Source organism: Lygodium microphyllum, chromosome 28, assembly GCF_053477565.2.
Source record: "Lygodium microphyllum isolate KBCC chromosome 28, Lygodium_microphyllum_v1.1.10, whole genome shotgun sequence".
NCBI classification, from domain to species: domain Eukaryota; kingdom Viridiplantae; phylum Streptophyta; class Polypodiopsida; order Schizaeales; family Lygodiaceae; genus Lygodium; species Lygodium microphyllum.
In genome coordinates, this window is record NC_141162.1 from 95,171,839 (window position 1) to 95,243,927 (window position 72,089).

Here is a 72,089-nt window from a genome sequence, read left to right on the forward strand (position 1 = left end):
TAGGCATATCTTCATGTTCGTCTTCGTCCATTGCTCCAAGGTAGTTGATATGAGCTGGTGGCTTCTTTGAATGACAATTTGCTGCTAGATGTCTAGGCTGGTGGCATTTATAGCATACTATTGGCTTGGCTTTGGTTACATTATTTGCAATGGCGGGAAGTCTAGGTACATTAGAATTTGGCTGTGGAATAGGCTTAGGGTTTTGATTGAGATTGGATGGTAATGCAGGTGGTTTTGCCCAATTTTTGCGGAAAGATGATGAAGAGAAACGACCTGGATTAAATCTTCTAAAATTGGAATTGAATTGCTTAGATCCATAATTACCATTGGCTTGGAATTGTTGTGGTCGTCTGTCTCTACCTCGTAGCTTATCTTCAATGTCGTGAGCTAGTGAAATAGCGTCTTCAAGAGTAGCAGGCTTGAACATGTTAACTTCAGCGTACTAATGCCCAAGGAGTCCAGACATATACTTACGCTTATGTGTCGCCTCTGGTACATCTTTAAGCATACGTAGCTGGAGTAGTGCATTCCAAAAACGCTATGTATACTGAGGTATAGGCTCACGATCCCGTTGCTGGAGAAGATCCCATTGTTTAATAGCTTTCTCACGAAATTGTGGTGGAAGGAAATTCTGCATGAACTTCTTGAAATCTTCCCAAGTAGCAGGACATTCTATGCTCTTGCGTACTACAGTCCACCAAAGAGATGCTCTGTCTACTAGATGATTAGTAACACACTTGATTTTATCTTTTTCTGCATAGGTTTCCTCATGGAAATAGTCATCAAACTGACTAATGAATGTTAGAACAGTTTTTCCTTCTCGTATGCCATTGAAAGTACGGAATTTGAAACTTCTTTTACTTATCTTTGATTCCTTGCGAATGGTTTGAGCTTCGAGAGTTGCGTCGATGGTACGTCGAATCAGATCTTTAGCTTGAGGTTCTTCTTTGTCGGTAGACGCTCTTTGTAAATTTGCCAGTTGCGCTTGCAATGCTTGCCTAGCCCTTCGTTCTTCTTCCAATTGCATCATGATTAAGTCCAGCTTTTGCTCCATTGTAGGCTCAGGTAGATCACCTTCAGCCCCATAAGATCATCCATATGTGGTTCCGTCATCCTGCAAAACTCAAAAGACCTTTCTCACTCAAAATCAGGTTAGCGGGATAAGCGTAGCTCAAGTTCGGGGTTACAAGGCTTATGTGTTTTTGGATATAGCTTTCTCAATCTTCAAAAAATCTGCAATTTATTCTTCTTCGTATGCTGAAAGTACTTCAGCAAACCTGCGTATGGGTAGAGTACCTTCCAACGAACAACTTTGCAGTTCGGAGTTTCTGCGCAGGAACAATCCTTCTAGGAGTTTTGAGCACAAGTCAGTTCTGACTCCAGTTGACTAGTCTGACTTGTAGAGTTGCAGACTTATGTGACTTGCAGAGTTGCAGACTTGCAGAACTTATTCGACTTAAGGAACTTGCAGAACTTGACCAGAAATTACTTGCAGAACTTAACTTTGTTGGGTGTGGCCTGAAGTTAGTTGTAACTTGATTGATTGGGAAGCTTTAGGTGACTTAGCTTAATTGTTTAAGCTTAAGCTTTAGGAAAACAAAACGGCATAGATCGTGGGGGGGAGGGGGGGGGGGGGCGTTTTTGATGGCGTCGCGAGATTTGTGGAGGTCTTTCGATACCTCGTGATGACGTTTGGAAGCTTAAAGCTTCTCTTAAGCTTCCCAAGCTTTAAAGCTTTAAGCTTGAAGAATGGAAAATTAATGACTTATCTCTCTGGTTGTCCACAACTTGATGAAGGAGATGAAGGACTGGTCCTCCACCTGTATAGCTTGGTCCTTTGCAATCTAATGACAAAAACAGGGGTTCTTGATCGCCAGAAGTCTGCTTGTATTGACGGTTCGCGACGAGATTGACCGTAGAGCCCGATCGTTCTAGGAGCTCCGCCTTCGCACGAGATGGGTAGCGATTGGAAGCTCTTGATCTCAGCTCCGCTCTGATACCACTAGTGCGTAGATCGGACGCTGTATGCTCGCGTAGTGAATGCCGGAAGGTCCCCAAGAACAATGAACTCTACTTTTTGCACAAGTTACAAGGTAAAAAGCATGAACGACAAGAGCAAGAGACCAATTGGGTGCAATCTCCCCCCATGCCTTGTGTGAGCGCTTCACAAAGCATGTATTTTATGTATATTTCCTCTTCATGCTCAATAATAGCCCAATTTACAAAAATATATCAAGCTTTTAGCTTTTGAGTTTGCTTTTACACAAAAATAGGAATAAAGCTAATGGACGGTGCCCATAGAGTCTGGCACGCCCAATACAATGTCCAAATAGAAATAACATAACCGTGCGCATGGGCGCATACAAAATAATAATAAATAATCAATGCCTCAATAGACATGACAAAATATATGTGTGGCGCCTATCAAAATATTATCCATAGATCGAATACTCGCTATCCACCAATGCTTTCCTCCGCCACTGCTGCTATCTCTACACATCAACTGAAGCATTCACAATCGTTAGTAAAATAATACAATTAAACCGACAAAAGTGAATACCTGGCAGTTTTCAGCTACATAAATAAATCAACTGGTTAGAAATAAATCCTAACCTTAATTTATTACGAGTGCGCACTCTAAACTCATAAATCTTTATTAATTTAATATGCATTTTGCGGAATCACCCACTATGGAATCACCCATGTACACACAAAATTAATAAAACGCCCGAAAAGGATAGGCGTCCCTGTCAACTTCTCGCACAAAGAATCCACTTTGTGTATGAGCCCCTGTCATCAAAGTTTACGGAATCCACCGTAAAACCTCACGGAATCCACCATGGCATATGCCTCCTGGCATCAGTTGGGGATGGAGATTGTTGTCTATAAAGAGCATCTTCTCCATATTAAAAATGATGGATTTATTGTCTACCCTAGATGCATGGACATCCACCTTATAGGGATTAGATGTGTTATTGGTCAGTTATGTACCTCCTCACATCATTTGGAGATTGAGATAGGGAGATATAGATCCATACCACCAAAGGAGTACATATATCCAATGTTTTAACTAGAGCTAGATACATACAAGCACTACATTTGCTATTGCCCATCATACAATGAGATTTGAGGTTGCTTTCATTATCTAATCAAAGATAGGTTAGGGTCACTATCAAGAGCCATGGATTACATTGATTAGGAATATGCATTGGCCTCTTCATCCTTGAGATATGATGGCTTAGAGAGATGCTCCTTAGGAGTATAGCCCTAGGACATGAAGGATCTACCTTGGGGTAGCTTATATATTTCTTCACAAGGGAGATCCAAGGGACCTCATTCTAGTCTCAGTCCACATATGTGTGGATCATTGAGGGGACCCCAACATTTCCATATTCTGCATCCACATGAGGGACATTAATTAGTCAATCTGTCTAGCTTGGCCGATTCAAATGTCCTAAATTCCAACATAGATATTGGTAGCACATGCATATGCTTATATGGGAGATCATTACTAAATCCTATGTAGCTCCATGTTACTCCTGGTCTTGGCTTTTGTACATTAGGTTTTCTCATTTTGGATTGTATTAGATTGAGTTTCTCATTATATCTTTAACTTATAGCTTTTAGTTTTCTTTTACTATTTATTTATATTTTCTATTCATTCTCATACAATTGTACCATCACACAAATGGTTTTACCTCATGATCTCAGGGTTATTTTGGCCTTTTGCAAACATTACTATACCATCTCATGTCATATATATATATATATACATATACATCTCTCTTTCTCTCTCTCTCCAATGCTTTTTTACATGGACGTAAGAGACATGGGGCAGGAGGGCTAGGTGGGAGGCAAGAAGAGGGTCCATGATTTTTTAATCACTACATAATATTGACTTGTTGCACATGTATTTGGGTAGCACTTGTCACATGGTGCCAAGCATATAGAAAACAATAATGCAAATCCATGAAATAAATAAAGAATATCATTTTTTCATCGTACTAATTTACATAGTACAACATCCTTTGTGTGCATTCATAAGTTTCTTGGGGATGACGACAATGTAATGTCCTAGTTAGGGCACCTCATTGGATAAGACAATGATAAAAGAATGGATGCATGGATACATTTTGAGCCAAATCTCTTTAGTATGTTGCATAATTTTGTGATGGAGGAGTTGCATCATTCATATTAGTGGTGACTAGGACATATGAGTTTGCTAGCAAATAGATGACTACTGAGTAGCCTGCATTTTCATGTTAGCTAGCATTAATATTATTAATTCTCACATGGATAAAACATACATAAATAAGTTTGATTGGTGTAGAAGCACTCCTTATCATAGAAGCATTGAATATCATATTACTTATAATCACAAAGTTCCAAGACATATACTCATTGAATATACTCGTGTGCTAAATCATCTATGATCACTATTGTTAACCCTCAAACGAACAAGGCAAAAAATCTAGAAAATCTAAAGCAAAAGAGAGGGCCAAGGCAAAAGTGGAATGAATAACGAAGGCATGCCAAGAAAAATCTGGAAACACAAGAAGTGTGAAAAAGTCATAAATCAAGGAGAGGCGCTCAAGAAAAAGCGTAAGTCAATACTTTTGTGAAAGAGCGCAAGGCAAACCATGGTTTATTTTAAGAACATTGAGCTCTGACTTGTGCAAATTGTAAATGTAGAGGGGCGATAGGAAGGAAGCTAGGAAGATAGGAGAACAATGGAAAAAAAGAGCCATGTAAAAAGGGAATGACCGCCCAAATGGGAATTAGGGCTTTGTAGTTCAAAAGACGAATAAGAGATTATTCTTTGGTGTGTGGCAAAGTGGACTCTTCTTCTTCTCTTCTTCTCTTCTCCTCTCTTGCTTGCTTGTGAGTGCTTGAGGGAGGGAGTGCGAGGGAGTGAGCTTGTGAGAGTGAGGGACCTTGGAGGTGAAGCTCTCCACCATCTTCTCTCTTCTTCTCCCCTTCTCTTCTCTTCTCTTGTCTCACACGTGGCTATGGAGGATGGAGCTTGGAGGAGGAGGCTTGAGCTTGCATCACAAATTGTGGAGCTATCGGAGTGCTTGAGCGAGGAAGCAACTCAATCGGGCATCAAGGTAAGCTTACTACACTCGTAGAGAGGGATAGTGCGTCAGTTATGTGAGAGGTAGCCATTAGTACTCGCTTGAAATGCTTGAACAATAAGTGGTCCGTGGGTCTTGGCGTTGAGATTGTGCTCGCCTCTACATTTTGGTTCCATTGCCAAGACCTACGGATTCAAGCTTGAGCACTTGCGCGCTCCAAATCGAGCATCGAAGTAAGGGTTTTATCCCTGAACCAGAGCTTGAGATAGATAGATGGTTTTGGGTTTTAATCTGTGCTACAAGCAAGTATTTTTGGTTTTTGGATGATTGGTTGAGTACGAGAAATGGAGGTTGAGTACGAGAAATCCATTCAGTATCCTACTTTTGATTTTTTTCGCATTTAGAGTAGGATAGGTAGGAGAAATCAGAGAGGGAAGCTTGAAGTTCATTGATGTGAAATAGTTCTGAACAGGGAAATAATAGGGGAAAATGAAAACAAAGGAGTGCTTAGATGTCTCAAAGTTGAAGGTCGAGTGATTGGGAAGGCTAAGGTGCAAGTCAGTGAGGGCTTGAGGTCCTAGGTGACTAGGGAAAACCTCATTTACAGTTTTGGCTTTGAGAGAGAGAGAGAGAGAGAGAGAGAGAGAGAGAGAGAGAGAGAGAGAGAGAGCTTGCTGGTCCAGGACTACATCAGATCGATCGGAGCATATCGGGATTTCCAGTGAGATTCAGGTATGGAATGCCATTGGCCTACACTCCTCCTTAATTCCTGGAAGTTCTAGTAGCTACTAGCAACATCTATCTTTCAATTTTTGGGCAAATAAGTGATCGACACGTGTTTTGGCCGACGGAATCGGACACCTCCCACACTGTTTGATTCCCAAAATTAGATTGAGTGAACTATCCGATTCCCAGAATTGGACACTCGAACAAGCCCACCTTGTTTGATTTTGAAAATCGGACAACCCAAGACCACTCGGACTCGGACCGTTTGATCGGTTGATCAGGGACCAACTCCAATCGGACACATTACCCGTCTGATTGGACGCTAGACTCGTCCGATCGCGATGATTAGACCATAGAATCGGACCAAGAGCCTTGTCTGATCGGACATACCAACACAATATTAGCGAGTTTGGGAATCTCCTAATTCCCATTTTTTGAATACTAAAAAGGTGGCACCTGGAGAACATGCCCATAAGTTTCTCAAAACCATATGATATGACCTATCATTGGAAAGTGCTTGAAAAATGGAATCTATTGAGCTATAGAGCGCTTGATTTGGAGTTGTAGTGTTCAAGTTATGACAAATCCAAAGATTTGACCATGTGTCCCAAACTTATTGGAAATTCCTATATTCCCCAATATGGTGTTTACCGCAATCGGACCATTCAAAATTGGACGCTCTAAATCGGACTTTGTCGGATCAGACGTCTGATTCCTAGGATTAGACTCTCAGAATTGGATGCACAATCTGACCACCAAAATCGGCGGACCAACTCCAGCTGTCCGATCGGATACACACCTGTCCGATTGTGACAATTAGACCCGAACCTGTCCGATCCCCAGAATAGAAAATTGGTAAATAGGACACAGCTTGGGAAGGAAAGCTTGGGAATTTGATGAACCCTACCTAACAAGAAGTGTGACCCATGTTGGAAGAACCCGTCAACCGCCTCACACACAATTACAAACCTAGGGATCACGGTCAAACGGTCTAAAAGGATGTTCAATGTTGTGGGCTAATCGCAAGACCCCAACTCGACCCTGATTGAGCTAAACAAGATAGCGCATCAAAAAAACCTAGAAGCTGGTGGGAATAGTTAGGAACCAGGTGCATGACCTTGTCAAGCCAACCCGTAGACAAGAGCACCGGAGCTACATGCACTTTGTTTTTTTAGCCACTCTGATTTCTACAACTCGAAACTCAACTAAGAAAAGATAAAAGCCTGATTTTGCAAATGCACAGAAAGGGGCACACATGCGCACCCATGGGCAGAGTGAGGGTAAGTTGAGGACTGATTGCTGTTGAGAATCAGCAATCACACTCACTAAACAGCCTCTTTGTATGGAGTCTCAGGGTCCTGGATTGATGTGATACAGGGAAGCTTTGTGAGTTGGGGAATACTTTTCTAGAAGGAAGCTCAGCATTGTGAAAATCCCCAATCTCTGCTCTGTGTCTGCCATAGCCAGACAGGACCTACCTTACTTGGAGCTTCCATAACTCTTCAACCAGGCCATTTCAGCCCACGATTTCTTCTAGGGAGTTGTTCCTCTGCTCAAGGCGCTTCATCCTGGCACGAGAATTGATGACATTACTGCGCCCTGGCTTCAGCATTGCGAAAATCGCGGAATCCTGTTAGAAATGCGCCTGCTGCTGTTTGACGTGCCTGCGTGCTGCATACTGTCCATGATTTTGATGATTATGATAGGGTTTTGGTAGCCCATGAAATCAGCTTCCTAGGCATATAAAAATTTTTGAAAATGATCCACTGTAGCTCCTGCAATCTGAGAAAAACCAGGCCCTTGTCTCAAAAACCCTAATTCCACCATAGCCAAAGCTTCAAAATCTTGACATTTTTCACTATTTCTCTCACTGAAGTTATCAACAGTGATTTTAATCACTGAGCAATACTCTCTGAAGTTCATTAAAGTACTGTCACTCAGATCTTAAGGCATCAGCATCAAATCAAGAAGGGGAAGATCACTTGGATTTTAAAAGAGTAAAAGACTTTTGCAGATTTGGTATTCATTGACACTCAGTTAGTGTTTTTTAGCACTTGTGTCTCTCAATCAATTCTTCTGTTGCTCAAATCTAATAAGTCTGAAGTTGATTTGCTACTGTTCCTATAAATCTAACATGGGAAAAGACTCTCCAAATGCTCGATTCAAAGGAGTCGGGTTCCACACTTGGCAAACCCGCATCAAGCTCATCCTGATGAAGAAGGGTCTCTGGGCCATCACAAATGGCAAAGAGAAGAAACCTCGAGATGCGGACCTTGCAACTACTTGGCAAAAGAATGATGACAGAGCTCAGGCCATTATCAAACTGGAGCTAGATGACAGTTATATCCATCATGTGGATAACTGTGAGACCTCACAGGATACATGGAAAAGACTTGACACCCTGTTCGGTGCACAATCTAAATCATCAAAGTATGGTCTCTTGATTGAGTTCTTCAGGCTTGAAATGAAGTCCAACACATCACTTGCCACACATCTTAATTACATGGAAGGACTCCTAACCCAACTTGCAGGAATCAACATCAAAATGGATGAAGATGTTTGCATCGGTGTTCTACTTAAGAGCTTGCCTCCTGAATATAATAATGTATCAACAACTTTAATCAACATGCCAAATCCTGAACTTGTTGATATCCAGGCATCACTATTAGAAGAAGAAAAGAAGCTAAAAACTAAAGAAGAACCAAGTACCTCTAGAGATGAGCATGCATTATATGTTGGCAACAGGTACAAAGGCAAGAAGGATCAGTTGTTTTGTGACTTCTGCAAAAGGACCGGACACACCGAGAAGTTCTGCCACGCAAGAAAGAGATCCCAAAAGGCCTATCTAATCGCAGTCAAAGAAGAGGAAGAAAATGGAGCAAAGGAAGAAGAAGATGAAGATGAAGACCACCAGGATCGGAAGGACAAGACTCATCAGTCCTTGTACTCTCATAATTCTGATAGACTGTTTTAAAAGCCTTGTACTTCCTTGCCCTAATGCTTCCTACCATAAGCTTTGTAAACTCTTTATGTAACTTGGCATTACAGTCCCTGTACACTTTGTGAGGCCCCTATTACAGCCTCTGGATGTCCACCATGTTTATGGTACCCACACTTAGCTTTTTCTGCGACAGCCTCTGGTGTTTTGCCATGTCTGTGGTATGCCCACACTTTGCAGGTGGTTCTCATTACAGCCTCTACACACTTTGTGCCTTTCTAGTTGTGATTGAGGAGGAGTGTTGAGAATCAGCAATCACACTCACTAAACAGCCTCTTTGTATGGAGCTTCAGGGCCGAGGACATGCAGGCTAACCTATCCCATATGCACAGTGGTGCCTACTACAGTTTCCTACTTTCCTATAAAGCATTGTACTTGCTTCCTTTCTTAATGCAATGATAATACTCTTTTCATTTCAGTAAAGTGTCAATGTCATTGTCCACATACACAAGATTGTGTTTATGAGTCCAAGTCTCAATCTTGGAACCTAATTCACTTGTGTAACAAACAGTGTCCTTTCCATCATGAGTCTACACTTCTTTTTCCATCCTCCATAGCTTCCGGTTTTGCCATGCTCTAGATCCCGCATTTCTCACAATTGCAAGTTATAAGGAACATTCCTAGACTTAAGAACTGGAAGGAGCCCACCAATAAGAGAAGACCCAAAGACATAGAAGGGATATCAAATCCCCAAAGGTAGGACCAAGCGGAGAACATAGCCAAAAATCTGAATGCAACAAGGACAGACAATAATGCAGAAGTGGATTTGCCCTACGGCTTGATCAACTTGTTCAAAACTTGGCACAACAGGAGATCCTAGGCATCAAAGAAGGTAGCTCAGTCTGTAGAAGCGATGAGGAGCTGAACCTAGGAGACTTTCTTGAGATTATGCAACATTTAGTGTACAAATACGACACTCAAACCTAGCTAGAACACTGTAGCAGACTAGTCCAAGACATCATGGCAGACCTAAGAGGAGGAAAGAAAACTAGCCCGCAGAGCTCTGCAAGGCCTAGCGCTGTACAACTAGAATCAACAAACTAGGAACTTACGCCAGAGCTTAGAAATGCGAAGGATCCAAAGAGTGCTAGCCTTAGTAGGTAGGAATTGGTTGGAGAGCGAGAGAGCGCTAGAAGGAGATCTCACGTTGAGAGAGCTCCTGACAAAGCGACTGCTAGATACCACAATCGTAGAATAAAGTGCTGCAGCACTGGTAACATCACTATTGACAGGGTTGGGAGTCAACCAAGGCTCTAGGAGCCAATCAAAAATTGCTGTGGTAGCAACGCAGTTGGATAAATACCAAGCAATTGACAATCCATACAGCTTTGTGGAGTAGTTTGAGCAGGTCAGCAAGGCCAACGACCTCATTCATCCTACTCAACACTCCCAAGCCCAAGTGCAAACCATCAACCAAACTCGCAATGTCAAACTAGAAACCCTAGAGGGCGAGGGCATAGGCTTCTTTAATGGCAATTGTATAAAGAAGTATTTCCCTCCCATGCACCCATTTCATGAGCCCCCAATGCTAGCACCCCCTATCCACATGAGAGTAGCTACTATCACTGAGGTGAACGGTGGGGATGAGGAAGAAGTACCACTAGCTTACCTACACATGACAATCACTACTAAACACACATGCACCATCAACGCATTGATCGATGAGGGAGTTGATTTCAATATCTTGACTCATGACCATTGGACCCAAATTGGCAAACCGCAATTGCAACCCACTAATGCTAGTCTCACCCATTATGAAGGCCAACCCTACAAACTTGTGGGAAAGTGCAAGGTTGTAGTTTCTATCAAGTCTGAGAGCATGCTGATAATGTTGCTAGGACGAACTTTTAAGAAGCAAGCTCGTTGCAATGTCGACTACGAGTCTCAATGCATCCACCTAGTTGTGGGTGACATCTGCATTGTTACAGCTTTCAACAAGGGCGGTGTGACTTCTTCCACATCCACAAAGCCACCAGTAGAGAAACCCACCACCAAGTCTTAGGAGGGGGATTGTGACTTGTCACAGCCTACCCATCCTCGAGGAGGCCAGCAAACCACTAGACCCAACACTGAAGCCCATGAACCCCAGTTCAAATGGGCACCTAAACAAGGAGCCCCACCTAGGAATAGAAACCCACGGCCTCACAAGGCTAACCATCTGCACTCAAAATCTACGAAGCCAAGGCCAAACCATAAACATTGATGCATGGTCAAGCCACAATGGGTCCCCAAGGCCTTATTGCTTGCACAAGGCTACTATGTGGGTAACACCTGGATTTGGCTACCTAAAGCCCAAACATCCAAAGGCATTACTCAAAAGCCATCTTTGAGCTTGACCACACGAAACGTCTGGTCAGAACCACTCAGAACACAAGTGATTCAAGCCACTAAATCCATGGAACCTCCAAAGCCTAGCTCAGTAGGGCATAAGCTAATGCCAATATATTAGCTAAACCCGCAATCTGTTACTAACAAACCGACCACATCTAGTCCCAGTGATGCCCCCCCTCAACTCTCGAACTCACCAAGTAGTGCATCAATCATAGCCACAACCACACCCATTGAGCGTAAGGTCAAGCTACAAACTCATGAGCAAACCAAGCGACAACCATTAGCTACTGACCTCTCTAGCACTATCAAAGCTCAACCACCTGCTGTGCTTAGACCCTCTTATGAGCGATGCTCAATTCTAAACTTGGCTGTGGATTTAGTTGAAAATACTGGGGATGACTTGGTTGCTTTCCTTCATTGCTTGGATGCTACTTTCATGACATTGGTTAAAAGCTACGATCGACTAGATCTAGGACTCTTGGAAGAACCTATAGCAATGGAAGTATGAACACTCCCTTGCTCTTTGGAGGAGTCAAAATTCATATTCGTTAAAGTATCTGAAGCAGCTGAGGAGTTGATTGCAACTGAGTTATCCAAGGAACAAGCAATCAAAAAGCGTCTCATCATGTCGTATAGCAGGAGTACAATCAGGGACACAAACCAGGAGATTGAGAACTTACAACAGCTTATGACAACAACTCCTCCTTCTTGCAGAAATGGTACGCTCTACAATTGCAATGGGAGCTAGAGGCATGCCAAATAATGACCAACGCTGAGCAATGACGCACGATCAAGGCATCGGAGTACAAACCTACGTATGTAGCCCCAACTTCCTATAGGGTATTGACTACCCTCCGCAATCGACCCCTTGAGGAACACATTGTAGGACATCCTCATTTAGATCGCATCCTCACTGAGAAGGAGTTGCATGTTGCTAGCCGACTGGACTCCGGTGACTCTTACTTGATGTCCTCACTTAATTACACATGTAGGCATCCGCTCTTTCGATATAGATGGCTATGATAATTTATAATTTGAAATTCTATGATTGGCTCATGTAGAAGTAAAACACTGTGACTATGTACTAAATGCCCTTCATACCTCTAACCCTTTACTCCTAGAAAGGATGCTTCTCATTTCAAAGGGAGAAAGAGCATGATGAAACAACTTGAGGTTGAAGGAATTGTCAATAAAATTTGAAAACAATAGACCACGGGGAGGAAGAAGCCTACTTCTGCACTCAAGCATTTCAATTCAGCAAATATGTAGTTGTTTCTCATTGCTTGTAATTGTTCTGAGAAATACTAAGGGTGAATATGACTTCATGACAGGCACCCATCATGGCAGGCCAAGAAAAGGCCAACAAGCTACCTTTTTCATAGGAAGAACAAGCAAAATACAGGCTTTCAGTGGGAAACACGAGCCTTCAACTGGTTCAGGTTCCGCATATCTTCAACCTAGAAGATGCGGCCATTAAAGAACAGGCGGTAAGGCAAATCATTGAGCAATGCAATCTGCTGAAATATGTGGAAGTAGTGGGCCGGGGGGTGGACTACTTCCATTGTGTAGAGTTCCTAAGGACTTTCCATAGAAACTACGGTACCATCACTATGCATGGGGGGGAGGAAACTCGCCAAGTGCAAATCGAATTGACCCTAGAGCTGGTGGAAAAGGCATTGGCCATGGCAAACAAAGTAGAAAGGAAGCCGAAAAGAGACGTATATGCCTTACTAGGGATGGACAAGGTAAATGTCCACACCAATGACGGCATCAGCTTGGCGGACATTCCTGATCCAGAAATCCAAGTCCAAGCCAAGATGGTGCACACGCTATTTTCTAGCCAAAGATACAACTCCATAATGAGCCACATCAACGTTCCCTTGCTAGAGAGTGTCACAGCAAGATCGCTGGATGAGGTCAACCTCAATGGGTTTGTGAGGAAGACCATTGAGACCTCAACAAAAGCCTTGGCAATGAGAGGGTAGCCTACTGGAGGAGAATCTCCTACCACCAAGGCTAAAAGGAAACAAAGGCTACAACCATCGGATTCAGTGGGGTCCTCACTGCGATCATCTGGGAAGCCCTAAGATAGGAGAGTAGGAAGAAGGAGAAGAAGGGGCGGACAAAACACCAAGCAAGTCGCTGCCCCACCAGGAACAGGAGGCATAGTCCAGTGAAAGGATGTTGAGTGAAGAAGAAGAGGGCAAGGAACAAGAAGAGCAAACTAGCCGGGGAGAGGCTAGGAAGACAAAGAAGCAAATTGCACAATAATAGCTAGAGGAGGAGAGGAGGAAACAAGGAAGGGAGAACTTGCAAAGGGCCTGCAGGGAGTCCAAACAAGCCAAGGAGGAGAGAGAGGAAAAGCAGGAGGAGGAGCTGAGGAAAAAAGAGGAGGAAGACATGGCCCTTGCCATGCTCGGGTCCATTGAGCGGTAGTCCAGGTATGATGAGCCAAAATCTACAAACCTAATAAAAAACGAAGGGCCAAGCTCAAGTGCCTATGTGCTTGAGTTCGTGCCACCTATAGTGCAAGAAGGCAAGGGCAAGGCTCCGATCACCCCCATACCTACCCTCCCGACGCCCACCACCACCATCGCCATCTCCACTCCCAGTCTTACAACCTAGGTAGACACCAACAACCTAATGGATTGTGTCCAATACTTTGTAAATAAAGAAATGGGCCAAGGAGGAGGAAAAGGAACCCCTCTGATAAGAACCAAAAGGCCGGCTGCGGTAGACGTCGAGTCAAGGCGACACCCTAAGAGGCAAAAGGTGGCAGGCTCTACAACCTCCGTTCCTACAATAGAGAGGCCGCTTGAAGAATACGATGAGTATGTCAAAGAGCTCCTCTCTCAACTAGAGAGAGCAAAGGAGGAGAAGAGAACTGCAGTAACAGAGTTTGAAGTTGAAAAGGAGGCCATGGCGGCATTTCAAGTAGAGAGAACACGCCAAATGGCCATGGCCCAAAGGGAAGTCAATGAGCTGAAAGAGCAGCTACAAGCTAAGGAAAAGACAGAAGCTGAATGGAAGGTGCGCTTGAATGGAGAAACCAAGGCTACATGATGCCTATGGTAGCACAATGAAGAGATTGTGGCACTTTGCGAAGGTTTGCAAGCTCAAATGGAGAAACTCACTAAAGCCACATAAGAGCTGGAGGAGTTGAGGGCGGAAAGAGCTCACATGTATGAAACAGAGGCGGAGAGACTAACCCAAGAGGCTACCTTGGCACATGAAGAGTAGCAAAAGCTAAGGGCAGAAATGGAAGACCGAGAACGAAGGTTGACAGTGCTAGCCTAGAGGTAGGGGGAAAGCCTCGAAGACATGAACAAAAGGGCAAAAGAATGGGCCAATCAGAACAAAAAAGGGTCAAAGCCTTGGCAGTCGCCTCGCTCAAAAGTCAAAAAAGAAAAGATACTTGCCGAAAGCAGAGCGGAGGCCACCCAAGTGAGCTTCCACACCCAAGAACACGCCTTCCTAGAAACCCTATTGGACGTCACCCAGACAGAGGAGGGAGAGTCCATGGAGGCAATGACAAAGAAACTGGAATGGCTCGTAGGGCACTGAAGGGTGGATTACAGATGCCACCACAACCTAGTGGAGTTGGCCCAAGCTTGGAAGAACAATGCCATTATCTCCTATTGGCAAGCCTAACCTCATAGGAACTGGATGCACTCAGGTTCCTCGAGAGGAGTAGCAAGAGCCAAGCCAGGAAAGGGAGGTGGACGTGAACTTTGAAACGGGATCACATGAAGAGGAGCTTGTCCCACCGCCTCCTTCCTCGAGGCCTGAAGAGCAACAACACGCAGACACCTCTGTAGAAAGAAAGGCGACACTAAGAGAAAGAAGGAAGCAAATGGTGGAGGAGACAAGGAGAAAATGGAATGCTAGGGGAGTGAGGGCACCCTAGGCACCCATCCCACCATGTGCAGATGACACCCTAGCAAGCTTCCACGCCAACCTCATAATCTAGGAGTGGCAAGAAATGGCCAGGAGCCCCTTTGACCTCAACTTCCAATTCCCCACCACCCTACGTAGAGTGTTACCTATCAAGGTGCTAGAGAAAGTGATTAACATCGGAAGCATGCTCAGACAAAGATGGCTGGAGTAGAGAGACCAGAACCCCACATTATGGGCCACAGAAGATGCCAAATTTTGCCAAAATAAAGTTTTTAAAGTACCACGGTCTATGCCTGGCTATGAATGCCAACCTACATGGAGAAGAAGGGTTTGGGACACCAACCTGGATACTTGGATGGCCTTTTGCAACACTCAACCCTTGGAGTGAAACGACCCAACCTTTATGCCCTACCCTTGAAGGGTGGGAGTGGATTTTGACTCTAGTGTCCACAGCCATTATGACTTCCCTGTAATCTATAATTCTCATTGTACTACATATGAAGCTGCCCTCGTCTTCACGTCAGAAAACTTGTATGATACTCTAATCCAATTCACTAACCAATTCTCTTCATGCCATGACCCCACCTTTATTACCACTTGTAATTACCTTAGATTTCTTAGGATACTCCTTAGGCAATATGCCACCCCGTAGAAGCACGCCTCCCAGTGCTCCATTTTGATCCTAACACTATAGATAGTTGCGCGATGGCTCCACCCCATAGAAGCACAACCTCCCAGTGCTCCATTTTGATCCTAACGCTATAGATAGTTGCGCGATGGCTCGCTAATGATGCAAGCAACTCTATTGCCTTCATTTTTCTTAGCTCTACTAGAGGACATGAATGATAGCTACTTCACCTGCTGCAATCATCAGTTCCTCTCCACCACCACCCTTCAAGCCCCCGCCTAAACCTCAAGGAGTATCTCCAAAGCTACCGATTCCTTAATAAACCTATTAAGCCCCCTTCTCCACCTCACTCCAATGACGAAGATTAAACTTTTTTCACGACTATGGTGCTCAAGAAAAAGTGCAAGTCAATACTTTTGTAAAAGAGCGCAAGGCGAACCATGATTTATTTTAAGAATGTCAGACCTGTGAAAATTGTAAATGTAGAGGGGCGGTAGGAAGGAAGCTAGAAAGATAGGAGAACAATGGACTTGTGTAAATTGTAAATGTAGAGGGTCAGAGTCCTTTTGCACACTCGTAGAGAGGGATAGTGTGTCAGCTATGTGAGAGGTAGCCATTAGTGCTCGCTTGAAACGCTTGAACAATAAGCGGTCCGTGGGTTTGGCGGTTGAGCTTGTGCTTGCCTCTACAACTATGTTCATGTCATTGAACATAGGAAACTTTGTCCATAAATTTATCAGACATTTGAAGAAGATAGGTTGGTCTATACCAATAATTCTCAATATTTTTGGATATGTTTGACAATGACTTTGATCAAGCAAGGTGGTACTAAACCTTGGAGCCAGATCTAGGAATGCTGAAATTTATCTTGACAAGTGCAATTGAATATGAAGACTATGAAATTATCCAAATATCGTAGCAATAATGTAGCTTCTCTTGGAATTATGTATATGCGCTCCCCACTTGTTGGTTTGACCTTCTATAGGTGTCTTACATGCTTTGGAATGCTATCTATTTGTTGTAATGGTTGACCAATATCCCATTCAGATCTAGGATGAGCACCCTATGATCCTGATATTCTAGGGGTATTGTTCCATGAAGGTCTCTACATGCCACTGTGCGACACCTAGTTGCCTCTCTATTTCTATCTCCTTAATTGGAAGGACTTCCTTTCTTTTCTTCACTTTAAAAAAAACATTTAACCTCAGGAAACAATATTTTCTTCAAAGGTATATCTTTTATGATTGGTGTAGATAAAATTCCAAAGATAGTATGGAACAAACTATTGTTACTAGGACAGGAGCCCAAAGAAAGGATTGGGGGCATCCACACAACCTATAGGGGACTGCTACAATTAGACTCCATTGCAATACAAAGACATGGAGGCAACTACATCATTGGGGTAGTGCCAATATCAAGGAAAGGCTTTCTTATGAATAGAGTTGCAAGACTTAAACATTATTATCAACTTACAAACAATGCTTACAAATAGTGAGAGAACATTTTTAAGAACAATTTAACAATTTGTGTTAACCTCTTAAGCATGCAATTTAAGCTAATTTTTTTTTGGATTATATGATATGGAAACTCTTTTTATAAGATGTTAAACTTGGAAAATGAGAGCTAGGCTTGCTCTTTTGCAAATTATATGAAGTATTTTTTGCAAAAAAATGTCGAGTGAGTCTATAAGAACACCTAATTGCATGCAAAGTGGGGTGGACATGGAACCATTAGAGTGGGTTGGCTACATGAAAAAGGATGAAACCCTAACCAAATCTATATAAAAAGGATGATAACTAATGTGAAAGCTATTCATGTGTGTGGCACTTTGTTCTTCTATTCTCTTTATGGTTCTTGTGAGAAGGTGGAGGAGAGGAAGAGAGTGAGGAAGTTTAAGAAAGTGAGGGACAAGGAAAGAAGCTTTGTGGGTGCAAGAGAGCATGAGGGAGCGACAAATGTGTGTGAAGCTTCTCTCTCCCTCCCTCCCTCCCTCCCTCCCTCCCTCTCTCTCATTGTCTCTCTCCACCTACAACCTTTTATCACATCAAGCAACCATGGACATGAGGCAGTGAGTGATGTGCAATGCATATGGATCGTGGAGTGATGCATGCCAACTATTTGTGACTACCCCCTTCATCTCTTCATAGCAAACCATTGTTTCATTGAAGAAGGTGGTCAAATATCCATCTTGGCATTAGCCTAAGTATCAAGTACATAACCTTTCACCCTTTGGAATCAAAGACCTAGTTGACTGCCATCCTTATTACTTCATAGATATTGTCAAACACTTTCCAACCTTTCACAAAAGTAAGTCACACTTCCCATACATGTCTGTCAATGTGTTACTCATAAAAAGATCACTTTCTACAGCCAACTTTTCTACCCGAGCATGTCTTTTAAGGCTAGTTTCTATGGCTCCTAAAGTTCCTAAGAGCCAAAACATGTGATGCAACCATTGAGTCACACTTACCACATGTCTATTAATTCATTAGCCCCACAAAAGGATCTCTTGCAAGCCTCTTTTTAGTAGTTCTACATGTATTTGTAGGCCTATCACTAAAGTTCTCATCCTCTCATGCACTTTCAAGCTACTAGAGAACATACCACCATGAGAAGAGAGAGCCTTTAGAGGCATATGTTCGAGAATTTTCAGTACCTCCTCACTAGATCCATTCTATGCATATCTTGCAATTAATGTGTTCCACAAGGTTGAATTTCAGATGTGGAGTCCATCATAAATTTGAAGACCTTCTGAGAGAGAACTATAATTGACATACCAACCTCAAGAGCAAACCAAGCTGTGACCATTAGATGTTGCTGAACTCTCTAGTCCTGTCAAGCCTCAACCACCCACCAAGATTAGACCCTCTTATGAGCGACGATCAATTCTAACCTTGGCCACGGACTTAGTTGAAAATACTGGGGATGACTTGGTTGCTTGCCTCTCCAACACTTGGATGCTACTTTTATGACAATGGCTAAAAGCTATGATTGACTAGACTGAGGTCTCTTAGAAGGACCTATAGCAACGAAAGTACAAACACTCCCTTGCTCTTGGGAGGAGTCAGAATTTGTATTTGTTAAGGATTCTGAACTAGCTAAGGAGTTAATTGCAACTGAGATATCCAAGGAATAAGCAATCAAACAGCATCTTACCTCACCGAGGAAGAGCTGCACATCGCTGGCCAAGTGGACTCCAGTGACGTCTTGCTCGATGTCCTCACTTATATTACGCATGTGGATATGTGCCATTTGGACATGGATACCTATGCTACCTTAGAATATAGCCCCAATTTCTATGCTTGGCTTATGCGCCAGTAAAACACTAAGATCATGTGCTGTAGGCCGCTCCTCCGCTAAACATTTAATCCCAGGAAGGATTCTTCTCAATTCAAAGAGAGGGGGGTAAGGTAAGGTAAATCAAATCAAACACATAGGGAGAACAATAAAGGAAAAGCACATATGGGGGACCTCAATGGTAGGATGAAGCAACTTGTGAATGAGGAATTTAAAATTTGAAATCAATAGAATGCTTAGAGGAAAAGGTCTTTTGTATTAAAAAAATTTTACTCTGCCAAGCACAAAGTATTTTCTTCTAGGAAGTGACCGTTTGGAAAAGCACTAATGACAAGCCATGGCTTATGACAGGAGCTGAAGATGTCGCAGCAAGACCGAGCCCATTGTCTACCCTTCACGGACGAGGAAAGAGCAAAGGATAGCCTCTCCCTTGAAAATTGGGTGTACAACTAGCTCAGGTTTAGGAGCATTCACAACATTGGAGGGGTGGTGACTAGTGAGGAAGTCGTTAGAAGGATTGTGGACCAGTGCAACCTCTCCAAGTACATTGAAAATTTTGGACCACACTAAGTGTGTGGAACTCCTGAGGAGATATGGCCCCGATAAGGAAAGTGGGACAATGTCCTTGGCAAGCAAAGAAGGAATCAAGCGGGTGCAAGTCCTGTTCAGCAAGGCCTTAGTAGAAAAAGCGTTGGGATTGGAACCAAAAGTGGAGAAAAGGCATAAAACAGATGTCTATGCCATGCTAGGGACGAGGAAGGAAATTGTCTTGACAAATGATGGTATAAGCATCTAGGACATTCCCAACATAGAGGTTAGAGGCTACAGGCCAAGGTGATCCACTCCCTCTTCTCCAGCCTAAGATACAATGCGCTCATGCATAGGATCAACGTGCCTGTGCTGGAGAGTGTGGTGGCTCATTCACTGCATGAAGTGGATTGGAACGATTACATCAAGAAAACTATAGATCAATCAGCCAGGACACTAGCCCTTGAAAGCAGACCGACGGGTGAAGAATCCCCAACATCGAAGGGAACCGATAGGAAGAAGCCCTCAACCAAGGCCTCATTTATAGGGTATGGAGGAGTCTTGACTACCCTTATTTGAGAGGTGATAAAAGATGTGCAAGATGGAGAAGAGGGATTAGATGAAACACTTGAGAGGTCACCTCCTTGTCACGACAAATAACAATCAAGTGAGAGGACCGTTAGTGAAGAAGAGGGAGAGCAAGAAGCTCAATCTAGCAAGAGGAAGGCGAAGATGCCTAAAAAGAAGACGACAAAGAAAGAGAAAGCAAGAAGAGGAGGAGGAGGATTTGAGAAAAAAGGAGGAAGACATGGCTCTCGCCATGTGCAGGTCCATTGAGCAACAGTCTAGACATGACGAGTTGGAACTTGCGAGCCCAATCAGAAATGCCAATAAGAAATGAAGGACCGAGCTCAAGTGCCCAGATGCCAAAATTCGTGCCACCTGCAGTGCAAGAAGGCAAGGGCAAGGCCCTAATCACCCTCATTCCCACTCTCCTGATGCCCACGATCACCATCTCCATCTCCACTCCCAATTCTATGATCCAGGTGGACACCAACAACCTAATGGCTTGGGTCCAATACTTTGTAAATAAAGAAATGGGCAAAGGAGCACGAGGAGGAACCCCCCTGGTAGGAACCAAAAGGCTTGCAGCAGACGCGGAGTCGAGGTGAGACCCTAAGAGGCAAAAGGTGGTAGGCTCTATAATCTCCATCTCCGCAATAGAGAGGCTGCCCGAAGGATATGACGAGTACGTCAAGGAGCTCCTCTCTCAATTAGAGAGAGCCAAGGAGGAGAAGAGAACCACAATAGCAGAGCTCGAAGTGGAAAAGGAGGCCATGGCTGCATCCCAGTTAGAGAGAACATGCCAAATGGCCATGGCCCAAAGGGAAGTCAATGAGCTGAAAGAGCAGCTACAAGCTAAGGAAGAGACTGAAGTTGAATGATGGTAGGTGCACTTAAATGAAGAAATCGAGGCCACATGATACATATGGAAACACAATGAAGAGATTGTGGCATGCTACGAATATCTACAAGCTGAAATGGAGAAAATCACTAAAGCCACAAAACAACTGGAGTAGCTGAGGGAGGAAAGAGCTTGCAGGTATGAAAGGGAGGTGGAAAAGCTAACCCAAGAGGCTATCGCAACACAAAAGACAAGCAGAAAAAGCTAAGGACAGAGATGGAAGACCAAGAACACATATTGACAGTGCTAGCTCAGAGACAAGGGGAAAGCCTCGAAGACATGAACAAGAGAGCAGAAGAATGGGCTAATCAGAACAAAAAACGAATCAAAGTCTTGGCATGCCGTCTCATTCAAGTAGAAAAAGAAAAAATACTTGCTAAAATCAAAGCAAAGGCTGCCCAAGTGATCTTCTAGACCCAGCAATGCGCCTTCTTGGACACCCTATTGGATGTCACCCAACCAGAAAAGGGGGAGTCCATAGAGGCAATGAAAAGGAAACTGGGAAAGGCTCATATAGCACTGAAAGAAGGACTGCAGATACCGCCACAACCTAGCGGGCTTGTAAGAGCAATGCATTATCTCTTATTGGCAGGCCTAACCTTGAAGGAAGTGGATGCACTCGGGTTCATTGAAGGAGAGCAGCAAGAGCCAAGCCAAGAAAGAGAGGTGGATGTCAACTCGGAAATAGGACCATGCAAAGAGGAGCTTGTACCACCACCTCCTTCCCTACGGCTTGAAGAGCAACAACATGCAAACACTTCTGGAGAAAGAAAGGCGGCATTGAGGGAAAAAAGAAAACAAATGGTGTTGGAGACAAGGAGGAAATGGAATGCCAAGGGAGTGAGGGCACCCCAGGCACCTATCCCATCATGCGAGGACAATGCCCAACAAGCTTCCACACTGACCTTGTAATCTGGGAGAGGCAAGGAACATCCAGAAGCCCCTTCGATTTTAACTTCCAGTCGCCCAATACCTTGCATAGGATCTTGCCCATCAAGGTGGTGGAGGAGGTAATTAACATCGAAAGTAGACTCGGCCAGAAATGGCTGGAGAATAGAGTGCAGAACCCCACCTTATGGGCCACTGAAGATGCCAAATTTTGGCAAAATAAAGTTTTTGAAGTACAAAGGTCAGTGCCTGGCTACGAATGCCAACCTACATGGAGAAGGAGGCTCTGTGACACCAACCTGGACACTTGGATGGCCTTTTGCAAAACTCAACCCTTCGAGCGGAATGACCCAACCTTCATGCCCTACCCTCGAAGGGTAGGAGTGGATTTTGGCTCCAGTGTCCACAACCGCTACAATTTCCCTATAATCTATAATCCTCATTGTACTACATATGAAGATGCGCTCGTCTTCACATTAGAAAACTTGTATGATACCCTAAACCAATTCACTAATGAATTCTCTTCATACCATGACCCCGTCTTTATTACTACTTGTAATTAACTTAGATTGCTTAGGATACTCCTTAGGCAAGATCCCACCCCATAGGAGCATGGCTCCTAGTACTCCATTTTGATCCTAACGCTATAGATAGTTGTGCGATGGCTCGACTAATGATGTGAGCTACTCTATTGCCTTCATTTTGCTTAGCTTTACTAGAGGACATGAATAATAGCTCCTTCAACCGCTACAATCATCCATTCCTCTCCACCGCCACCCTTCAAGTTCGCCTAAACCTCAAGGGGTATCTCCAAAGCCACTAATTACTTAATAAATCTATTAAGCCCCCTTCTCCACCTCACTCCGATGACAAAGATTAAAATTTTGTCACGACTATGTAACTTTATAATATTAAAAAAGAGAGAGAGAGAAACAAATAAGAGAAAGAAAAAAAAAAGAAAAAAAAAGATATCACATGTAGCCACCACAAGTTGCACATCGACCACAGTCATTGCACCTAGGGTTCCTTAAGCTAGGTACATCTAGTGGCCTCGATCGGCTCCATCCTTAAACCCTAGCCTCATTTTAATCCCCCCCTTCATGCTTAGGGCACATCAAGGGCAGGACACACCTAGGGAGGTAACACTCGCCTACGATTAGACCTGTCACCCTAAGCCCCATGCACCGCACCTGCCATTGCACCAACTAGGTCCTCAAGTGTGGGACACCACCAAGGACTTGCCCAAGGTAGACCCATCTCCTAGTTCCACAAGCATTGGCACCACGCACTCCACGGTAAGGCAGACACACCTCGAGGTAGTGCACCTTCTTTTTTGCCCAGGTACAAACAAAGGCTCCTATCACCAACTCCAGAGACCTCGTCATACATGCAATGTACTCTTCATCTTATAAAACATGCCACCATGCAGGCATCATTACACAAAGGGCGGACGCAACAGGCCCAATCAAAAAGTGAATGAAGAAGCTCATTTAAAACTGCACTAGAGACGGCAGCCATGGAGGGGCAAACAACGGATCTATCCAACTTTATCTTCAATTTCAAAGACATAAATCCCTCCAACACACTTTCCACCAGGGCTCGTACAAGGGCCTTTCAAGTCCATAAATCCTTTCAATAGGTCCATAAATCCCTCCAACACTAGGGATCATCTCCAGCTCAAGGGCCTTCCAATTCCATAGATCCCTCCAACACACCTCCCAACACGGCTTGTATACAAATTCAAAAAAGGCACTTGGCTATCCTAGCAACACTGTCCGACTCACCACCCAGCAAGTGCCATGGGATTGACGCTCAACTAGGAGGGAGTAATGTTAACCCTCAGACGAACAAGGTAGAAAATCAAGAAAATCTAAAGCAGAAGACAAGGCCAAGGCAAAAGCGGAATGGAGGATGAAGGCACACTAAGAAAAATCAGGAAACACAAGAAGTGTGAAAAAGTCCTAAATCAAGGAGAGAGGCACATAGGAAAAAGCGCAAGTCAATACTTTTGTAAAAGAGCGCAAAGAGCACCATGATTTATTTTAAGAGCACCGGGTGCAAATTGTCAAAGTAGATGGGCAGTAGGAAGGAAGGTAGGAAGATAGGAGGACAATGGGAAAAAGGACCTAGGCCACAGCCGGCCATGTAAAAAAGGGGATAAGGGGATGACCACCCAAAAGGGATTTAGGGTTTTGCATATAAAGCTCAAAAGGTGAATGAAAGCTCATTCTTTGGTGTGTGGCAAAGTGGACTCTTCTTCTTCTCCTCTTCTCTTCTCTTCTCTTGCTAGCTTGTGAGTGCTTGAGGGAGGGAGTGTGAATGAGTGCTTGAGGGAGGGAGTGTGAGTGAGTGAGTGAGGGAGTGAGTGTGTGAGAGCGAGGGATCTTGGAGGTGAAGCTCTCCACCATCTCCTCTCTTCTTCTTCTTCTCTTTTCTCTTGTCTCGCATGTGGCTATGAAGGATGGAGCTTGGAGAAAGAGGCTTGAGCTTGCATTACGAATCATGGGGCTATCGGAGTGCTTGAGGGGGGAAGCAACTCACTTGAGCATCAAGGTAAGCTCATTATACTCGTAGAGATGGATAGCGCGTCGGCTATGTGAGAGGTGGCCATTAGTGCTCACTTGAAACACTTGAACAATAAGCGGTCCATAGGTCTTGCGCAGTTGAGCTTGAGATCGCCTCTACAAAATGCATTATTTGCATCTGCAACTCTTCTCACTAGATCATCTTTAGGGATTATTAATCTATTTCCTATATGTCCAAAGTAAGCCTCATCTTCCATTAGTGTAGCAACTGCATTTTCAACCACTATAGCATTTGCCCTCTCCTACAAAGCATCATCATTAGGGACTTTTATAGTACCATCAATAATGGTGATCCACATCCTCAATTTCAATTTGTAGATCAAGTGCACTCTCTACTAGTTCTATATCTTTGAGCAATGAATCTACATTCTTCTTTGGAAAAGCATGTACTAGCAACACGTCTATAGCATTGGGTAATTTAGTAGCAACTGCTATAGTATTCGCATCCTGCCCATTTTTTGCAAGATCCAAAGTTTTTTTTATAGCATGCTTAAACCTTTGCCAAGTTGCCTCATGCCTCTACTGAATATCCTGAACTTGTGCATGAATCTTGCTTTCCACTTCCATAATGCATATAAAATATCTAATCCTATGTCATTTTGGAACTTCATGATGTTGCATCTCCTTATCATAAATTTTAAGAAACTTGGAGATGTCGCATGCATCAAAATGACCCACTTCTTTATCGATCACCTGTAGTGCATTTGTACTCAACTTCTCTATCCTTGTAAGAGCCTCTTGTTCTTGAATAATTGCTTGTTGTTGCATACTTATATTGGGAGTATGCTTTTGGTGACTAGAGATGGAGCTGAAAACAAGCTTGGGAATGTCTTATATGTGCCCAATATCACTAAAAATTTGGCTTCTTGTTCTTGCATAATTGCTTGTTGTTGCACACTTATATTGGGAGTGTGGCTTTGGTGACTAGATTGGGAATGTCTTATATGTGCCCACTATCACTAAAAATTTGGCTTCAATTGGTCAAATGGATGATCAAGGATTACAAGTGAGGTTTAACAAGTATGGTTGTTTCATTGAGGAGTTGAGTAATGGAAGACCTGATAGACTTATAGATCGTGGTCAAAAGAAAGGCAGATTATTTGCTTTGGATGTAGGAACTCCTATAATTCAAAAATCTATGTATGTTGAAATAGGGCATGGACAAGATAAAGATGTAGAACTATGGCATAGAAGGATTGGACATGTGAATTTAGAAAGGCTTAAATAGATGTAGTCTATACATGTGCTTCATGGACTTTTGCAGTTTGGGTATGTAAGCTAAGATCATGTATGTGAGGCTTGTTGATTTGGAAAATAGTCTACACTCCCATTTCCAAAGAGGGAGAACTCATTTAAGAAGTCTTGTAGGGATTACATATACCAAGAAAACCATGGCAAATAAGCATGGGTTATCATTGCCAAAAACTTATTATGATAAACTTTCAAAGAAGTAAGCTACATATCAAGGGTAATATTCTCTAGTACAAGAAGATGAGCATGCACGGTGATTTATCTATGTTAACATTGCTAAAAATCTATTAAGATAAACTTTCAAAGAAGTAAGTTGCACATCAAGATCATTGTTCTCCAATGCAACCAAGATCTTGTTCTTATGAGCAATTAAATCATATACTCCATCCTCTATACGACATGCACTATCAAGAAGGTCTTTCAGTGTCTCTTCTTAATCATCCTAAGATCTAGCACATGGCCACAAATACTTTTGGATATGTTCATATATGTCACCTATATAACCCCTGATCTCTTCTAACTCGCCTTGTATCGTTACTCCATCAACAAGGTGCCCTTCATATTTCTCTTCAACATTCTCTCAATCCTCTGTAGACAATCACCAATGTTCTCACAAAGAGAAATTGAAGCTTTTTGATGCCAAAATAGTGTCTTGATTTTCAATCCGATCCAAATGATCAATGAACTTCAAGAGACCAATAGAACTAACATGCCCTCCAACATGCTTAAGTGCATGATGAATTTCCTTCTTCCTTGTGACGTCTTTCATTTTGTATATATTCATGTGCATGTTAGGAGTGCATTGTGTAACATCTTCTATAGACACATTCTTGTTTCCTCTACAAAAGCCTCTATACTAGACAAAAAGCATGTGTTAACCTTGAGGGATATATAAAATATTCTCAAATTTTAGAAATAATGAAAACTCTAGATATCATTATGGAAAAGTTCAGACTCTCTCTCTCTCTCTCATTGCACATCAATCTTGCTCACCCCTAGAATGTTATACACATCCCTCCTTGGGCATTTCTCACTCCTACTAGCTAAACCCATGGCCTTCTCCACCATTGCAGGGCTCAACTCTACCTTTACTTGGTGGGATTCTTCTCCTCTTCTTATCATCATTGTGTCATAGTTTCTTTTGGCATTGAAGCTCCTCATAAATTCTACGCACTTGCTGTAATCGATAGCCTCTGCCCGACCTTCTTTACATACTTCTGCAGGCTGCATTGGACCATGAGTTGTTTTACAACTGGCACCTCCATGATGGCATCTTCTAGGTTTAGGGCATGCTCGAATGTGAATTGGTTATAACCCCTCGTTTCTACTGTTAAGTCGTACTTTGCTTGCTCTTCCTCCGTAAATGGGAGCTTGCCACCTTTATCTTGCCATGCTATTTTAGGTTCGTGTCATATATCATGGCTCACTACTAGTTTTCTTGAGTCAACTTTCACAAGGAGGTACATAAAACATACATGAAAGCTCTTTAAAATGTGAAATGATTGAGTATAGAGTAAAATTTGTGCTTCAAGCAATCCACACGATTCAAAAATATCCATTTTTCTTGCATTCTCAGTCTTGTCATTTAGATTGATTGACGTTTAAGGCATGCTTGTTTTCTTCTTTTTTAGTTTTCTTTTTATGCTTGTTCCTTTCCACCTTACCCCCTCCCTCCCCCGAAAATGATTTGAATCCTTCCTAGGATTGAAAGGATAAGGGCATTTAAGCATGTTTGGGCAGGATATTACCTTGCAAAAGATAGGCATAGAATTGTGGATTATATTCCAACTAAGTATGGCAGTCCATATCATGAGGTCTGGTGTCTACTTGTGTGATATATGTGAGGACAACAGTGATAAGATCACCAGAGTCGATCTGTGCTAGTAATGTGTAGCTCTTCTTTAGTAAGGACTCGCGTGGCTCATGACAAGATCTTCCAATGATCGATTGCAAGTGATGGGCAATACCCTAAAAGAGGTAGGAGCTACGCAAGTGGGATCATACTCAGAGGTCTTAATGGCACGTCGATGCTCAACATTGGTCATGATTTGGTAGCCTTCTTGTTTCCACTAAAGTCAAAGGCATACCATTTGTGTAAGAAAGAGGAGTCATTGGCAGCAAGCTGCTTCATCTTCTCAATTTCTTGGTTTGTGGTGGCAAGGACTTTACTCTTGACATAAGATGTAATCCGACATTGTTTGCGTGCTTGTTCAATGGAGAGCTCGGTGGCAATGCGTTCCTCGATTGCCTAGGAAGTTTTGAAAAATATGAATTCATATTTCTCCCATTAGCAAGGTAGTGTTTGCACTTCCATTGCTAAAGGCTCATCTAAAAGACCTAAGTCCAATCAATCATAACTTTAGCAAGCATGGTAAACGTGGCATCCAAGTGTATGAGACATGTAATCAAGTCATGCATGTATTCTTAGCTAAGTCAATGACCAATATTAGAATGGATCTTCGCTGGTAAGAGGGTCTAAGGCTAGTAGGTGGGTGAGGTTTGTTGGGCTCGATAGTCCTAGGTGCACCTCTGGTTGCGGTTCTGGAATTGGTGCACCATGGGTGGCCCGTGTGGTGGGTGACACACTACTAGATGCTTGGGCGGTGGTTAGGGTACTAGCAGGGCGAGGTTGAGGTGGTTTTGGAGTAGTAGGCTATGGTTTGGGTTGAAAGGCTTGTTGAGTTGAGATGGGTTTAGGCTTTAGAAGGACAATGGGCCCTGCAGCCTAGGGGCTTTTGTGGCATTGATGCTTGATTCGTCTTGATATTTCGTTTGGTCAAGCTTGAGGTGGCATTTGGGTAGTGTGCTTGGCCATCTTGGCTAGAGGTACCTAAATCCAAGTGTTACCCTTGTAATAGCCTTTCATTTGCAAAATAAGGACTTGGAAACCCATCATAGCTTTTGACCGCACATTGATGCCTGTAGTTAACTCTAGGCCTCCTAGGTTTTGAGGGAGGATTTCTAGCCTAGCGAGTATGTGGTTAGATGTTCTTCGGCAGCGGTTTTGGATGTTTTGGCACCCATTGGAGCCAATGTTCAAGGGTTTTAGCTCCGTGGTCAGCTTTTCATTGGTGTTGAGGTTTGACGGGTGATGATGAATTACAACCCCTCTCCTTAGGCTCGATGGTGGGTTTCTCTACCGGTGGCTTTGCTGATTGTGATGGGACCACATAGCCCTTGCCGAAAGCTATGGCAATTTGTGTGTTGCCAATGGCAAGCTGGATGAGATGTGACTAGTAGATTGACATTATAGTGGGCATGTTTCTCAAAGGTTCATCCTAATAATGATTTCAAGCCTACATCTTTCATGTTGGGCACCACATAAAAGGTCATGGGTAAGCTTTTAGACTCGATAGAGATTGCAACTGTACACTTTCCTAGAAGTGCATACGATTGACTGCTAAATGGATTGAGTTTGGTGTTAGTGGGCTGTAACTATGGTTTACCGATTTGAGTCCAACGATTATGAGTCATGATATTAAAGTCAATGCCTTCATTGATCAATGCATCAATGGTATGTGTCTGTTGGGCTATAATGATCATGCATAGGTAAACCGGAGCTACTGCTTCCTCATCCTCCGCTTTAATATCCGTAATGGTGGCTACGCGTACATTGACACGGGCTTCTAGCATTGGGGGTTCATGGAATGGATGAATGGGGGGTAGTACTTTTTCATGCAGCTGCCATTAAAGAAACCTATGCCCTCACCTTGTAGAGTTTTGAGTTCCACATTATGGGTTTGGCTTATGGTGCCAACTCTAAAAGGTTCTAACCTCCTAAATTTCATTTTCTACTTGTGCCCTTGATTGAGTACATTAGTACTAAGTCTCCTGTTCGAAGTCGCACTACTTAACGTGTTTGTCAAACCAGCTCTTGCAATATGCTTTTTTGCAAATCACTACATGGCTGCCTAGAAGCCGAGTTTTTGATAAGCGTTATAGCTCAACTAGACATCCTATAGCCATTTTATAGGCTGTTTGATAGGCCCATAAGGTTGCCATTAGCTTGTTATCCCACTCACTGCGTGAAGCAAAGACTACCTTGGTCAAGATGTTTACTAGGATCTTATTTGTTGATTTCGCTTGGCCATTTGCCTAAGGGCAGTAGGGTGAGAATTTTCAATGCATGAGATCAAGAAGGTGAACAAGAGATGAGAAATCACCTCATTGATAAAGTGTGTGCCTTGATCACTGACAAGTTCAATGGGGTAGAAAAATTGAGAGATTACTTGCTCCCATAAAACTTAGCAGCTTAATCCCTTTGCTCTTGCAAAAGTCTTAAAACTCCTTTGTGTTGAACTCACCACCACCATCAGTTCCAAAATTCTTTATGGTTCGTGCATCATTCTTTCGGGTGGCTCAAGCTTCCGCTCACTTCGTGAGATAATCAATGGCAACGATGATGTATTTGGCTTGTGAATATTGAGCTGCGGGAATGATAGGCCCAATGAAGTTGATCCCCCATTTCTCAAATGGTTGTCATACTATAATAGGACTTAGCTCCATTTTGTCCTTGTGAAATGACACCTTGGTCCATTGGCACTCATCACAGTGTTTTACAAACCATGCCACATCTTGGAAAAGTGTGAGCCACCATAGTTGAGATTGTAGCACCTTGTGGGCTGCTGTATCTCCACTGAAGTGTCCTCCTACAATCCCTCTGTGTGCCTCAACAAGTATGTCATGAATTTTGTGCTCACACACCCACCTCCACAGCAACCTGTCTTGCCCTAGCTGATAGAGTTTTCCTGATATTAATTGATAAGGTTGGATTTTGAGAATGAGCCACCTCAGTTGGGACTTTTCTATGGGTCAGTCAGGTAGTCTGTGCTCCAACACTTGAACTATGTCGTCTGCCCAGTATGGCATCAAGTTGGCTCTAAAAAAATCTCTTTTGCTAGATAGGGCAAATAGATGTGTGTTCAGTAATTCATCTCCAATGCCCTATCCAACGGCTTCTCCTGTGGGTATGCAAGACATATGATCAACCATATAGTGTTGTTTTCCCTTGAATACAACAACGGAGAAGTCAAATTCGAGAAGTAGAAGTAACCATCATGTTATGTGTCCTGTATAGCATAGGGTTTGTTTACTAGATATAGCAAGGGTTGATGGTCAACAAAGAAAATAAAAGGCATAGCTAGAAGATAATACCAACATTTCTTTACATCAAACACCATGGTTAACCCCTCTCATTCGGTTGTGGAGTAATTCATTTTTGTATCCATGAGTTTCTTGCTAGCAAAGCTCACTGGATAGTCTAAATTGTGGGCACTGGGCTGGCACAACACAGCTCCCACTACGAATTTTGAAGCGTCAATATGAACATGGAAGGTTATGTTCCAGTCTGGGGCTCTTAAGATTGGTGTGGTGGTTAGAGACCTTTTCAATTCCTCATATGCATGGTGGCATTCCTAAGTCCATTCGAATATATTCAATAGCTTGTACAAGGGTCTAGTGATCAATGCATAGTTTAGCACAAACCGTCGATAGTACCCTGTATGGCCAGGGAAGCATTAAACTCCCTTATAATCTATTGGGGGCGAAAGATTGACAATAACCCTAACCTTTGAGAAGTCAATGGAAATGCCATTCTTAGACACCACATGCCCTAGGATGCATCTGTAATTTACCCAAAACTGGCACTTTAAGGGGTTTAATGAGAGGTGCTATAGTTTGCATCGTTCAAAGACTGCTTGAAGTTTGTCTACATGTTCCTTCTAGTTGGAGTGAACACATAAGTTGTTCAACGAAGGCCTCTCACTCTTTCCTAAGCATGCCCTTGAATATTGCACACATGAGCCTCCTTTGAAAAGTAGTAGGTGCGTTAGTCAACTTGAGAGGCATGACTATGCAGGCGAAGATGCCCCACTCGATGTGGCAAAAAAAGTCTTGTGCCTGTCATCAGGGTGCACTTGCACTTGATTGTATCCTGAGAAGCCATCCAAAAAACTATAGGCCTCTTTGCCCGCTGCTCTCTCAAGCATGTGTTTGGTGTATGGAAGTGGATAATTGTCCCTCTTAATAGCAGCTTTTACTTTCTTGTAGTTGATGCACACTCTGATCTTTCCATTCTTCTTCAATATGATTACTATGGGTGAGACCTAGTCCATGTGCTCAATCTTATAAATGAATCTTGCCCTTAGCAGCTTGTCAATTTCTTCCTTGATTGAGTGAGCATGCTTGGGATTCATAGGGTACAATCATTGTTTGACGGTTGTTGCATCGGGGTTCATAGGGATATTACGAGTTATGACACTTGGATCTACCCCTTTCTGCTCATCGAGGGACTAAGCAAAGACGTCTATACTCTTGCAAGATAGCAATGAGACTTGCCTCCTCTTCCTCAGTCAAGTCATTGGCAACAATAAAGATAGGTCAAGATGTCTCCCCTTCCTTAGCTAGATTAACCTCCTTCACTTTGGCTGGTCCTTCTATTGGTTCTCTTGCTTGCCCTTGTTATTTGGCTCTTAGCAAGATTACTACCTGGTCACCTTTCTTAATAGGTATTGTGGCTTCCTTTGCTCTTCAGTCTGCATATCCCTAGGCTATTTGTGTTGTTCTTCCTTCAACCTTTGGCGCTTGAGATGGACTGGTAGGTCCCCTTTGGTGTGTCTGGTCTTAGGTGGTTGTGGCACCTCAGGATCACTATCTGAACTTACCTTTGACTCAGAATCAAACCATCCTTGTTCACTAGAAGAGGGAGTCTCACCTGGTGGTCATAGTTCGGATGGTGACTCTATCCTAAGTAGTGGCAAAGCACTTGAATGGGCAATGCCTACTTGGTTGTAGTCAATTGCCCTTACGTGCTCCACCTAGGCTTGATCGCAATCCATGTGCATGACCCCTCTCAAGATTCTAAAAGCATTCTTCCTACATGGGTTGGAGTTAGCTTGAATTTGCTCTATCACCCTTCCCTCAGTGTCATATTCTACCATGTCTATCTCTCATTTGCTTCCATCACTAAAGGAACAACAATCCTTGTATTCTTTGCTAGAACCAATCTCCTCTGACTGCTCGTCATCTCCTAGGTCTTGATAGGGTCTTTCCTTCTCATTGGTGACTAGGGCCCAATTGTACGTTAAGTTTAAGTTATGCACTTTGGTCCATTGCCACTTAGGTTCTTCCAAGAGATCTTGGAGATGCAATAAAGCTAAATTCCACATCAAGCTTTTAAATTGAAATGATAAGAAATAGACATAAAATGCCAGGAAGCCATAGCCAAGGTAGCTTGGCAAGAAATGGTATTACCAATATTGATTGAGAATCAAATGATGAGAGGCTGCAACAAGGTATGCACCCAAGCTATGGTGGCCAAGAGTATTCACCCTCTTAGATGGTGGGAGGTTGAGACCTCAAACAACATATGTTTATAAAATGGCAAAAAGATCCTACACATGTTACAACTCCACCTTTTATACTTACCCTAGACTAAGACATTTATGCTTTATTACAGGAGAGGTTTAAGGTTAGCGGCTAGATTGCTAGCCAGCTTGCTTGTTAGATATTCCAGGATCTCCACGAGTTCTTGCTTGTTACTTGGGACCTAGAGTTTGATGGGGTTGGATTGTTCGCTCGAGATTTTAGCCATCGTGTAGATTGGCATTGAGGGTGTGTCTCTAGGCTTACCAAGTGTCCTAGTGGCTTGCTTGTACTCCTCACTGTCTGAGAATGGAAGATTGATCATGGTGAGCATGTGCATCCAATCTTGATCATCCTTGGGGTAGGGGATATATTTGGTCAGTGGCTCGCAAGATTTTCTAATTTGCGCATCACCCTTTAGCATGGTGGAGATGGTGTTTAGGTAAACTAATATGGTCTCTCATGAATCCATCTCTACTTTTACTACCTCTGTTTGATTGCCTAAGAAGATTAGACCGTTGCTCACCATGCATTGCACATCTAGGGTTGTCCTAACAGGATGTCATAGTCCACTCCCTTCATGACTATAAGTCAATAGAGAATTGAATTCTTGCAATCTTCAAGGGCTAGTTCTTTAACACTCCAAATGGCCATACTTTCATTCCATTGGATAGGGTGACATTGAACCTATCATTCTCAACAAGCAGGTTGCCCCAATCTTGGAGTACTGGGTGGCTCAACACACTAACTGCTACTCCCGTATGGACAATTTCCTTTCTTGTGGTGTCTACTAGAGCTAAGACCAGTAAGACTACATGCATTTCAGTGCCTTCCCAAAAAGCATTAACGTGTAAGGACTTTGGCACCAATGCAACGCTAGGTTGGGTATTTGAGTTACTACATAATGATTGTGTAGATCAGTTGCCCCTTGCTCCATTGGTGCTTCAATTCACTGCTTCAGTTATTGCCATAGCATTGGATCCTGCCTAAGTAGGTCTCCTAGGCTTAGAGTCACCGAGGTGGTCACAAGCATGGTGAGGAGGTCATTAGTTACTTGCCTCTCTCCTACCACTACATTTCTTGGCCAATGACCTTGATTGGCTTGTTGACCCGTAGTGTGTAGGCTCTATTTAAGAAGTGACACTGCTTGTGGCACAGCCGTGTCATCTCTCAACTTTGGTCATGGAGGCAAGGCTGGTGTGCTTACACTTGAGATATCATCGATCTCATCTTCCAATACATGATTAGTATCCTTTAGGTGCTCCTATGATTCTTTTACCCACTCCTTGACCTTTTCGATGGCCTCGAGTTGGTGCTTTGGGTTGGGGTACTCCCTGACCTTTACACTCCCCTTATTTGACATCTTTGGAGCTGACGATTCTACCTTTGCGTCTGTCACCTTCTTTCCCACCAAACAATGTTGTGGCACTTTTGGTTTTTAGTATGACCTTTACGTCATCTTTCTTTCTTCTTTGTCTATGACTTTTCTTTCCAATTGAGGAGGCTACATCTAAGTTGTTGGATCCAGGTAGTGATATACCAGCCTATTTCGTCTACGCGCAGGTCATGACATGCAATGGGATGGGTCTGTCCTCTCTGTTAAATGCCTCAACTCCAAAAAACCCCAATGGTACCGATGGCTCATTTTCTGCACTAGGGGGTGGTTTTCATTTAGGGCATTTGGCAAACAGGTGAGTGATTCCACACTCTAGGCATCTAATATTGGCCTTTTCCTGGTTAGTTTGCTCCCATTCGAGGCAGCATGAGGAGATGTGTCCTGGGTGACCGCAATTCCAACACGAGATTGGTTCTTGGGTGTGCCCTCCAAAGCCTCTATCTCTACCTCTACCTAGTGCCATCACCAATATAGGTCGATAGTCCATAAGGATTGCATTGCCCTCTTTGTCATATGACACATAGGGTTGTATGTAAGGCTCTACCAAACCTACTGCGATTGGCGCAAGTTCAGGACCTCCAGTCCTAACACTCGGTTGACAGGTGGTTTTTGCTACAATACATGCATTGGACATGAGGGCATGTTGGTTGTCTTATCATTTCTTGTAATTTGGCTAGCTCCATCGTCATCTCCACTAGCTCCTGACTTGTGTCCATGTCCTTTCCTTTATCTTGAGTGCTTGGGCTTGATCTTTCATTTGATGTTGAAACTCTCTCAAAGTTTCTAGAATTTATCTCCTCTCGGGTTGAGCTCTTAGAGCTTCTCTCTTTGAGCTAGTTGTCCACTCTGATTGCCTCATCAAAGACCTTAGCTAGCATGTCTTGCTAGCTACAAGCTTGAATTCTATGACAAGGCCTTGTAGATTTCCTCACTTCGTATCCCATTGATGAAGATTGTGGAGACCACTCTTTTGATAGGTCACTCACTAGTTGGGATCCTCTTGATGAAGAGACTCTGCACATGGGTGATGTAGTCTTTGACGTCCTCCTTGTCTTTCTATTTGATGTCCAGAAGCTGCACCACCAGAATGTTATCTGAGTACCTAAGCTTAGAGAATTTCTTAATGAAGAGACTCTTGGAGATTGTTGAAGTCAGTCTGCTCAGTAGCATCCAGACTTGTATACCAAGTTCTATCCTTATCTCCTAAGAATAGATTGAAAGCTTGTGAGCACAAAGTAAGATCGGTGAGGCTATTGGCCTTGCAAACTTGCTCAAACTGCTCTAGGAAGCTATATCGATCATCATTTGACTGGTACTTGTCTAGCTACTTAGCCACGAGAGGGATTGTTAACCCCTAATCCTGAAAGCAACGAGGTTGCCATTGCAGCGGCGCTTTGCTTTGCTAATGCATTGTCTAGTAGTTTCTTTGTAAGAATCTCGATCAACATGAGATTACCTTCTAGCACTCTTTCCCTTTCTGCGTTAGGTCCTGTCCTAATTTTCCTTGCTAGGGCTAGCACTCACTGAATCTCACATATTTCTATGTTCTGTCACAAGCTTTTGGTTTGTTGTCCCTGATTGTATGCCATATTCCTTGCAGAGCTTCCTACACTAGTTTCCTCTCCTCTTCAAGGTCCGCTATGATATCCTCAGATGGCTTACCGTGGTGGTCCATTCGGGTTTGCAAGTCGTATTTGCTCACCATATGTTGGAATTCATATGGAAAATCCCCTAGATCGAGCTCTTCATTGTGTCTATGGCTCGTGATGGTCTCTACCATATCTGCGGTCTCTTGTTCTAGGAGGGTGTCAATGAGGTTGCTTAAATCTAGTAGATTCATGCTTGCAATGATGTCAGACCTTCGATTCGTCTAGCTCCTATGTCATGTCTCCCTCTTAGTCGTCCTACCACTTGGGGTTCTTGATTACCCATCCAAGTTTTAGGGTTGTCTTCTGTTGGTGGGCTCGTTAAGTTTCCTGAGTATGTGTGAGTTTCTTGTTATTTAAAACAATCCTCAATTTAAGTTCACTCAATGTGTGGGGTGCTCTTTTCTGTGCACTATGCAAAATTAGACTTTCAGCTTTTCAATGCACATCAAGTGATAAAATCAATGTGAGGTGCGGATGTAAAATGGAAAATGCAGCTCACTCTATTCCCCTTTTCATTTGCAACCTATTGTGGCTCTAAGTGCATTCTCTAACTTCTCCTAAGAATTGTCTAGGGTCTTTACTACTCCTCTCTGCTCAGTCAAGGTGGAATTGGGGTCTATGAGGTTTTTTCACCTCCTGTGGTTGGACTCTTGACTAGGCTACTAGAGGTTACCTCTAGGCCGTAGGTCACAATTTCTCGTGTTCTCGACTTCTGTAAGCCGGGTCATTTATCTTGGGGGATTCTGTGGCTTGGTTCAGCTGGTTCAAGTCATTTTTTGGTTAGAGGATGGGTGATTTGTCCCTATTTTTGTTTTGCACCCTCTTGTTGTTTCAATTCTGAGAATTGGACGGTGTCCAATTCTGGGTGGTCTACCGACTCTAAGAATTGGATGGTTTGAGTCCAATTGGGTATGTCCAATCAGACCAAGGTGGTCCAATCGGGGGTTGTCCGATTGGACACAAAGTGTTCCTAGGGATTGCTCGATTGGACACAAGGTGGTCTTGTCTGATTGGACACAAGGTGGTCTCTAACTAGCACCGATATGATTGGATGGTAGTCCACCGATTGGGCTTGGTCCGATTGACTAGTCAGACTATCCGACTGGTCTAACTTTGGGAGTCAGACACCGACAAGTGGTTCGTGTGGTGGGCACAAACAAAGATGCTGGCACAATCGATGCCAGGGGTCCCTAGGGCTTACAACTTAACCTATAACCTTACAGAACAAGCAAATAGAGCATAAGAAAGGCCTGGAGGTACCTAGAATGAAAGATGGACTTGAAATCAACACGCTTGATTTGTTATGTATACATGTAGCTCTCTCTCTCTCTCAAGCCCTCTCTCTCACACTAAAGTGTAGAAATGAACTCTCCCTATTGGTTTTGGCTTTTAGGGTCCTCACTAGCCATCCTTAACCTTCCAACTCCATGTTTTACATGCATTAAACCCCAAAACTCATTTTTTTCTTATCTTTTCCATGTTTTTCCTGTTTCACAATAGCAAAACCGTACTGTTTCCCTGCAAGTTCTTGGTCCTAATCTACTTGAATGCAACCAAAAATTACAAAGTAATCCTTAGGCTGAAGTAATCTACTTGTCTACTCATCAAAAACTCCAAACACTTACTTGTTTTGAAGATCAAAGCACCTAAATATCCTACCTATATATCAAGCATATGTTTGGTGGTGAAACCCTACTTCAATGGTTGATTCGAAGCACGCAAGCACTCAAGACTTGAATCCGTTGGTCCCGACAATGGAACCAAAATGTTAGATGCTCACGCTCAATCACCAAGACCCATAGACCACTTATTCTTTTAAGCATTTCAAGATGAGCATAATGGCTACCTCTCACATAGCTGACGTGCTATTCCTCTCTACGAGTGTAGTGAGCTTACCTCGATGCCCGATTGAGTACCCTCCTCCCTCGTGCACACTGGTAACTCCACAATTCATGATGTGAGCTTAAGCAACCTCAATCCCTCTCCCTCAATCTGCGTCCCCCATAGCCGCACGAGACAAGAGAAGAGAAGAGAAGAGAAGAATAAGAGAGGAAATGATGGAGAGCTTCTTCTCCAAGATCCCTCGCCCTCACACACTCACTCCTCACACCCTCACACTCCCTCACTCCCTCACTCAAGCACAAGCAAGAAGGCTAGAAGAAGAAGAGCTTTTGCCACACACCAAAGAATGAGCTTCTCATTCACTTTTTGAGTTTATATACAAAACCCTTATCCCTTTTGGGTGGTCATCCCCTCTTTTACATGGCTAGTAGTGGCCTAGGCCCTCTTTCCTATTGTCCTCCTATATTCCTAGCTTCCTTTCTACCGCCCGTCTACCGTTACAATTTGCACAACAGGGAGCATGGCACTATTTTATAAGAATTCTGGTTGCACCTTTACATTCAAAGGTGTGCTTTATCTTTTTTAGCACTTTTTGGGCTCTGCTGGCTACATCTTGGACTTTTTGTGGCCATGCATGTACTTTTGGGTTCTTCCAGATTCGATTTCCTTCTGGGCCTCCTCTTTCAACTCTTAACTTGCAAATTTCCATTGTTTTTCACTTTTTCTTGTGCTGAGGTTAACACATGGCGAGCTTGACAACATGGCATACACAAAATAGGTCCAAAATGGAATCCAATGAATATTAGTAGACTTCTGAGCATGGGATCACATTGACTCTACCTTTTCAAGCTTTGCATGAGAGCCGAGGAATCTTCAACTTGTTCTTGCTATGGATGGTGTGAATCCATTAGACTTTGCTCAACTTCTTATAGTGTGTGACTAGTAGATGTGAACTACAATATCCCACCATGGATTTCTACAAAGAAAGGGCACCTACTCCTTAGCTTACTCATTCCTACGTGCCAAGAATATGGATGTCTATCTCCATCCATTAGCTATTGAGCTCAAGATTTTGTAGGAAGAGGAGAATTATTGTGGAAGACATGAGCACACATATGGGGAGGTAGTTTGTTAATATACAACCCATTCTTATGTGGACCATGCATGACTTTTTGGGATTCAGGGAGTGCTCAGGTAAATGAACTTCCATTTTCATTGTTAATATCTAACATGGATCATTTATATTTATGTCTAGATATAGACATTGTGAAAAGCATGATCACCTCAGCTTATCACACATGTCCATCATGTCTGTCAAAGGTCGTGGACCATGAAAAAGATGGTCTATTAAGGGTACACCATATTGATTTAACTGAAAGATTCCTTGGATGACCCCCTCTACGAATGAATGTCCAAGTTGGTATGAGTGAAAGATAGTCCACAAGGAGTTTCTTCCAGGAAGAATTAGCTTTCTATGAGTTGCCATATGGGACCCATTTATAGATCAATTTACCGGATCCCATGCACATTTTCAAGAATGTTGGTAGCTTGTTGTGAGACCATATAACAGGAAAGAGAGATACTCTAGGAGTAGGAATGGATTTGAAGGAGGTAGGGAAGATAGAGGTGCTCTAGCTCTATAAAGGAGATCTAATGGTCATATGCAACTATCTCATGCTCCTTGGTTCCTATCCACTAAAAGGGAGTGTATCATGAAGTAAATTATCATGTTCATTTGCATGCCAAAGGATATGATGCATTCTTTTAGGTCCTTGTTTTCTAAAGATAATCAATTAATATGACTAAAATCTCATGATTGGCACAAGATATGATAGGTTTGTCTTGGCCTTGAAAGTAAGTATATCCAATATTTCATTACTTTGTATCGATCTATAGTTTGTAATACAATAATTTTTTGGTAGTTCATACTATTGATCATAATCATAGGGTGTCTCACTCTAGAGATATATTTGAAAATTTATAAGTTGTCAAATTTAGTACAATGAATCTCAAAGAAGGAGACCGAGAGATATTCCAATGAATCCACAAGGCAAGGAGCAATGAAGATAGTTTGTCTCTTTGAGAAGTACCTATCCATGAGCATGCTCATGATATAGACTCACCTCCTAGTACATCTCATAGATGAAGTGGAGATTTCAAGACGGGTCTAAACCAAATGGATGCTATTCTTGGAGCCCTTCATGAAAACCTTGAAAGAATTTGTGCAACAATGGATAGCATGGCTAAAGGTTGTGGCTAGTGTTGGAGCATTGGTGTATATTTCAGAGTGTCTATCGATGGTGGACTTAGATAATAGGATATCGTGGATGCTGAATGATGATGATAGACTAATAGGAGATGTGGTTGTCAGAAATGAAATAGAGAAGATAATAGATGGTGCCATAGAGGAGAAATCGAATCATTTTTGTATGTTGTACCATGCATCCATGGAGAAGTGGCTCAATAGTAGGTACAAGTAGGATAGAAGAGAACAGGAGGTAGTGTGATTAGAATTTCAGTGTAGCACATGCTAGTGGCCAATTTGATATTTTGAGGGCATGGATAAGTTGCCAGGTTCATGCCTACGAGATGGTTGCATGATACCTTGAGTGCAATTTCACACCAAGGGGTGGAAGTCTTTGGGGAGTAGGAGTTCTCAAGGGGATGTGGCTTGAAGGTAATTGCATGCTTTGTTAGTTGTTGTATCATAGCAAGAAAGTCGATGGTGGGCCATAGATCCCAATATTATACTGGATGAGATGGAGTATTTTGGCATCTTGCAAAGTATTATTTTAGTAGATTATTGTAGCTTCTCCACGATCATATTCTATGTGCAAATTTTTAAAGTGGTATTGGAAGGAGTAGGCATAACCGTTTAGTGAGGATCGTGTGGATCCTTAAAGATAGGCTTCAAGAAAATATAAAATAATTTGCACGACATGTTTATCTTGTCAAATCACTATGAATAGCTGAATGACTTTTTTGTTAATTTTTTCCCTTCATGAAACAACCAGAAATACTTTTTAATTCATTGTGGTAGGCTCTTATTTGATGTTATTGAACAATAATCTTCTACCCAAACCCATGATAATCTTGTTGGTGGTATGTTGTGCCATTGACATCTCAGAATGTTGGAGTGCATGATGAAAGAAATGTCCCTAGTGTACACGAGGAGAGTATGCAGGTAGAGGAGTAATTGTTGTGAGGGTTGGAGGATGAGGGGGGACTTGCATATATGCAAAGGAGAAAATCATGACTAATCTAGGCAAATAGAATGGAGTACAAGAATACTTTAATAATGAATTAGAATCCTCTTTCTATGGGGACTTATGCATAGATCTTCCAATGTATGCCAAGCTATGCCAAGGGCTTATCATGGAGATGTAATATTGATCATATTTGCATTCACTTGTTAAACTCATTGTTATTTTCTTATATTAGTACTTTTTTATATGTTTTTTAACTAACATCCTTCTTTGCAAATATATATTATTATGCTTCATCTTCACCCTTATATTGATTGTGCTAATATCATTTTTTGACTATGCAGGTCACTATAGATGATTTAGAGGGCAACATGAGCTGATGGATGATAGATGAGGAGTTGTAGATCTTCACGCATATGTCCCCAAATTAGATAGCGTACTTTAGAGATATGGAAAACCATGAGAGGTGGTAATAAAGGCAAGGTCAGGGCATGAAGAGAATTCGTTGATGAAGTGGACCATGGTATCATACAAATTTTCTTATGTGAAAATAAGGGCATCTTCATATGTTGTACAATGCGGATTATAGATTATCACGAAGTCATAGCGGCCGTAGACACTGGAGTCAGAATCCACTCCCACCCTTCGGGGCTATGGCATGAAAGTTGGGTTGTTCCACTTGAAGGGTTGAGTATTGCAAAAGGCCATCCAAGTGTCCATGTTGACGTCACAGATCCTCCTTCTCCATGTAGGTTGGCATTCATAACCATGCACAAACCTTGGCACCTCAAAAACTTTGTTTTGTCAAAATTTTGCATTTTCAATGCCCCATAGTGTGGGATTCTGCTCTCTCTCCTTTAGCCAGTTCTCCCTGAGCTTGCCTCCAATATTAATCACCTCCTCCACCACCATGATGGGTAAAAATCTACAGAGGGTGGTAGGGAATCGGAAATTAAAATCAAAGGGGTTCTTGGTTGTTTCTTGCCTCTCCTAGATCACAAGGTCAGCGTGGAAGCTTGCTGGGGATTCGTCCTTACATGGTGGGATAGGTGCTGATGGTGCCATTACTCCTCTGGCATTCCATCTTCTTCTTGTTTCCTCCTGCATTTTTTTTCTCCTTTCTCTCAGCACAGCCTTTCTTTCTATCGAGGTATCTACTTGTCATTGCTTGTCAAGTCATGGAGAAGGAGGCGATGGAACAAGCTCTTCCTCATGTGGTCCCATTTCAAGGTTCATGTCCACGTCCTCCTCTTGCCTTGGCTCTTGCTGTGCCCCTTTTGTGAATCCAAGTGCATTCACTTCTTGTGGGGTTAGGCTAGTAGGAGACAGTGATGCTGCTCTTCCATGCTAAGTCCAACTCCCATAGGTGTTGTGGTGGCATTTGCAGGCTTGCTCATAGGGCCCTTGCGCCGTTCCTAGCTTCTTCTTGACGGGTTCTATGGATTCTCCCTCCTTTGCTTGTGTGAAATCCAATAAGGTATTCAAGAAGGCATGTTGTTGCATTTGAAAGCCCACTAGGGTGGCTTGCTTTCAGTGAGTAGTTTTTCTCCACTTGAGCTAGACAGCACAACAAGGTTTTCACCGTCCTTTCAATGGGGCCTTGGAGCTATCCCCTTGCCTCTGTGTTAAGGTTGTTATTACTGACTCCTGTTCTTTCCACTTATGAGTGATCACCTCCTTCTCCTTTTCCAAGTGCTTGATTTCTCTCTCCAGCCTCTCCTTCTCATCTATCTCCAGGAACACCTTGACTACCAGGTCTTCGACCTTTCGATGATGCTCCTCCTATTCCTACTCTCTTTCTCCTTCTCTTGAAGCAAGATCCTCCATGCCCAGTTGGACTCTCATCAGCTAAGCTTCTAGGTCCTCATGCTCCATTATTAAGGGTTTGTATTCATGTTGTAGCGCAATCAGCTTCGGGGTCTCGTCTTCAAGCTGTTGTCTCCAGGTTTTCTCCTTTTCTTCCTTGGTACTGAGCTTTGGCTTTAGCTCACTAACTTCTTTTTGGTACATGGCCACCTTCCCAGTTTTTCCAAGCTAAAAGGCCACCGTCGACTCTTTCTCAACTTCTAACTTAGCCACCACCACTATTCTCTTTTCCTCGTCTTTCTCTAGTTGAGGGAGTAGCTCCATGACATACTCATTGTAGTTAGTAGGTGGCGCCATAGTTGTGGGGATGGGAGTTGTGGAAGTTTCCACCTTTTCCTGCTATGGTCCTGCCTTGACTCTCAGCATTTGATGTTGCTAGTCTTTTTTACTCTACGGTCGGGTTTCCATGCTCTTTGTGTGAGATAGTTCCTTGTTAATGAAATATTGCACCGAGGCCATAAGATTAGTGGCATTGACCATGGCCGAGGTAATCTGGGTAGCTGTTGTTTTTGTGGGGGTAGGTACCATGAGGGGTGGAATGGGGTGGACAGGGGCTTTGCCCTTGCCCTCCTACACTATTGTTGTGGCATGCCTTCAAGCACCTGAGTGCTTGAACTCAAGACCTCCTCTCTCCTTGGACTCAAGGTGTCCATCTCACCTTGTTCACCTTGTTGTTCCATTGACCTGCATTTGGCCAGCTCGATGTCTTCCTCTTCCTTTCTCAACTCCTCCTTGCTTCCTCAGCTCTTTTTGACTCTTTCTTGGCTTTCTGCAAGTCGGATTCCTCTTTTTTCTTCCTTTTTTCTTCCTTCTTTCTCTGTGTCATCTTTTTCTTAGGATTTTGTGCTTTCCTTCTATTGAATTGAGCTTCTAGATCTTCCTCCTCTTCACTAACTATCCTCTCACTCGATTGTTCTTTGTCATGATGAGGAGGTGCCTTGTCAGGTGTTTTCTCTGGTCCCTCCTTTCCATCCTGTGACTCTTTTATCGCTTCCTAGATAAGATTGGTTAAGATTCCTCTATACCTAATGAACGCGGCTTTGGTTGAGGGTTCCTTCCCTCTCAGCTCCTTTTGGTGCTGGGGACTCTCCACCCACTGGTCTGCTTCCAAGGGCTAGTGCTCTAGTGGATTGCTTAATAGTTTTCTGCACGTAGCCATTCCAATCCACCTCATCCAACAAATGAGCCACTACACTCTCTAGCATGGGCACACTGATCTTGTGTATGAGTGAGTCATACCTTTGGCTAGAGAAGAGGGAGTGGATCACCTTGGCCTGCAATCTGACTTTCGAGTTAGGGATGTCCTGGATGCTTATGCCATCATTCGTCAAGATGTTCTCCTTTTTCATCCTCAACATGGCATAAATGTCTCTTTTCTACCTATTTTCCACTTTTGGTTCCAATCCCAGTGCTGTCTCTACCAAGGCCTCATTGAGCGGGACCTGTACCTACTTGGTTCCTTCTGTGCTCCCCATGGTTACTGTCCCACACTCCTTATCCGAGTCATATGTACTTAAGAATTCCATACACTTAGTGTGGTTAGGCTCTTGTTCTCATGAACTTTTTGATATACTTGGCAAGGCTACACTGGTCTACAATCCTCCTAATAGCCTCCTCATTGATCACCACCTCTTCAATGTTGTGAATGCTCCTGAATTTGAGCTGGTTGTAGGCCCGATTTTCAAGGGAGAGGCCGTACTTTGCTCTTTCCTCTTCCGTGAAGGGAAGGTGATGGGATCGGTCTTGTTGTGACATCTTTAGCTTCTGTCACGAGCATTAGTGCTTTCCAAAACAATTTCTTGCTGGAAGAAAAAACTTCATGCTTGTGTTGAGATATCGAGCTTCACTCGTGATACGCCAGGGTGACCGTTGTGTATTTATGTCACCGACTTGTCAGTTGCAGACGCGGTTGGTACACCGCCCATGAATAATAGCTACATGATAGCTATCCTTATCTACTCTAGTTCGTGGCTCAGTTAGTATGCCACCTTAGTTAGTTGAGTTTGGTTTGAGACCCATATATAGGGTTCTTCTATTTCTTTGTACTTGAGTTCTTTTGGCTTACACAACTAAGAAGAGGAAAACTGTTTTCAGCCTCCACCCTTGTGTGTCTTCCCCCATTGTGCAAGCAAGAAAGCTTCAAGCGAGACTCCTTCCTTCTCTCCCACAATCTTGACATGGTATCAGAGCCTTGTTCGTGGTAAGGAGCTCAAGAAAGCAAGCCAAGCTCGCAGTGTTCTGGTAAGAGGAGCAGTGTTGCTTTCATTGTCTGTTTTGGGAGCAGATCTCTGCAGGTAGCATAGCCGGAAAGTGCAGGAGTGCATTGTCTCAGGTTGAGACGCCCTTCGCAGTGAAGCAAGAGGGCAGATATGCTGCGAGAGAGGGCTTTAGCCCATGGCGACCTTGTTTTTTTTATTTGAGGCCATTTCGGGGCCTGTTTTGGAGGCGGAAGTTTTCTGCACGCACTCAGGAAAAGGCTCGGTTTTATGCTGTGCAGCCACTGTTCTATAGGTCGGTGAATAGTTACTGTAAAAATTGCATTGTATGCTTGTGCGTAGAGACATTGGGAGTTACAGAATCATTCCTGTTGCCTGTTGATGCAAAATCGTCACTAGGAAGTGATTGTGTGGTCAAATACCACTTTCGCCAGTTTTGCAAATTTTCCCTTGTGAGGATGAAGCTGTGGTTTTTGTAGTGACAGAATTTTTTGCAGTCTTCTGTAATGGCATCTGATTCTCTTTCACAGATTGTCATTGAAAAGCTTGACAAGAACAACTTCCAAGCATGGAAGTTTAGAATGACGAATTTCCTTATGGGAAAAGGATATTGGGAATTTGTTGCAGGAAATGAAGAAGAACCAGTTCTTCCTGATGTTCCCAATCATCAGCAAATACAGGCATTTAAAGCATGGCATGAGAGAGCCAGGAAAGTTATGTATTGGCTGTCTATCAACATTTCAAACTCTATGATTGTGCATATTCAGGATGCAAGTACGCCAAAGGAGGCATGGGATACTTTGTCAAAAATGTATAGCACAAATACGCAAGCCAGGAAAATGCAGCTCAAGCAAGAGTTGCACAATGTGCAAAGAGAAAATATGAGCATCAACGACTACCACATGAAGGTTAAGAAGATTGCAGATGCACTTGCTTCCATTGGGTCACTAGTGGAAGATGATGATTTAGTTTCTGTGACCTTGAATGGTCTAGGAAAGGATTATGCACAGTTTCGGACATCTATTTCAGTTCGTGAAAGATTTCCTGATTTTGAGGAGCTGATTGCTCTTCTAATTTCTGAGGAGCAAAGAAATGGTGGTGCATCTTCTTCAGGAGGAACTTCAAAAGAAGCTGTCTTCTACTCAAATGCTGGAAGAGGTAGAGGCAGAGGTAGAGGAGGCCGATATGGAGGCCGTGGTAGAAATCAGAATATGCAGAAAACTCAAGAAAACCAGTCCTATGGAGGAGGACGTGGTAACTCTAGAGGGAGGGGGAGCCAAAGAGGTCGTGGTGGATGGCAAAGAGGCCAAAATGCAAACAGTAATGTTGAATGCTACTATTGTGGTAAAATGGGTCATATGGCTAAAGATTGCTATAAAAAGCAGAATGACATCATGAATGGAAAACTGCAACAAGGAAATTATGCATCCTCTTGTAGACAGGGTGATGACAGAAATGAGCATCTGTTTATGGTGCAGCACATGAATAACTCTGTGACAAATGCAGAAGAAAGCAATGATGTATGGTATGTTGACTCAGGTGCATCAAACCACATGACAGGTCATGCAGAATAGATGGAGGATGCAAGGAAAATGGAAAAACCAGGATTTGTGGAGATTGGTGATGATACTGCACATCCTATTGTGCAGATTGGAAAAATTTCCTTGTCTATGCTGGATGGGAAAAAGAAATACCTATCCGATGTATTTCATGTCTCGAATCACCAAGAATCTGGTTTCTGTTGGTCAAATGGTTGAACAGGGCTTGCAGGTCAGATTTAATCCTCATGGATGCTTTGTTGAGGATATGAAAAATAAAGGTCGCTTGATAGCAAAAGGAAAGAAGAAGGGCAGAATGTTTACATTGGATGCAGACATGTCTGAATTGAGTGCAGCAATGTTTGCACATGGGACCGGTGTAGTTGCAGATATTGATATCTGGCATAAACGCATTGGTCATGTTAATGTACAGCGACTTAAATCAATGCAGGCCCAAAATATTGTTGCAGGTTTGCCGAAATTCAAGGTTGCAGAAATGCATAAGGTATGTGAAGCCTGTCAATTTGGAAAACATGCAAGGAAACCATTTTCTAGACATGTTCAAGAGAGTAAGAAGCCATTGGAATTAATCCACTCTGATGTGTGGACAACTAAAGCTGCATCTCTTGGAGGCTGTCATTATTTTGTCAGTTTTATTGATGACTATAACAGAAAAGTTTGGGTGTATTTTATGAAAAAGAAAAGTGAAGTTTTTGGGCATTTCAAATCCCTTAAAGCTATGGCTGAAAAAGAAACAGGTCTGCAAATAAAATGCCTAAGGTCAGATGGAGGGGGAGAGTACCTCTCAAATGAGTTTGCAAAGTTCTTGCAGGAGCATGGCATAAAGCAGCAATATTCATGCAGTTATACCCCACAACAAAATGGAATTGCAGAAAGGAAAAACATGCATATTGGAGAGGTGTCTCGTGCCATGCTCAATGAAAAAGACTTGCCAGATTTTTATTGGGCTGAAGCAGTTGCTATAGCAGTCTATATAATGAACAGGACTCCCACTGCAGCAATACATGGGATGACTCCAGAGGAGAGGTATACTGGTAGGAAACCAGATATTTCTCATTTGAAAATTTTTGGTTGCATTGCCTATGTACATGTGCCAGATGAGTTGAGATCCAAGTTGGATCCAAAAGCTGAGAAGTGCATCTTTATTGGTTACTCTCTGCAGCAAAAAGGGTATAGATGCTATACCCTTCTACTCGTAAGTTTACAATGAGCAGAGATGTTGTTTTTGATGAGATGAGTAGCTGGTATAAACCAGTAAATGTGATTGATGATGTAGATGCACAGAATGGTAATGCTGCACAGAATTCACAGCAACAGTCACAAAATATTAGTGGACCCGGAGCGTCCTCTAGCAGTGGTTCACATTCTTCGCCGTGGACAGGCAGATTGAGATCAGGAGAATCTTCTCAAAGCAATACAGATAGTGGTATGCAGGTATCAAGAAAAGAAAAAGAGAAGGTTGATCAGCCCATGTTTGATGTGAATGCAGGTCACTCTTATGTGGATGGTGAATCCAGTGGCTCAGAACAGAGCATTGATGATGAGTTGGGTATTCCTTCTATTGTTACACATGGAGTAAGGAAGACCAAAGATGTTTTGAGAGCACTTGGGAGTGAACCTACTTTGCGCAGGTCTATGAGAGCTAGGTATCCTGTGGATAGGCTGAAATATGATGGATTTACAGCCATTCACTATGCATATATGGTTAAAGTGATATAGGAACCAGAACCCACTTCTTTTGAGGAAGCCATGGAAAAAGAAAAATGGGAGAAAGCCATGGATGAAGAAATGGATGCCTTGGAAGCAAATGCTACATGGGAATTGGTACCTTTCCCTAAAGGTAAAAATGCAATTGGCTGTAAGTGGGTTTATAAGGTGAAGCACAATGCAGATAGTTCTGTGAACAGATACAAGGCAAGATTAGTAGTCAAGGGGTATGCACAAACATATGGCATTGACTATGAAGACACATTCAGTCCGGTTGCAAGGATGGCAACCGTAAGAGCAGTCATAGCTATGGCTGCATCAAAGGGATGGTCTTTACATCAGATGGATGTAAAGAATGCCTTCTTGCATGGTGATTTGCAAGAAGAGGTCTATATGGAGCAGCCACCAGGTTATGTACATGCTGTTCATCCTGAGTTTGTTTGCAGGTTGAAGAAAGCCTTGTATGGATTGAAGCAAGCACCTAGAGCATGGTCTGACAAGATATGACAGTATCTTGTCACTATTGGATTTTAGATTTCCAAGGCAGATTTTTCACTTTATGTGAGAAAAACAGAGAAAGGTATTATGCTACTTGTCATTTATGTTGATGATTTGATTATGACAGGTGACAGTGATGAAGATATCCTTCATGTGAAAATGCTATTGAAGCAGAAGTTTGAGATGAAGGATTTGGGAGAGCTGCGTTATTTCTTGGGCATTGAGGTGATTAGATCACCAAGTGGGATACAGCTCTTGCAGAGGCAGTATGGATTGGACATGCTATCCAAATATGGGATGACAGGCTGTAAGCCTATTTCAGTTCCTTTGGAGCAGAATGTGAAGCTGAGCATAGATGCAGGTGAGCTTCTAGAAGACCCTACTATGTACAGACGCATAGTAGGAAGTTTGATTTATATGACTATTACCAGGCCAGATTTGAGCTATGCTGTTGGATTGGTAAGTCAGTTTATGCAGGCTCCAAGGAAACCACATTTGGATGCGGCTAGACGCATACTCAGGTATGTGAAGTCCACATTGCAGTATGGGCTATTTTATGAGACTGGGGTTCAGATACAGTTGCATGGATACACTGATGCTGATTGGGCTGGTAGTATTTCTGATAGACGATCTACCAGTGGATATGTGTTCTCTTTTGGGAGTGCTGCAGTCACTTGGAGCAGCAAGAAACAACCTACAGTTGCCTTGTCGAGCATAGAGGCTGAGTACAGGGGTGCAGCAATGGCTGCATGTGAGGTAGCTTGGTTGCATAAGCCACTTTATGATATGCATCAGTCTACAGATGGACCAGTTGTCATTTATTGTGACAACATGAGTAGTATACACTTGGCAAATAACCCAGTCTATCATGCTAGAACAAAGCACATTGAGATGCATTATCACTATGTGCGAGAGAGGGTTTTACTAGGTCTTATTGATCTAGTTTATGTCAGCACAGAGGATCAGGTAGCTGACATATTCACGAAGGCATTGGGCGCAGAGAAGCTGCGCAAGTTCAGAGACCTGCTTGGTGTACAGGAATTGGGATTGAGCTCGAGGGGGAGTGTTGAGATATCGAGCTCCACTCGTGATACGCCAGGGTGATTGTTGTGTATTTATGTCATCGACTTGTCAGTTGCAGACGCGGTTGGTACACCGCCCATGAATAATAGCTACATGATAGCTATCCTTATCTACTCTAGTTCGTGGCTCAGTTAGTATGCCACCTTAGTTAGTTGAGTTTGGTTTGAGACCCATATATAGGGTTCTTCTATTTCTTTGTACTTGAGTTCTTTTGGCTTACACAACTAAGAAGAGGAAAACTGTTTTCAACCTTCACCCTTGTGTGTCTTCCCCCATTGTGCAAGCAAGAAAGCTTCAAGCGAGACTCCTTCCTTCTCTCCCACAATCTTGACAGCTTGCTGAATTGAAATGTTTTTAGTACAAAAATAGATTTCCCTTTCAAGATTTATTTCAAATTTCATGACATTTTCCTCAATCGCTAGTTAATGTTTTCCTTCCTTTTCTTGGATGTGGATTGAGGCTTTTAAGGTATGTTTTTCATTTTCTTATTTCCTTAGGTGTTTGATTTGATTTTGATTCACCTTACCCCTTTACCCCCTCCTCCTCGGAAGCAAGAAGAATCCTTCCTAGGATTGAAGGTTAGAGGGCGTTCAACACATGGGCATAGTGTTTTACTTTTGCATGAGCCAAGCATAGAAGTTTGGATTATATTCCATATGAGAGTATCTGTCCATGTTGAAAGGTTGAATGCCTACCTTGGTAATGTAAGTAAGGACATTGAGTAAGAAGTCACCAGATTCTACGCAACTAGCAATGTGCATTTCCTCCTTAGTTGGGAAGAGATCTAAATAGGGGTGTCCCCGAATGTGTTCTTCCATGGGTCAATCACAATTGGTTGTCAATACCCTATAAGAGGTTGAAGCTACATAATTTGGGTCATACTTTGATGTTTTGATTGCATGTCGTTGCTTGGCATTGGTCATGATTTGACATCCTTTGAGCTCCCATTGAATGTGAAGAGCGTACCATTTCTTCAAGAAAGGGGAGTCACTGGCAGCACATTGTTTCAAGTTCTCTATCTCTTGATTGTTGGCATAAGCTACATGCTTGTCATATGAGGCGATGAGGCATTGTTTCTATGCTTGTTCGTGGGAAACATCACTGGCAATCAACTCCTCAACTGCCTTTCAAGCCTTGATAAACACAAATTGCGATTCTTTCCAAGAACAAGGGAGTGTCCTTACTTCTGTCTTTATAGGCTCATCCAAGAGTCCCAAGTCTAAGTGATCATAGCTTTTAGCGAGTGACATGAAGGTGGCATGAGCTGTAGGACTAGTCATGGTATAAGTGTGAGTAGTAGGCTATAGGTTGCACTGATAGATTTTCTCATTCTTCACTAATTTGTGTGTTGGTGATTCTGAAGGCTTTGAATCTAGAGGCATTTGCGGCCTTGACCTTGGATGTGGCATGTGGGTTTGTGTGGTCAAGTTTGAGGGTGGCGTTTGATTAGTGCCTTGGCCATTTTGGACTTAGGAATCCATATTCAGGCGTTACCCTCATAATAGCCTTGCGCTCGCAATAGAGTATTGGGGACCCATCGTGTCTTGATTGTACATCGATGTCTATAGTTGTTTTGGCCTTCCAGGGCATGAGGTGGGGTTCTTAGCCTTGCGGGGTTGTGGGTTTTTGCTCCTAGGTGGCGGTCCTTGCAGTTTAGGCATCCATTGAAGGTTTGTCTTATGGGCCTTAACTTTGACTTCAGTGATTTGCTGGTCTTGAGGCTTGGTGGGTTGTGACAAAGCACTAACCCCCTCCTTAGACTTGGTGGCAGGTTTCTCTATCAGTGGCTTTGCGCACTTGAAGGGTCACATCGCCCTTGCTGAAGGTTGTAACTATGCGGACATTTCCCATGGCTAGGTGGATACACTATGACTCGTAGTCGACATTGCAATGAGCTTGCTTCGTGCCTACATCTCTAGTGTTGGGCAACACATAGAAAATAATTAGTATGCTTTCAGACTTGATAGAAATTGCAGTTTTTCACTTTCCCAAGAGTGTGTATGACTTGCGGGCTGAGTTTGGCATTAGTGGGTTGCTGTAACTGTGGTTTGCCTATTTGGATCCAATGATCATAATTTAAGATATTTAAGTCAACTCCCTCATCAATCAATGCATTGAAGGTGCATATGGTAGTAACCGTTATGCATAGGCAAGGTGGTCCTATAGCTTCCTCATCCTCATCGTCCATCTTAGTGATGGTGGCTACTCATACATTGACATGGGACTCTAGCATGTGAGGCTCATGCAGTGGGTGTGTGGGAGGGAAGTACTTCTTTATGTGGCTGCCATTGAAGAAGCCTATGCCCTCACCTTTGAGGGTTTTGAGCACTACATTGCCAGTTTGGTTGATGGCCCAAACTTTGAAAGGACCTGACCCCCTAAACTTCATTTTTTGTTTATGTCACTTGATTGAGTACATCAGCACTAAGTCGCCCATTCAAAGTCTCGCTGCTTGATATGGTTGTCAAACCAACTTTTGCATCTTATCTTCTCGCATATTAGCTCATGGTGGCTAGAAGCCAAGTTTTTGATAAGTGTTTGAGCTCAACCAAGCATTCTGCCCGTGCCTCCTTCCCATCCCATCTCTCTTGAAGGGCTATCCTAAGGCTAGGAACAAAGAGTTCTAAGGGTAGAATTGCCTTCATTCCATAGGTTAACCTAAAGGGAGTCTCACCTATAGTTGCTTTGTAAGCCATGTGGTAGGACCACAAGGCTGTCATCAAATTTTTATCCTAGTCACTGCGCGAAGCATAGACTACCTTGGTTAGGACATTCACCAAGATTTTATTTGTGCATTCAGCTTGGTCGTTTGCTCGAGGGTAATAGGGCAAAGACTTATGATGGATGATTAGGAAGGTGGATAGAAGATGAGCTATCGCTTCATTGATGATTAGGAAGGTGGATAGAAGATGAGCTATCACTTCATTGATGAAGTGTGTGCCTTGGTCACTAACAAGTTTGATGGGGCAGTCAAATCGTGAGATCACATGCTCCCATAAGAACTTGCTAGTGGTCCTAGCATCGTTTCTTCTCGTAGCATGTGCTTTTGTCCATTTCTTTAGATAATTAGTGGTGAAAATGATGTATTTAGCTTGTGAATACTGTGCCGTGGGACTAATGGGTCCGATAAAGTCAATCCCCCCATTTCTCAAAGGGTTTTTGTGCAATGATTGGGGTTAGCTCCATGTGATCCTTACAAATAGGGACCTTAGTTCGTTGGCACTCATCACAATGCTTTATGAATCATGTTGCTTCTCGAAAAAGAGTGGGCCACCACAACTAAGATTGCAGCACCTTGCGCACTATCATATCTCTACTGAAGTGTCCTTCTGCAATTCCAATGTGTGCCTCTATGAGTATGTCATGCATCTCATGCTCACACACGCATCTGCATAGCACCCCATCTTTCCCCAACCTATAGAGTTGGCTTGCTACCAACTGATAGGGTTGGATCTTCACAATGAGTCATATAAGTTGGGCATTTTCTACTGGTCATTCAAGTAGTTTGTGCTCAAGTACTTGAACTATGTCATCTACCCAATACAATGTCATGTCGGCTCTAAAAAAATATCTTTCGCTAGACAAGCTGAATAGATGTGCATCTAACAGTTCATCTACAATGCACTGTCTAGCATCTTCTCTGTGGGGATGCGAGACATATGGTCGGCCATGTAGTGCTGCTTCCCTTTACGTACCACCATGGAGAAGTCAAACTCTAAAAGTAGAAGTAGCCATCGAGTGATGCATCCTGTAGCACAAGGTTTATTAACAAGATATAACAAGGTTTGATGGTCAACAAATAAGGTAAAATGCGTAGCCAAAAGATAATGCCAAAATTTCTTTACAGCAAATACCATGGCCAAACCCTCTCTCTCCATTGTTGAGTAATTCATTTTGGTCTCAGTGAGTTGTCTACTAGCAAAGCTCACTCTGTAATCTAGGTTGTGCTCACTAGGCTAGTACAACACAGCTCCTACGATGAACTTCAAAGCATCAATGTGCACATGGAATGTGAGTGTCTAGTTTGGGGCTCATAGAATTGGTGCAGTGATCAGAGCCTTTTTCAGTTCCTCATATGCACCTTGGCATTCCTCCGTCCATTCGAATATAATCAACAGCTTGTATAGAGGCCTAGCAATCAATGCATAGTTCAACCCAAACCACCGATAATACCTTGTATGAGCTAAAAAACACTAAGTGCACTTGTAGCCAGCTGGGGGTGGAAGATCAACAATGACCCTGACTTTCAAGAAGTTTGTGGCAATGCCATTCTTCGACACTATGTGCTCTAAGATGCATCCGTGCTTCACCCAAAACTGGCACTTCAAGGGGTTTAATGAGAGATGATATAGTTGACATCGTTCATCTAAGTTTTTTTTCAAGTAGAGTAAACACACAAGTCATCCATGAAGAGCTCTAACTCCTTCCTAAGCATATCTTTGAATATAGTGCACATCAGTCGTCGCTAAAAGGTAGCTGGCGTGTTAGTCAACCCAAAAGGCATGACTATGTAGGCAAAGATGCCCCATTTAGTGGCAAATGCGATCTTCTGCCTATCATTAGGATGCACTTGCACTTGATTGTATCCATAGAAGCCGTCCAAAAAATTATAGGCCTCTTTGTCAGCCACTCTCTTGAGCATGTGATCGGTGTACGACAATGGATAGTTATCTCTCTTTGTAGCCACGTTTACCTTCTTGTAATTGAGACACACTCTAATCTTTCCATTCTTCTTCAAGACGATGACTATGGGTGAAACCCAGTCCATGTGCTCAATTTTGTAGATGAATCCTGCTCTAATTAGCTTGTCAATTTCTTCCTTGACGATGTGGGCGTGCTTTGGATTCATGGGATATAGTGGCTGCTTGATCAAGGTTGTATTTGGTGTCATGGGTATGTTGTGAGTCACTACACTTGGGTCTACCCCTTTGAGCTCTTCTAGGGACCAACCAAGGATGTCTATATATTCTCGTAAGAGAGCAATGAGACTTGCTTCCTCTTTCTTAGTCAAGTCATCAGGTATAAAGACAAGTCGGGGTGTCTCCCCTTCCCTGGCTAAATTGACCTCCTTAACCTTGGCAGGTCCTTCAATTGGTTTGCTTGCTTGCCCTTATCGTTTTGGCTCCTAGCAAGATCACTACCCTATCTCCTTTTTTGAACTTTGTGAATCACTTTGATAGGTCTTGCAGTTTTTGCCACTCTTCTGCCTGCATTCCCTTAGGTAGATTCCATCGTTCCTCCCTTAATTGTTGGTGCCTTAGGTGGATGGGTAGGTCCCCCTTGGTGCATCTAGTCTGGGAAGGTTGAGGTATCTCAGGATCACTATCTAAGCTGACTTCCGACTCAGAATCAAACTCTCTATCTTTTCTCTAGAAGGGAGAGTCTCTCTTGGTGGTTGCAGCTTTGAAGGTGAGTCCGTTCTCAGTATAGTGGCGCATCACTTGGTTGGGATAGGCATGCTTGCTCGTAGTCAATTGTGCCTATGTGCTCCATTGCAATCCATGTGCATGACTCCTCTCTCTATGCTAAAGGCATTTTTCTTGCGTGCTCTGGAGTCAACTCATATTTTTTCGATTACATGTCTCCCAGTGTCGTTATCTATAGTGTTTATTTTTCCCTCACTCTCATCACTAAAGGAACATCAGTCTTCATATTCGTCGTTAGAGCTACTGATTGCTCAATCAAGTGGGAAGAAAGGCTGCTAGCTGAGGAGAAATAGAACCTCATGAGCATGCAATGACTTAATGAGGAGCTAGCAAAGTTGTATGAAGAGCTGCAAGGAGATATGAAAAACATTCTAGATGCCATAGAGGGGCTAGAGGCAGCAAGAGAAGAGAGGGCACATAGATATAAAAAAGAAATTGAAGACTTGAAGAAGAGGACTGCTCTAGAGTTGGAGGAATAGGAGAGACTCGAAAGGGAAATCAAATTCTTGGAGAAAGAGAAATAAGAAGCCATCAAAGAAGCAACCCAAGGGCTGTAGGAAGAGCTAGAGGACCTGGAACAAGAGGTGGAGGAGATAAAAACCATGGCTAAAACTGAAAGATATAAAGCACACACATAGAAAAACAAAGATCTATCTAAAAGGGTCTCCAAAACTACCATGCAACTCTCAGTGGTGGCGTGATGGGACCTAAAACGGGCCAGCACTGGCTCATGAACTAGCCGGACCTCCATCATGCACTCAACAACCCCACGGCCTTGCGGCCAGGAGCGTGGATGACACATACATCATCTTCCTAAGCATCTTGCGTTTGTATTACGTCTTGTAGTCCAACTCTAACCTGATCAACACTCCTCAGAGGGAGTGCCAACACATTGCCAAATAGCACAAAGCACGAACATAGGAGGTCCTCCAACAGCGGCTGAATGCCGCTACCTCACTGCGACTCTCCTACACCTTGGGGATTGGCCCCTCGATGCGTCGCTAAACATAAATATAACATACGAACACAAACTCCTCTCTTTTATGATTCACGTATTTCCAGGAGATATACCATGCTTCCTCACTTTACTTTCCCTTAGACCAAACGCCTAGCCTACAGCTTGGACAACCTTACTCACTCAACGTTGGTCATGTCTCTAGAAAGCAATTGCTATGCATCTAGGAGGTATTGTCTGATATTTTTAAATTTCATGCTTCATGCAAATTGTGAATGTACACGTGCTCAAACAGTTAAGAAAATCAGCTTTGGTGCTTAGTGCAAAAACATTCCTTCAATGGATTTCTCTATCACTCGTATGCGGCGTTGCATGAACCTAGCACCGAGAAACCCTCGTGCTACTAGGTCCTTAATCTTTAAATATCGTCCAATCTATATGGTATGCATAAAAAACCAGCAAAATTTCTATCATTTCATTCAACATTTACACACTTTTCATACACTCCAACCCCCTCACCCATTTAGGTTGTGCATGGTGCATAGGTTTAGGGTTCATTTTCCACATTTTTATTGCATAAAAAGCCATAAAAACTCACTATAACATAGAGGTAGGGATGAACTGAGGCTAAACCTCATACTTCAGACCCCCCATACATCCACAAACATGGTTCTTATTTTTTCTTAATTTTCGACACTCAAAATCCATTTTTCCCCCAATTTTCCCTTATTTTTTCTTTTTTCCTCTTATTTTTTCCAATATTTAATGACTGAAAATTCAAAATGGGTTATGGGCTGTGGCCCTTAGGTTCATTTGCAGAAAAAAGACAAGTTTAGTTGGTGTGTCTTATGATATTTTTCATTGATATCTCAAAAACACCCAATTTCCCCATATTTTGTATATTTACGGGTTTTTCACTACTAATTTCATCCACAACACTTATAATTCTCTGATTTTCTGATCATAAACAGTTGAAAGACATTGAAGACAACATCATAATACATTATCATCTCATGGGAACAAGAATGCATCAAGCAAATTGCATAAAAACACCATTTTCCTTCATAAAAATGAGATTACCGTTCTTTTGCGGGTTGCGGGTTTTTATTTGCCATATTTCGGGACTGATTTCCAGCCACCATTACTGCTCATGATAGTTCACATTCAGCAATCTTCAATCTTCTTACACCATGGAACAACCTGGTCTTCATTGGGCAAGCATCCATCACCCATTCTTCTTCTTCCTCTTCACCACATGAATCTGCCTTTAGGGGAGAGAGAGGGAGGAGAGAGAAAGACTGAAATCAGAGATCTTCATAGAGACCGCCATTGGAGGAGCGAAGCACGGCGATAGAGTCCACATACAGAGGGGAATGAAGCCCCATAATCAATTGGGGGGGTTGTTTGCAGCAGCCATGATGCCCTCTCTCCATTCATGGCGCATTTTTCGGGCGTCATCTTCCTCCACGCTTTCTCCATGTTTTTTCACTCATCTTTCATGCCACGATTTTGTTTGGCATAAAATGCTTCCAAGACCCCAAGGATCACTTACCACTTGGCCCAACTCATGTCCACCTCTTCAAATCTTGACCAATTCTTGGCCATTTCCCCGTCCGGACTCGGAATCGAACTCTGAAAAATCCTGGGCGCCCGGCTCGGCATCTCGCATTGACCGGTAACTCGTGTCAACCCGCATGACTGTCTGAAAAATTATGAAAAATCAACAAGTGCCGCTCGGGTGCCTTTAAAGCACTTTGGTGCTTAAAATCGTCCTAGATCGAGCCGCCGCCTTTGACGTTGAATATTTTTCCCTTGATATTCATAATTTTTAGCTATTTTTAAGAACTTCTCGACACCAAAATTCCGCTCTCATTGGCGACCATGGGATAGGGCGACTTAGCCCGTCGAATCCACGAACATATCTGCACATAAGCAACCAAAGAAGCATCAAGCTGATACAAAACAAATATGCAATAAAACTTAGCACAACGCTCACCCTACCCCTTGACAAAACCAAGGCATGACATCCACAAGGAGTAGGCCTAGCATCATCTAATAGAAGATTCGAAGCGAGTCACTAACCAACTGCTCCAACACAGCCAAACTAAAAAGAATTGTGAAAGAGGTTGCCCTAAGTGGTGGTCTGAACTACCTACCTAACTAAGGACAACACAACTAGGAGCTCCTGCTAGGTGAGGACTCCTATAGCCTGATTCAAGAAGTATCTTCTTTCAGCACCTTTTCTTTGAGGGCTTTATTTGAGTGACATACTCGGGTATGTAAAAAGGAGGGAGCTGAGCATAGGGGCCCAAGGAGAACAGGGCATCGGCCTCAGGACCTGTCTCGGCACCCAAGAACCTACCAAACCCTCGCAAGGCGACACTTAATCCTTTTCTAACGCTCACTTTTATTTTTGCTCCAACCTTCCTTGTTTTGTTTTTTTTTTCCAGCAAGAAGCCACCCCTAGGAAGACAAGGTATTGGCCCCGGGTCTGACTCATCCCCAGGAACCTACCAGGCCTTCGCAAGGCAATGATCAACTACTTATACATTTTCATTCCTTTTCTTTTCTTTGATAGGGGTTAGAACCCCTTTTTACACACCTTCGTATTTATATTCATATTTTGGGATGTTCAGGGTTTCTTGGCATCATCATTATTATCTTCTGGCAGGCTTCTCTAACTGCCTCACAACTAACAAGAATTCCTAGAACGACTGCCTAGCAGGCTAGCAGAACAGGGTCACTAGAACTCCCTTCTAAAACAGGTCTTTTGACGCTTAGTAATGTCGTTACAGGAGGCAATGACTACTCCGACCTCCCTCAAACAGACTAAACCAAAACCTCGGGACTTCATGCCTTGGACGCCGGTCCCCAACAAGAAACGAAAAACTCCTTACAAGTACTCAACCACATATAACAAACAACCACAGTACTCATAAAGGATAGATATCACCTGGATAGGGCCACGAGAAGCGTCGATGCCGTGACAAAGGCTCCCTCCAAGCTCTTCTTTCAAATCTGTCTAGCACAAAACTCAAACAAGATACCATTAATTGCACCCGCACTAAACAGACAACTAGCCCTCTTGGCCTAATGAAATTAAACATAGTAACACCTACACATCCTTCCTCGAAATAGTACGGAGATACAATCATAAGCTCCTTTTCCAGGAGGAAAAATAGGCTCATAGCCCTAAACTAAATGCATGAGGTTATGACCCATCCCTCTTGCATAGATAGCAAGAGGCGTACGCATAATATGATGTCTAATCAACCTAGGGGTCCCAGATAATAACGGTAGATTGGTCTCGGCTACTCTTTGCATCACCCATATCAACCATCGTCTGCCATATATTGCATGTTCTGATAACATCCCCCACAAGCGACTGGGTCCTGTTTCATCATTGATCACAATATCCAAACTAGGACCACAATTAAAGAAGAGGTCTTCCTCATAAGCAAGATTTGCTAATGAATCTGCAAACTGATTCCAGTAACGTGGGATCAGCTGAAAAGACACTCTCTCAAACTCCTCAAGTAGGGTCATCGCAGTCCGATGGTACATACAAAGAATGGGATTCCGCACTGTGTATATCCCATCTAGCTGATTCAGGATCAACTGGGAATCCCCTTTTACTAACAATCGACAAATACCACCTTGCTTGGCAATATACAGTCCCATAATCAAGGCTTTATACTCCGCCATATTGTTAGTGAATCCTACCCCGAGATAAGCAGCTAACTTCATCGTAACTCTTTGTCGGGGGTCTTGGATTACTACTCCCACACTTCCTTTTCTATGAGGGCCCCTGGATGCTCCATCAAAATATAATGTATACGTCCATAATGGGTTTACATAGCCGGCCATCGCGAACTCCTCTATTCGAAATTATGGTAATCAAAGTTTAGCATGTTGAGAGGATGAACTGACGGCTCCATCCCACCTTCTTCATTGAACTCAATAGGGATACTCGTCAACAGTCGCAGACAGTGATGGCAGAAGACTTTGATCTCCCACACAAAAGTTCCGTCCTCTTGCTCAATCACCTTATATCCTTTGCTCCACCAAATGAGTTTCCCCTGATGGTATCTTTGCATGGACCTGCAATGCATTTCCTTTGTATTAGTAGACTTAGAAATAGTAAGGTTTAATCTTATTAAGATTAACCTTATTCTTAAACTCCACTCCCTGTAAATTAGCTAATAGGGCTGTAGACTTATTCTTCCCTAACCTAACGATTTTGTAGGGTCCATCCCATTTAGGCTCCAATTTTCCTGGGAAAAGCTCTCTACGTGCATCATAATATAAACTCAGTTGTCCCTTCTTAAAGGTGTACTTCTTCGCTTTTAGATCATGCAACTATTTCATGCGAAGTTTAGCCACCTCTTGGTGTAATAGGCTTTGCAACTTAAGTTCATCTAGGTGTGCTAAGGTTGTAAATCGCTCTAATAGGGCATCCTCATTACCCAAAGAATGGTTTATTGCAAATCTAATGGTCGGAAACTCAATTTCCAAGGGTAAAACGCACTCTTCACCATAAACTAGTTTGAACGGCGTGTGGCCAGTGGCTCGCTTGAACGTGGTATTATATGCCCATACTGCCACATATAGCTTCTTATCCCAGTCGCGTTTCTTTTCAGACACAACTTTCGATAGGATACCCACAAGCCTCTTGTTGGTACTTTCAACCTGCCCATTCGCCTGCGGATTATAAGGAGTCGTTTTGTTGTGCTTGATCTGCCAAGCCTCTGTCAATCTTTTGATCACCTTATTCAGGAAATGGGTTCCGCGGTCTGACACTAATTCTTTTGGGGGACCAAAACGGCATATTATCTGCTCTAAAAGGAATCTAGCAGTTTCTTTAGCATCATCTTTCCTTGTTGCACGTGCTTCTGACCACTTTGTGAAGTAGTCAGTTGCTACAATAATATACCTCTTTTGCACAGTCAACGACGGAGTAATAGGACCCACAAAGTCTATTCCCCACTTCTCAAATGGAAGTATCGCCATAATAGAGGTGAGTGGTCTTTTTCTATTCTCTCGACTATCATGTCGTTGACAAATATCGCATCTCTTAACATACGCAAACGCATCCTGGAAGATGGCAGGCCACCAGTAACCTGCTCTTAAAGCCTTTTGTGCTGTAAGCCGTCCAGCAAAATGGCCTCCGCAAGCGGAATCATGGCACTCTTCCAAAATGAATGGCACCTCATCAGGCATCACACATCGGCGATAGATGTCATCAACCCCTTGCCGATATAATGTACTTGTGTGATCAAGGCAAACTTTAACGCTTGCAGCTTAATTTTCCTTTTCTCAGCTTTACATAATTTGGATCCAGCCTCTCCCGTCGCTAAATAATGCGTTATTGCAGCATACCAGGAGGGAATAGATGCCGTATCTATTTTAAATAACAACTCCATGTCACTACCTTCAGCCACAGATTCTTTCGGCTCCCCAAAGTCCACAAGACATTCCACGATACCTTGCAACCTTGGTGGCTTACTCCTGATCTCATAATCAAATTCCTGCAAAGTGATTAACCACTTTGCTAGACGATCAGGCGACTGTAGCTTATTCATCAATAATCGAAGCCCCTCCGCCTTCGTATAAAGCATGACTTTCTCATAGAGAATATAATGCCTGAATTTCTTGGTCCCAAAGACCATCGCCAGACACAACTTCTCCATGTAGATATAATTGATTTCGGATACCCCCAGCTTCCGGCTAGCAAAAGCAATCGGGTGGTACCACTTTTCTTCCCAAATTTGGGCTAAACAACAGCTGATACTATGCATGGTGGCTGCTGAAAATATATAGAACACCTCACCTCTTCTAGGTGCTTTCAAAACAGGTGCTTTTACTAGCTCCCGCTTCACATCCTCAAATGCTATCTTACAAGGGTCGCTCCATACAAACAAACAACTAAAAGACAATAGATTTGTAAGCGGCAACGTTCTTTCTGCCAAGGCGTTTATAAATCTGCGGTAATAACCAACCGAAGACAGAAAGCTATGAACTTCTTTCGGAGTGTGTGGTGGACCCATGGCAACTATAACTTTGACCTTCTCGGGATCTATCGCAATTCCTACCGAACTGACCACATGACCCAACAAGAGCCCATAAGGTACACTGAAAACACACTTCCGTGGATTTAGAGGGATAGAAAATTGTCTATAGCACTCAAAGCATTTTCTTAAAATGATCAACTACCTTTCTCTCACGGTGGCAGCCCCTAAGTCATCAATAAACACCTTCAACTCTTTAGGGGATATGTCACCAAATGTCTTATCTGCTGTTCGTTGCCACGAACGAGGCACATTGCATAAACCAAAGGCTATCACATGGTATGCAAAAGTACCAAAGACAGTAATAAAAGTTGTTTTCAACTTGTCCTCTTCTACAATTGCCATCTGGTTATATCTTGCAAAGCAATCCATAAACGAATATATCTCTCTACCCGCTAATTGATCCAAAATCTGGTCAATAAATGGCAACGGGTAGTAGTCCTTAACTGTCTGCTTATTCAACTCTCTAAAGTCTACACATAATCGGATTTGATTATTTTTCTTCTTTCTGATCACAACTGGCGAACACCATTCAGTGTGTTGCACAGGAAAAATCAAACCCGCTTTTCGAAGCTTCTGTAACTCTTTAAACAGCCCATCCCTCAGCTCGAAAGGCATACACCTTACTTTCTATTGTATAGGATGACTGCCCTCTTTCAACGGAATTGTATGAATAGCAAGACTAGGAGGAATGCCTCTCAGCTCATTATAACTCTAGGTAAAGATATCATGGAATTCCTGAATCAAGGCCACATAGTCCTCCCTTTCTGCTTTGCTGAGCATAGAACCTAATTTGATTGGCCGCGAATCATCAAGCGTACCAAGGTCTAGCTCGATAACGTCTGCATCTCTTATGCGATCTTGGGCCTCTATCAGCTCCTTCAAAGTGATTTGATAGATGTCTTCCGTGGTGGAGCCCTCTTTGGACTCATCACTCGATGATGTCTCACTGGCGGATAAATCCTCTAATGTCTCCAATTCTATAGAAGATAGAGGAGCTCTCTCACTCTGCGGGGACTCAGGATAAGCATCAACCACCACGTGTTGAGCACCTCTGCCGAATATCAGCCGACTGGTGGGTATATCTACTTGGCAGTCCGCTTGCAAGATCCAAGGTCATCCAAGTAATACTTGGTAACTTGGACGCCCTATAAAACGAATCACCCTAAATTCCAACAGGCATTCTACATTTGCAACAGTGACATGGACCTTAGTAATGCAGCCTTCCGGCTGCCTCAAACTATCATCTGCCATTCTGAGAATTGTGGAGGTATCTTTTTGGATTGCAAGACCCAACCTTTCCATCAATTTAGAAGATGATCCCGTGTCGACAATGGCATAATCTACTAATATCCCATCGACATAGGCTGCAACCCTTGGGCAATGCTTCTCAGCATGCTCAAACCAGTCATCACCAACTCGCGCAATACCCAAAGGTTCTACGATATACCCGGTTCGCAGGATCTTTCCAAATTCCTTGCGAACTCATGGGGAAAGTTTAATAAGCTGTAAAAGATTCACATCCGGCTTGACTTTGCAAAGAGAGCTCGCCAAATTGAATTCATGATAGTTCGATAGAGTTTGCTTTTCACGCCAAACCATCCGCTCTTTAGGTCGCTGAACCGGCTTTATTGCCTCTTTTTTAACTTTCACCTTCTTCTTTGGTGGTTCCTTATCGGCTTTACTCTCCACGGGCTTCAAAGGTCCCCCTTCCATGGCAGGATCCAAAACTTGCGTTCCTTTGTCGCCTTGTTTAGGGTTTCCGTTGATAGGATTATCCTTGTCGACCTCTCTACCCTTTTGACCTCTTGTAAGGACAGCTCGCAGATTAGAGGTTTCAGTGTCATTAACATGCACAGCCTCAATCAAACTAACCCCACTACCACTAGGCAGCTCCTCTACTGTAGTCTTTGGTCGTTGGAGTATTTGTTTAGGCCCTTCTTCTCGTTGGGAATCATTTCCTTGCACACGATGATTAACAGGCCCTGGTTGCCAACTACCTCGCTGGAGGGAACTGATCTTACTCCAGCAAGTAGCTGCTAAATGGCCGGATTTTCCACAGATGTCGCACTTAACATTTGGGCAATTTCTTGGATAGTGTTGCCCACCACACCATTTGCAACTAAACCTCGAAGGTGCACCCTCATCTAGGTATCTATTTCCTATCAAATTTTGTTGTTTTTTAAGAAAGTTGACATCAACAGCTATTTGTCGATACTGCTCCGTAATTATGTCGGTATAATGCTTCATCATGTCCTTAACCTCGCCAAGAACATTGGAAGCACTTGACTCGTAGCCTTGATCATTACCTTGTCGTTCCATCGGCCTAACAATTCGATTAGGCACTGGTTGTTGAGCCACAGGCATGGTATTAGAATTGACTGCCTGGCCTCCACCATTTGGAGCCATTTGACTGCCCGTAGGCATCGGCATGCTAGGGGGAGCTGGTAATAAAGGCACATTTTGCATCATGTTCCCTCTCCCATTAGGATTAGCCATCGCTATTCCTTGGCCACTACTGCCATTGGCCGTTGCCATATTGTTTTCCAATGCTAGACCCATATTCGAATTGCCTCGAGAAGCATAGGCTGCTTGTAGTCGGGATTCCACTTCTTGTGCTCTTGTAATGGCAGTATCTATATCCCCCAAAGGGACACTACTCAACTGCAACTGAATATTAAAGTCCAAGCCATGCAGAAAATATTGCAATTGGGCAGCTGCGGGGATAGGAATAGAAGTGTCCAACTTACGAAAAACCTCTTTTATTTTCTTCGCATAAGCACGAATATCCTCGTGTGGTTCTTGGCGGGTTACGTTGAGTATACACAACCAATATTGCCCACCCCTTTCAGGGGCAAACTCCCTTCGAAAAGCTCCATAAAATGAATCAATATTCAATATGGTTCCGACTTTTAAACCATGATACCATATGATAGCTCTTCCTTTGAGAGTCATGTTGAAGAACATCATTAAATGTCCTTCTTCTTGGATGCGACAGTTAAACATCAGCTTTTGAAACTCCCTAATGTGGAGTTCCGCATCTTCCTCAACTAGCCCATTAAAAATGGGTAGCGGGTAACCGAGAGCCGGCAAATCCATCGTTCCTGCAGGAATTGCAATAGGCTGCGCCATGACGAGAATTGGATTTGCACTAGGAATAGGGGACGGTGGGGTTACACCTCCCGCACTTGATGTAGACTAGCTTATGGAAGAAAGGGGAGCACTAGAGCTTCCACCTTCTCCTAACTTATTGCTTGTGGCACCAAGACCACTAGATCCACTCCCTCGTAAGGGTTCAGCACCGCTACACTTAGGGGAATATCTCCTAAAAATTTCAGCACGCCGCCTAACTCTTTCGTCTCTTTCTTGCTTTTGGATTTCTGCTAGACAATGCTTATCGATAAATAACGGATCAATCTCAGTATCCTTTGGCATAAACTGCTAATTGGTCCTTAGACAACCAGGATTCGAGGACCGCCACTTCTAAGCGGCTCCCGGCAGATGCACCACTGATGGGACCTAAAACGGGCCGGCACTGACTCATGCACTAGCCGGACCTCCATCATGCACTCAACAACCCCACGGCCTCGCGGCTAGGAGCGTGGATGACACATATATCATCTTCCTAAGCATCTTGCGTTTGTATTACATCTTGTAGTCCAACTCTAACCCGATCAACACTCCTCAGAGGGAGTGCCAGCACATTGCCAAATAGCACGAAGCACGAACATAGGAGGTCCTCCAACGGCTGAATGCCGCTACCTCACTGCGACTCTCCTACACCTTGGGGATTGGCCCCTCGATGCGTCGCTAAATATATATATAACATACGAACACAAACTTCTCTCTTTTATGATTCGCGTATTTCCAGGAGTTATGCCATGCTTCCTCACTTTACTTTCCCTTAGACCCAATGCCTAGCCTACAGCTTGGACAACCTTACTCACTCAACGTTGGTCATGTCTCTAGAAAGCAATTGCTATGCATCCAGGAGGTATTGTCTGATATTTTTAAATTTCATGCTTCATGCAAATTGTGAATGTACACGTGCTCAAACAGTTAAGAAAATCAGCTTTGGTGCTTAGTGCAAAAACATTCCTTCAATGGATTTCTCTATCACTCGTATGCGGCGTTGCATGAACCTAGCACCGAGAAACCCTTGTGCTACTAGGTCCTTAATCTTTAAATATCGTCCAATCTATATGGTATGCATAAAAAACTAGCAAACTTTCTATCATTTCATTCAACATTTACACACTTTTCATACACTCCAACCCCTCACCCATTTAGGTTGTGCATGGTGCATAGGTTTAGGGTTCATTTTTCACATTTTTATTGCATAAAAAGCCATAAAAACTCACTATAACATAGAGGTAGGGCTGAACTGAGGCTAAACCTCATCTTCAGACCCCCCATACATCCACAAACATGGTTCTTATTTTTCCTTAATTTTCGGCACTCAAAATTCATTTTTTCTCCATTTTCCCTTATTTTCTCTATTTTTCTCTTATTTTTTCCAATATTTAATGACTGAAAATTCAAAATGGGTTATGGGCTGTGGCCCTTAGGTTCATTTGCAGCAAAAAGACAATTTTAGTTGGTGTGTCTTATAATATTTTTCATTGATATCTCAAAAACACCCAATTTCCCCATATTTTGCATATTTACGGGTTTTTCACTACTAATTTCATCCACAACACTTATGATTCTCTGATTTTCTGATCTTAAACAGTTGAAAGACATTGAAACAACATCATAATACATTATCATCTCATGGGAACAAGAATGCATCAAGCAAATTGCATAAAAACACCATTTTACTTCATAAAAATGAGATTACCGTTCTTTTGCGGGTTGCGAGTTTTTATTTGCCATATTTCGGGACAGATTTCCAGCCACCATTACTGCTCATGATAGTTCACATTCAGAAATCTTCAATCTTCTTACACCATGGAACAACCTGGTCTTCATTGGGCAAGCATCCATCACCCATTCTTCTTCTTCCTCTTCACCACATGAATCTGCCTTTAGGGGAGAGAGAGGGAGGAGAGAGAAAGACTGAAATCAGAGATCTTCATAGAGACCGCCATTGGAGGAGCGAAGCACGGCGATAGAGTCCACAGACAGAGGGGAATGAAGCCCCATAATCAATTGGGGGGTTGTTTGCAGCAGCCATGATGCCCTCTCTCCATTCATGGCGCATTTTTTGGGCGTCATCTTCCTCCACATTTTCTCCACGTTTTTTCACTCATCTTTCATGCCACGATTTTGTTTGGCATAAAATGCTTCCAAGATCCCAAGGGTCACTTACCACTTGGCCCAACTCATGTCCACCTCTTCAAATCTTGACCAATTCTTGGCCATTTCCTCGTTCGGACTCGGAATCGAACTCTGAAAAATCTTGGGCGTCTGGCTCGGCATCTCGAATTGACGGGTAACTCGTGTCAACCCGCACGACTGTCTAAAAAATTATGAAAAATCAACAAGTGCCGCTCCGGCGCCTTTAAAGCACTTTGGTGCTTAAAATCGTCCTAGATCGAGCCGCCGCCTTTGACGTTGAATATTTTTCCCTTGATATTCATAATTTTTAGCTATTTTTAAGTACTTCTCGGCACCAAAATTCCGCTCTCATGGTGCAGCAAGCCCAAACGATAGCTGAGGAGCAACTGAACCGCAAAAACAAGGAGAAAACACACATGCTGGAAGTATGGAATGAACAACAGTAGGTGGTAATGATGTTGTCTCAATGCATGGAGAAGGGCAATGAGGAATTAAAAGAGAGAGCCAAATAGTGGGAAGAGCACAACTTCAAACAGGTGCAAGAACTTGCCGAGCAATTGGCCATAGCAAAATGCGAGTGAGTGTTGGTAGATGCCAGAACCAAAGTCACAGAAGCAAATTAAGAGGTGCAATGGCAAGCTTTCTTAAGCACAATGCTCCATGTAATGCAAGTGGACAACAAGGATTCTATGGAGAAGACAAGAAGGAAGTTAGAAATGACAAGCAAAGCCCTAAAGTACGGCTTGTAAGAGCATGCTCTTCCAACTGGCACCAGCCTAATTAGAAAAAAACAATGCCAGTATTTGAGGCAAGTCAGCCTCTCCATTGATGAGCTGAAGGAGCTAGGTTTTGAAGAGCATGAGTAGCCACATCCACTCCCAGCTCTTCGACCCCACAAGAGCAACTGCTAGATGAAGGGTCGGACTTTGAGCAGGAGCTAGAAGAAGAGCAATAGGCCTGAGAGCTTGGCCCACCACTGCTAGATGTGCCTTAGTAAGATCCAAAAGGTAGCCAAGTATCTGAGTGCATCATTGCAACTAAGAGAAGAAGACGGGAATTAGTAGAGCAAGTGCAACAAAGACCTAGAGCACAACTCCAATAGTTTTCTGGAGAGCTCGTGCCACAACGTGAGGATTACTATCTTGTCAACTGGCCCCAGGAACTAAGTATTTGGGAGCAAGTAGAACTCCAAACCTGGCCCTTCAAGTTATCATTCCTCTACCCACGGGCCCTGGACTGAGTCCTACTAGTGGAAGTAGCGGACAACATAATTCAAATGGCCAACAACTTGGCGAATCGATGGTAGAGGAGCGGAGCATAGTTATCACTCGATGAAGGCGGGAGGTCCTAGACTACTGGTAGGACAAGGTGTACAAGATTCCCAAGACAATCCAAGGCTATGAAGCATAGCCCAAGTGGCAGAGAAGGATTTGGGATACAAACCTTGATGATGCAGGGATGGCATTCTTTGGCACACTCCCTGAAGAAAGGAATAATCCTATCTACATGCCCTACCCTCGCAATAGGCACAGAGTGGATTACAATAGGGAAGAGCATGGTAGGTATGACTTTCCCAAGATCTACAATGCCAATGTAGAGAAGCCCGAGGAGTGCCTAACCTTCAAGGCAGGAGACATTTGTCCTTCAATCATGCACTTCCTCGAGGATTTCTCATCCTGTCCAAACCCCACTTTCATCATGACTTGTAATTATCTTAGAACTATTAGGTTTCTACTAAACCAAAAGCTAGCCGTCGAGGAGGTCCACCTCCTTTTTTATCTCAACCTAGGAATAGATTGTTGTGCCATGGCCCCTAGCTAATGATGATGGCTACGTTGTTACCCTCTTTTTGTATGAAGGTGCTCAAAGACATGAACGATAGCCAATTTACGAGGTGTGGACACCACTTTTTGTCAATCACACCTCTAAATGTCAGGGCTAATCTCAAGAGCTACATACAAAGCCATGCCTTTTTTAGCAAATCCCTTAAGCCACCCATAATGCATCATCAAAAGAGGATCAGGGTATAGCCTGAGAGCACCTCTGTATCTATGGTGTCGATTGTGTTTATCTATAAAAAAAAGAGAAAAATAAAAATAAAAAGGACAAAAAGAAAAAAAAGAGGAAAAAAAATAAAAGGAAAAGACTAAGTCCCTAAAATCATTCGAGTGCCACAATCATCGCACCTAGGATTTTTTTAACCTAGCCCCATCCCCCACCTCATGCTTAGGGTACCTCAAGGGAAAGAGTTCCAGACGTGTCTCCTTAAGCCATGCACCACACCTACAATGATGTACGAACTGGGTCCTCAAGTGTGGGACAACACGACAGGCTCGACCCAACTCCCAATTCCACTAGCACTTGCACCATGCACTGCATAGAGAGGTAGATATATCCCTTAAGAAGTGAAAAACTTTGTCTAGCAGGTTAAGATTGTGTCATACCAAACCTCGGAGGGCATGAGGAGGGATCCATCTAACACTATCTTCAATTTCAAGGCCATATCCATCCACCGTCCGCCACTCTCCAAGAGGAGTTCGATCCAACACCATCTTCAATTTCAAAGGATAGATCCACCCACCGTTAATGCCAGGGAGGGACCCACCCCAACACCATCTTCAATTTCAAAGTGCCAATCCATCCAACACCATCCTCAGCAAGGGCTTGTATACAAACCCAAAAAGCCATTTGGCTACACCCACCCCACCTTCTAGCTACTACCCATCAATGCCATGGGATTGGCACTCATGTTAACCTCAACACAAGAAAAAGTGGGAAAAAAAAAAGGAAAAGCGCAAGTCAAGAGAGCTGAAGGAGGTGTCCTAGAAGGAAATTGGACCTGGAAAATCCCAAAAGTACATGCATCGCCACAAGAAGTCCAAGGTGCAGCCAGGGAACCCAAAAAGTGCTAAAAAAGAGAATGCGCACCTTTGAATGTAAAGGCGTAGCCAAAATCCTTGTAAAAGAGCTAGGCTCCCTCTTATGCAAATTGTAAGGGTATATGAGTGGTAGAAAGGGAGCTAGGAAGATAGGAGGACAATAGGAAAGAGGGCGTCGGCCATGTAAAAGAGGGGATGACCTCCCAAAAGGGATAAGGGTTTTGTATATAAACTCAAAAAGTTAATGAGAAGCTCATTCTTTGGTATGTGGCAAAAGCTCTTCTTCTTCTTGCATTATTGCTTGTGCTTGAGCAAGGGAGTGAGGGAGTGAGTGTGTTGTTGAGACTTCAAGCTCAGCTTGTGTGTGACCGATAGTATCTTAGTTGTGTCCAGTTGTACATGTGTGGGACATTTAATAAGTCAGGTTAGTCAGTGTGACCTAACCAAAGTTAGTCATGGTTAGTGAAACCTAGTGTATGACTTACTATTTAGTAAGTATAGACATTTAATAAGTCGGGTTAGTCGGTGTGACCTAACCAAAGTTAGTCATGGTTAGTGAAACCTATTGTATGAACTACTCTTTAGTAAGTGTAGAATAACAATGGAATAATGAAGTAGAATGAGAGCATGATTGAGCTCTTAGTTTATCTCCTCTATCTGTGTCTCATTTTTGAACATGGTATTAGAGCCTCATCCATGAGGCTATGGGAGATGGAGAATGACTATTCCGCACTGTGAAAAGGAAAAAGCTTGACATGAAGAAGAAGATGATGACCTACAAGTGAAGTCACAACTCTTCATTTGGTCTCTGCAGATTGTTGAGCCTATTTGTGCTTGGTCCTTGGTTTATTTAGCATATGAACAAGCTTCTAAGATTGAAGCATTAACACAAAAATGTGAGCTGCTTGAAGACATGTTGACAGATGGATTATGCATGTTTCCTCCTATTGACAATGAGAAAATAATGGTAATTTTCATGAGCTATGTTTGAAGATCATTGGGTGAGTTTTCATTTAGTGTGAATGCTCACGTATGAGCTGTGAAAACCACTAGCAGGAAAAAGCATGAGACATGAAGAAAATGTCAGATAAAATGCGCATGTTTGCAGCCTTGGTGATGCTTGATAAGAAGCATACTGCCCCTGCTAATAAAATGCCATAAGATGAAGCATATAATCAATAATATCTAGGCCTGAATGTACATAAGCATCTTCATCATTACCTTTAGCATCAACACTACAAAGTGGGCCTATTCAAATGGCATGAGAATTGCAAATGGCACCTAATTGACAGGCTGAATGCCTACTTGAAATATTGGGGCTGGATGACTACTATGTGGTTTAATGCTTGATAAAACATCCTTGGAATGCTGTTGAAGACCTTGGAGCTCTAATGCTTGCATGGGATCTCAGTTATGAACTATGGGATA